General features: G+C 53.0%; 3 protein-coding genes across 5 annotated transcripts; all 3 read left to right on the top strand.

The window, feature by feature from the left end:
* The first annotated feature begins 458 nt into the window (after nt 1–458).
* Nucleotides 459–9,712, top strand: MPZL3 (myelin protein zero like 3). Of its 2 annotated transcripts, none has more exons than XM_034754577.1 (6): nt 459–591; nt 3,034–3,200; nt 4,897–5,107; nt 6,258–6,423; nt 7,164–7,227; nt 9,373–9,712. In XM_034754577.1, exons 1-6 carry the CDS (start codon nt 489–491, stop codon nt 9,397–9,399), a joined length of 738 nt encoding a protein of 245 aa, XP_034610468.1. In that variant the 5' UTR covers nt 459–488; the 3' UTR covers nt 9,400–9,712. The 2 variants fall into 2 exon arrangements, with proteins under 2 accessions (XP_034610468.1, XP_034610469.1); XM_034754578.1 differs by having other exon boundaries at nt 478–693.
* A 1,794-nt stretch (nt 9,713–11,506) lies between these two features.
* JAML (junction adhesion molecule like) lies at nt 11,507–25,341 on the top strand. 2 transcript variants are annotated; one of them, XM_034754575.1, is made up of 8 exons: nt 11,507–15,509; nt 18,323–18,377; nt 20,224–20,384; nt 21,026–21,251; nt 21,811–21,949; nt 22,801–22,861; nt 24,387–24,482; nt 24,868–25,341. In XM_034754575.1, the coding sequence occupies exons 2-8, from the start codon at nt 18,329–18,331 to the stop codon at nt 25,099–25,101; spliced, it is 966 nt and encodes a 321-aa protein (XP_034610466.1). In that variant the 5' UTR covers nt 11,507–15,509; nt 18,323–18,328; the 3' UTR covers nt 25,102–25,341. The 2 variants fall into 2 exon arrangements, with proteins under 2 accessions (XP_034610466.1, XP_034610465.1); XM_034754574.1 differs by having other exon boundaries at nt 20,224–20,387.
* A 4,685-nt stretch (nt 25,342–30,026) lies between these two features.
* Nucleotides 30,027–38,789, top strand: SCN2B (sodium voltage-gated channel beta subunit 2). Its single transcript, XM_034754867.1, has 4 exons — nt 30,027–30,283; nt 35,021–35,187; nt 36,498–36,708; nt 37,837–38,789. Exons 1-4 carry the CDS (start codon nt 30,214–30,216, stop codon nt 38,034–38,036), a joined length of 648 nt encoding a protein of 215 aa, XP_034610758.1. The 5' UTR covers nt 30,027–30,213; the 3' UTR covers nt 38,037–38,789.
* The last annotated feature ends 20,471 nt before the right edge of the window (nt 38,790–59,260 follow it).

Raw genomic sequence — 59,260 nt, 5'->3', positions numbered from 1 at the left:
TGGGGAGCGGTTGGATGGGGCATGGGAATCCCAGGGGTCTGCCTGGGGGTGGGAGTGTGGATAAGGGTTGGTGCAGTCAGGGGGCAGGTAGGGGGTAGGCTCCTAGGGGGCCAGTTAGGATGTGGGGAAGGTCTCAGGAGGAGGCAGTCAGGGGACAAGGAGCAGGGAGGCTTAGGTAGGGGGTGGAGTCCTGGGGGGCAGTTAGGGGCAGGGGTCCCAGGAGGGGGCAGGCAGGGGACAGGGGGGGGGGGGGGGGGGGGGGGCCTCGGGGGGGGGGGGAAAGGGGGGGGGGCAGGGGCGGGGCTAGACCAGCCAGAGACCAGCCCAGACCCCTGGGTGCCCAGGGCCCATGCCTGGTGCTCAGGCTGGGGTGGAGGAGCGCCTGGCCAGCACTATCGGCGGCTCGTACGTGGGTGCCGCTGCTGCCCCCTCCGCAAAGAGGCAGTGCTGGGTAAGGAGGCGGCAGAGCTGGGGCCAGGCCCGTTGCCATGGAAACAGCCTGGGCGGCCATCTTGGGCCTGCACGCCCGGCCCTTCGGGCAGCCTAACTTCCGGTCTGGCCTCACCTCGGCTTTGCCCTGCCTTCCGCCAGGTAGGCCCGTGCTGGCTGGGCCGTAAACACAGCGAGCGGCTGCCGGGATGCGGGCCTGGGCGGCCGGCGGCCTGCTCCGGCTGGGGCTCCTGCTTCTGTCCGGTGAGCGCGGGCCGGGGTCGGGGCCGGGGCCCTCCGCTTCCGGCTGGGGTGGGGCTGCGGGTTGGGGGTGATGGGGGGCAGGAGGACCGGGGCATGGATGGGGGCTATGGGGAACTGGGGGTGGGTCTGTGGGGTTGGGGGCTCAGAGGAACTGGGGGTGACTCTGGGGATGGGGGGCCCAGGGGAACTGGGGGTGGGTCTGTGGGGATGGGGGGCCCAGGGGAACTGGGGGTGGGTCTGTGGGGATGGGGGGCCCAGGGGAACTGGGGGTGACTGTGTGGGGATGGGGGGCCTAGGGAAACTGGGGGTGGGTCTGTGGGGTTGGGGGTGTTGGGGGGTGGATGAGGAGATGGGGCCAGGGGTCTGTGAGATTGGGGATGATGGGGTGGAACTGAGGAGGGCTGTAGGACTAGGGGTTGTGGATGGAGGGCTATGGCGACCTGTGGGGTTGGGGGTGTGTCTGGTGGTCCAGGTTGGAGGTGGAAAGACCAGACATGGGGGCAGGAGCTGGATTTGTGGGACAGGTGAAGAAGGGGGTTTGGCTGAGGGATGCAGGAATTTGGGAGGGGTGTGTCTGTGGGATTAATCGAAAGAGGATTACTTGTGGGGTTGGCAGCGTGTTTGGGGCAGCCTGATGGAGGGTACATCTGTGGTTTGTACATTTAGGGGAACTATTTTAGGGGGTTCTGTTTTGGTGGAGGGTGTGACTAGTCTTCCCCTCCTCCCCCAGTGTTTTAGAGGCAGAGAGGGTTTTGGGGCAGTTAAAGAGAAGAGTGAGACGTTTGGGGTGGGGAGCGTAAGTAACTTCAGATGGGGTGTCCCAGAAGTGATTGAGTAACAGTAACCCAGCTGCACCCCGGCAAGCTTTCTGAGTCACCCGGACACACCAGTTCCCAGCTTGGATCCATCAGCAGTAGGTGGGGGCGAGTGAGGGCCTTGCGTTAGGTGCAGCCTTAGCATTTGAAATGGTGCATAAGTGCCGTTGAAATGTCCAGGCTTTGTCTAGGGAGCAGAGCCTCCCCTGATGCCTGTGTTTGGGCCCTGGCTCTAGACACTCCATCATTTAGAGGTATTTGTAGCAATAGAAATGGATATGGGGACGGGGAGCACTAGAATGGGAGTCAGGCCATCTGGGTTCGATCCTTGTCTCTGTCAATGACTTGTTTGGGCAAATCACTTCACCTGTCTGGGCCTCAGTTTCCTCATCTGTAAACTGTGCTGAGTGATTCCCATTCACCTTTGTAAAGCTCTTAGAGATGTTTGAGTGAAAAGTGCTACATGGTCTAAGTGTTAATTTTTAGTGTCTTCTGAATGACTAGTTACTTCTTCACGCAACAAACAGTTAACCTGTGGAACTCATCACTGAGAATGTTGTGAAGGCCAAAAGTATAAGAGGGTTCAAAAAAGAACTAGATAAATTCATGGAGGATAGGTCCATCAATGGCTATTAGCCCGGATGGTCAGGGATGCAACCCCATGCTCTGAGTGTCCCTAGCCTCTGAGTGCCAGAAGCTAGGAGTGGATGACAGGGGATGGATCACTTGATCATTGCCTGTTCTGTTCATTCCCTCTGAAGTACCTGGCATTGGCCACTGTCAGAAGACAGGATACTGGGCTGCATGGACCATCATTCTGAGCCAGTATGGCCATTCTTATCTTCTTACCATGTTTTTATGATGATGGAACAAATCCCTTTTTGAAGTCCTTTGATAAACTCACTTGCCAATGGTTTTTCCCCATCAGACTTTCTGAGACCCTGGCTACAATTCTTGACAGTTGTGACTTTTTCCCACCTCCCTTTGCTTCCTTCGCTCTACAGTCCAGGCAGTTGGACTAAGACTTGTTTACATTTCTGGAAAAAATACCGTAATTTGTTTTCAAGTCTCCCTATTTTGTATTTATTATGGACAACACTTCTGTAATGCCATAAACTTATATAGCGCTTTACAAACTTAAAAAGAAGCATGTTTTCAGCACCAAACAGCTTACAAAATAAAGAAGACAGGCATGAGCAAATGCAGAACAGAACTTCAGGAGAGGGACTGTGTGCTGATTTATTAATGAGAAGAAGAGCCCTGAAGTTGGCACTTTGGACCTTCTCTCTGGTCCAGTTGCGTTCGATTACCTACTCTTTGGCTTGTTTATCCCCTTGACTGGGTAATGGAGGGCTTTGGTAGTGACCTCGGAACAATAGGGGTTGGGTGGGTGCAAGGGGATGGGATAGATGTATGTGCAGAGTCAGACAGCCATCAGTTCTTCACTGGGGCGGCTTTGCTATCTCTCTTGTGTCCCTTACAAAAATTCCCATCTAATCTTTCTCTTTGGGGCTCATTTCACCAGGTGTCTGCAATGCTCTTTCATTGGAAATTAAAGTGGATCCTGAAGTACAAGCTTTTGTTGATGAACAGGTGACCCTGAAATGCTCATTCAGATCCGTCTCTCCCATAACTCAGAAGCTGACTGTAGACTGGAGTTACCAGTCCCTCACAGGTGGTCGTACGGAGACAGTAAGTGCTTGCAGATGAGTGTCCCAAAGAATCTTTCTTGCAGCTGGGCAGAACTCTGTGGGAAGGTTGAAGATCCCGTGGCATTTTGTGTAAAAAGTCAGTGTTCGTCTCAGTGTGCTTCTCTGCTGTGTGGTGGGCTCTTTGGTTATCACCTTCCACTGCAGATGTGACTGCATTTCAGTGCTGCTGTATATAAATAGGTTGAATTTCTTTAAAATCCTTTGGGCCGAATGGTACCATGTAAATGCAAAGTATTAGAACCCTAAGAGATGACTGTCACATTGCAAACTAGGCATCCATATAAATGCACTGGGGATCACGTGGTTTGGAAAGCTTCCCGTGCAGAACATACCGTGGCAGCTTTGCCATGTGGCAGAATGCAGGTATAACTTATCTTGGAGTGGCAGCGGTGTGTGTGGAGAGCCAGTCTGCAGGCACTGATGATGACAGATGGTCCTAAAGGATTTATGGGCTCTTACCAGTTATTGTTGGCAGTGGTATGAAATCCAGTCACAGGTGCATAGATGTAAAATCCATTCATAAATGTCTCATTCTCTGTGTAAATCATCAGTGAGTTCCTCTGCTCAGCTGAGGTTGAGCTCCTGGGAATGGTAGGTTGCAACTGGAAGGATGCGGTGGTGTCTGTGTGAAATAGGCTCTGGTAAGTCCCCTGTGGCCAGCCAGCAGGAGTGAACTGAAGGGAAGTTAGCACTATTTTGTGAACTAAAGTCAGATCTGCAGAGCTGCAGCATTCAGTCATGCCATGCCTGTGACAAGGTTCCAGTGCTTTACAAAGAGCTGGGGAGGGAGCACTACAATTCTGGACTGGCACTGCCAGATGACCAAGGAACTGATTGCATGCGGTGTATTTGTAGCCGTGACCTGTAGAAGAGCTCTGTGTGGCTCGAAAGCTTGTGTCTCTCACCAACGACAGTTGGTTCAGTAAAAGATTACCTCACCCACCTTGTTGCTTTAACTGATTATCTTGAAAAGCTGTCTGTCTCAGGTATTACCATCGTGTCTCACAATCCTAATGTATTTATCCTCACAACACCCCTGGGAGGTAGTGATGTGCTATTATCCCTACTTGACAGATGGGAAACCGAGGCAGAGAATAACTAAGTGACTTGCCCACGGTCACATAGTCGCAGGATAGTACCCTAACCTCCAGAGCAGTGGTTCTCAACCTATTTACCATTGTGGGCCGCATATGCAGCTTTCTATGTGTTATGTGGGCCACATCCACACAAAATATATATTACTTGTATGGCCCTGAGGATGTCACATGGGCCACAGCTGTGTGCTGATTGGGCTGTAAGCGGGCCGCAGGTTGAGAACCACTGCACCAGAGCATCCTCTTCTTAGATCCTCCATAGTCAGAAAGATGATGGTGACTCTGATGTGAACCCTGGAGACTGGTGGGCAAGAAGGGAGATCCTCGGGGCTGTATCATGGATATGGAAGACCCTGATATGCATTTCCACCCTCTCTTCCCCCTGGGTAAAAATATAAAAAGATCTGAAAAGCTGGTGCAATAGTGCCCAGCGTTGTGGGTTTGTGAGCCCCTGGTGTATCTGAGGTGGGATGCCTGTGAAAGGGTAGTTCATTTTGATTCCGTTACTCTCCGAAAGGAGGTTTTTTCTCTCTCCTTTTTGGAAAATGACTTACTGGAACAATTATTGTCTTCCCCCTTCAGATTTTTCATTATCAATCTGTTGCATACCCAGCTGTAGTGGGAACATTCAGAGACAGAATTTCATGGGTTGGGAACGTTGCCAAAGGTGATGCCTCCATTGCTATCCAAAACTTGACGATGAATGACAATGGGACGTTCACCTGTGCTGTGAAGAATCCCCCGGATGTGCACCACAACATCCCCCAGACCAAGCTAACAGTCACACACAGGGGTAAGTCTCTAGCATGGCAATATTCTCCCTATTTATTTATCATGAGTGCATTCCTGTTTTGCCAGAAATCTTTGGAGTCTAAGCACCAGATCTGGTGTCTAGCTTTCCTGGAACTACAGATTTAAATGCAACCAGGGCATCAGCTCAGCCCCTCTCCTTTCCAGCTAGATAAATTGAGATCCATGCAGTTTGGTGTGTGATCTTTTGGTGAAAACTTAAGGTTGTGTCTGTCCTGCATGGAGACGGAAGAAGCCAGCAGCATTTTCCTAAGAGCAGGCATCTACCCTGGTGTCAGTCTTAGGAGTTCAGATCATCCCAAACTTCATTGGGGGTCAGCGCATGTACAGGGGACAGGAGGTGATGGGCATCCCTCAGCAGAGGCTCAGTACACAAGATTGGCAGTCCCGGATTCCCACTGCAGAGGGTACAGCATTGATCGGGTAGCATTGCTGGGAGCGGGTATCTTAACAGTGACTTGACATTTCACAAACATTAATGAATAGCTGCCTTAGGCAAATGCCTCATCTACCCTGTATGAGAGAGCGGTCCCTGGGCTTGCGGATTGGGTGTGTCCATCAGTTTGATGCGACTCCCCTCTCACCTGGCTTTGAATGTGCTGCTCTCAGGCTGTCTACACTACACAGCTTTTAGCGACACAGCTGTGTTGCTACAGCCGTGCTGCTAAAAGTCACACCGTGTACCTGCTGTTTGCTGGCTCTCCTGCCGACAAAACCTTCTAACCCCAACGAATGGGTTAGCTTTGTTGGCAGGAGAGTGCTCCTGCTGACAAAGTGCCATTCACACCGGTGCTTGTCGTTGGCAAAAACTTTTGTCTTTCGGGGGTGTGTGTTTTTTTTAACACCTCTGAAAGACAAAAGTTTTGTCGTTCAGTTGCCAGTGTAGACATAGCCTAACTTGTGCTCCTTCACTGCAGCCAGATAGATGTAATCTTTGTCCTCCCCTCCATGGGAGGAGTCTAGTTCTGAATTTGAGATCCCTGACAGGACTTTGTCACAAGTTCCTTTAACCCCAGCAAGCCCTGCGCTTTTTATAAAAAAGGCCAAGATGCTGTGTGCTGGATTAATATTTGCCATAGAGATAAAACAAAGCCATATTCTACTGCTATTCTCTCTCTCTCTCTCTCCTGCAGGCTTTTCTTTCCAGCTAACTTCAGCAGTGTTGCTATCCATCTTAGTGTTCCTCCCCTCTGCCATTGTGGTCATTCTGCTGCTGGTGAGGATGGGAAGGAAATTTGGAGTCCTGAAGCATAGAAAAAAATCTGGCTATAAGAAATCATCCATTGAAGTCTCTGATGAGTAAGTTTTACATTGAACCTAATCCCCATTTCCCCTCTGGCCTGGGGTCGTGGTTGGGTTTTTTCTGTCCTCCCACATCTCATAACCCACAGCGTCTGGGGTTCTGTCAGTGAGACTTCATTGTCAATGGGAACAAGTCAGCTGGTAGTCAGTCTCTGAAAACACCTTGTGGGAAAGTAACTGAGTGAAATGTGTGCTGTACATCCTCTTTGTGGGGCAGCTGAGCTAAACTGTTGTTGAGATAGAGCCTTTCACCTCCATGGCCAGATTTAACCCAGTCCAGATCAGTAAGCTGTGTGGAGGGTCTCAGTCCGAATGTCTGTATCACAAAAACCCACTATTCTAATACTAACTGGCTCCCTTGTAAATGCACCACTTTGTTCTTCTGGGATGTCAAGTCAGAATTAAATTCAGGCTTTTTAACTAAAATATTTTGATTAATGGCAGCTGAAACTTTCCAGCCAAACAGCAATTTCTGTGGTTAATAGTGTGATGAAAAGACAGCTGGAGGAGTTTGCATGGCAAACCTAAATGAAATGGCCAAACCTTTGAAATAAAGAGCCTAACATTCTGGTCTTCTGCTTTGCTAGTTAAAACATAATTATAGAGAAGGCATTTCTGATGAATTAGTCAAAGGGACTGGGAAAGTGACTGGTGTGTTAGAAAACAATCCCAGTCTCGGGGCTGTATTGGGGCGTGAGTGGGAGACACGTTGACCTAACACTGTGCTTTTTCTGCAGGCCTGAGGCCACAGAGCAGGGTACCTGCCTGGGGAGGATGGGCCCATGGTGTTTGCAGTGTGTGGTAAGTGCAAATAAGCATTCTTGTAAGTGTTTGTATCATTGTTAGCTCTCATAAGAGTGAGGGCTGAGAGCAGTAGCTAGAGTCAGGGATAGTGCCCGAGAGCTTAGTGTGAGCTCCTCTCACAGCTCCGCTGATGCCTTTCAGTGCTCTCCATGTAGAAAGTGCTGCATTATTGGGTGCGTGTGATTGGCTTGAGACCCACCAAATTCATTTTATGTGAGACTTAATCCAGATCAAACCCCAAGTTTCCAGTGCTGAAAAGCCAGTGCTTTAACCTCTTAACTCACTCAGCTGCCCTTTTCCTGCAGAGACTGTGGTGAGTCTCTTTACTCCAAAGGTGGAGCAGGGCTAGTAGGCTGTGTCTGTTGGGTAAGCAGTGCAGAGATGGAGAGGCTGGAGGCAGAAACGCATACCTCCATTTTACTTTCTTCCAAAGGTGGTAGCATGCAGACTTGGATTAGCTTGGATATTTTTGATTAGAAATCTCCATACTCATGCTGTTCTGGTCACAACAGAACCCTTTTTCAACTCTCTGGTTTCTGTGCCTTCTATTGCTTCTATTTCTGTTCACTTGCTATCACCCCATCACCAACCTCTTCTAGTACCTGCAGTGGCTTTGGTTTTAAACTTATTGTACTGGAACTTCTAAACTCTCCTTCCATCCTCTGCACTTGCCTTGTTGGAAAGCATATCCAAGCTTCCCCGTGCTGCATTGAACAAGCACAGCCAAAGGCATGTTACATCCCAGTACACGCGCCCTGATGTGCGTGATTAGAGGGAGCATTCTCATCGTGTCCTTCCCAGTGTGCTACAGGGCTAGGGAATAAGCCTACAACCCTCACTGCCATGTCTCTGTCTCATGTAGTCGCCTAATCTGCTCCACTTACCATGGGTCAAACCAGGGGCACATGGGGAGAAAGCAGAAAGTTTTTTTTTTTTTTTTTTTTAAAGTTGTTGTTGATGTGGGAGACGGAGGCTATTGCAGATGACGGGTGAAGTAGTGGAGAAGGTTCCCTCGCACACAGTGGTGAGATTGTGTACAGGGACAGGACTGAAGCAGGTGGTATTTGCTGGAGGCAGCAGGCAAAGGAATGGAGACAGTTGGGATCAATGAGAGAGGCTTGATCAAATGTGTAGAGTTTTTTAAAACAAGGAGGGATTAATCTGATAGTTTCCTCTGATCGCTCAGTAAAGTTTAGTTTAGTTTGATTTAATCCTGTTAATTTCATGTTGACTGTTTCATCAGTCATTTGAGAAGTTGTTCTTAGCTGACAACAGAATATTTAGCACTCTAGGAGGCGCCTTGTCTCAGTGATGCTGATGTAGCAGCACATGGTGCTGCTGTGACGTGTTTTTCTGTTCATCTTTAAATATTGAAAATATTTTCAATTGTAAAATCAGTCGCACACAGCAAAACCAAGGAAGCTGCTTGCACTTGGATCATGAAAGGGGTGGGAAACCAGTGGAGGTGTTTGCTGATAAGGCAGGTACGTTTGCGCCTCCTATTGTGTCAGAACAATGACCTGAGGTCACCATAAGGCGAGAAAGTGCCAGATTATCATGGTCACTAACGTAAGATATTGGGGATCTGAAGGCATGGGGTTGCTAGGAGCAGAGGCAGACTTCAGCAGTAGGATTTAGATGCATTAGCAGTGCTGTGTGGCTGCCCACAAGCCCGTTTACATGCACTGAGTGCATGTGCTTTTCTTTTAAACGCACCAGGCAGGGGGCTCTCCAGGCTCGTGTGGAGATTTTGCAGGAAGGAAATGGCTGCTTGAGCTGTTCTGGATGAGTTCTCTGTAGGGAGTGGTGCTTTCAAAGGAAGCTAGTGCTTGGGGGTTGGTGTGGCAGGTGCCTTGTGCTTGAGGTTTGGTTGTTACTTCTCTTAAACCTGCTCCACGTGAATTTCTTGCAGTGCCAGTTTAACTGGGCTCCTCAGTGACATGCCAGAAGGATTTGACTGCAGACTCGTATAGAGACACTAGGCCTAAGGCCTTTGCAGGAGTGCTGGCTTTTTCAAAATGAGCAGCTTCTGGGAAACACTTAATCTCTTGTCTGAACTGGCCCAGCTCATGTCTGTGCTGAACATCTGAATTGTTTCATGTCTTCTTGCCTAATCTCGCTCTCCCAATACTTTCTGTCCAGGACACAGATGAGGAGGAACCGTACTGATGGAAGGCCAAAGCTGCAGATGAAGGGAGAATGTGCAGTATTGAAAATCCCTTCCAGAAGGCCACTAGGACCCTTGGATACCCAGTGGCTCTTGGCGCGTTGGGAGAAGAATTCTGAGATGGGAGAATCAACTTTTATTCAGCCATAGGAATGATGATTTTAAAATCTTGTTATTTATTGAAAAAAAAGTAAGTCTTTTGTATTCAAAACCCACTTGGCAATATCTTAAGGCAGAGGCAGATAAACCTGAAATATAGTTTTCAATTTAAAGAAACCACAGTGCTTCCAATTAAAGAAGCCCATTCTCTTCTAACAATCTGACTCCGCACATTCCCTGGTGTAGAGTTTGTGTCTGTCGCATTGTTCCCTATGTCACATGACTGTCTTCCAGTTTCCTTACGTTGAAATTGCCTACAGCACAGGCTGCTTAGGAGTGAGAGGTAGCGCCTTAAGCAGGTAGTCTTGAGACACATCTAGCAAAAGTGTCTTGTGTTACACTGGTGCAGCCGTGCTGAAGTGTTACACCAGCATAACTGAGGGCTGGATTTGGCCCACTGGGCAAAGGACATAGCTGAGTGTGGGCTGAAAGGAGCTTGCTGCTTTTTCATTGCTTCCTGGTGTCATCTGCCTTATAATGATGCAATAACCATCTTGTGCCTCCCCTCCTTTCAGCTAAGGTTTTAAAAAGCTGCCAGCTGCATTGTAATGAAACCCTGGTATTATTTGCTTTGAATCTTCATTACCCAGCAATCTGCAGCACCAGATAATTCTGTGCCTAGAATGAAGTTCTTTGTAAAAAATGAAGTGTGACTAATTTGCGGCTATTTCTCCTCTAATAATGGCAAATAGTGGCTAGGGTGCCCCCAGCTCCGTCTGCCTGGACCACCATCTCAGGGCTGTGACGGGTTGGATCACAGAAACCCCCTTGGGAGCTGCCACCCGATGTGCAAAGACTACCCCTGTTTCTGTTTTCCCTGCCAGCTCAGGACTCCAGCACCCTGTCTTGCTGAGCCAGACACTCCCGTCTGGCTCCAGACACAGACCCAGGGTCTGAATCACTTGTCCCAAAGCTGCAAGTTTACCTGAAAACAGCTCGCAGTAGCGTGCTTGTCTTTAGCACTCAGATGCCCAACTCCCAATGGGGTCTAAACCCAGATAAATCCGTTTTACCCTGCATAAAGCTTATGCAGGGCAAACTCATAAATTGTTCGCCCTCTATAACACTGATAGAGAGATATGCACAGTTGTTTGCTCCCCCAGGTATTAATACATACTCTGAGTAAATTACTAAATAAAAAGTGATTTTATTAAATACAGACAGTAGGATTTAAGTGGTTCAAAGTAGTAACAGACCGAACAAAGTAAGTCACCAAGCAAAATGAAATAAAATGCGCAAATCTATGCCTAATCAAACTGAATACAGATAATTTCCTCACCAGTTCCAGAGTGCTCCCTTTTACAGGCTAAGCTCCTTTTAGCCTGGGTCCAGCAATCACTCACACCCCCTGTAGTTACTGTCCTTTGTTTCAGTCTCCTTCAAGTATCCTGGGGGGGGTGGAGAGGCTCCTTCTTTAGCCAGCTGAAGACAAAATGGAGGGGTCTCCCACAGGTTTAAGTAGACTCTCTCTTGTGGGTGGAGACCTCCCTCCTATGCAAAGCCCAGCTCCAAGATGGAGTTTTGGAGTCACCTGGGCAAGTCACATGCCCCTGCATGACTCAGTCTTTGCAGGCCGACGCCATTGTCCACATGGCATCTTGCATGTCTCCAGGAAGACTTCTCATGTGGATTGGAGCATTCCAAGATGCATTGTTCCCTAAGTGTCTCCTGATCAGGTACTTAACCTGGCGAATTCCTTCCTAAAGCAGCTGACCAAATGCCTCACAAAGCTTACTTAGAAATCAGGCAAGCATACAGCCCATATTCTTAACCTCGAGTAGAAAATGATATATATGTACAAATAGGATGAATAGATACAGTAGATCATAACCCTTACGGAGATATGTTACATGGCACAGGCAGCACAAAACATATTCCAGTTATGTCATACATACATTTATAAGCACCCCCTCCCCATAAAGCCTTATGGGGTACACTGTCACAAGGGCAATGTCGAAGGGAAGAACCCTTTGGGCTCGATTGTAAAAACCACCAAATTCCTCCCCTTTTCATAGGCTCAGACATTGAGAAAACAGCTGAACAAACTTCTGCTCAGTGGGCTTCGAAATGGCAAAAGTGACCATTAATGCTGCAGTGGCTGACTCTCTTGTGCTGAGCAGGGCAGACAGCATCTGCCTGCACTGAACATTGATGGACACTGTTAGCCGTCGCACTTGTCACATTTTATTTTCTCTTCTACAAGTGTTATGGAGCTGAGAGTGGAGGAGAATGGTGCAGAGAGCTTCCCTGGTCCATAAAGTGAAATGCCTCCATCTGTAGCTGCCTTCATCATAGACAGGCCGGGAGGTGTCTAGTGAGTCTTGTGAAATTCATGGGTGGATAGAGGAAACTACCGAGAGGCTCTGAAGTTGCAGAATGAGGTGAACAGTGCATCAGTATATTAGCAAATACTAATGCACATTATAGAGGGAGGGCTCAGTGCATTGCTTGGCTGGGTAATCACTGAGCGCTTCAGGGGGAGAAAATTCTCCTGACTTTTCCTCCACCCGCAGCTCCAACAATAAGTATTGTGAGGACAGAGGTGCTATGCTCATAGTATTGTCTCCTGTTTTAGTTCTGACCTGCCTCTGTAGTGAGCAGCAGAGTCCTGTGGGACAAGGAGCAGTGTGGATAACATACGAGGCTCTGTATTCTTATTTTTCCAGGACAGGCTGAGCAATACTTACCACTTATTGCCATCTCAGGAAGTCCATTTTATAGCTTCCATCCATTGAGGGCTGCATGGGATACCCAGTACAACTCCCAGACTGACCAACAGAGGCAGGCGTCTTCCTGCGTGCGTCCCCCTCTGCAGGGACTGCACCTCGGCACACAACTCTGATGTTGCCTGTGGAACTCTTGGGTTTCTGGGTGCCCCTCCTGCTTCTGTGCAAGTCTGGGCGTGTTACCATTGAATTAGCTGGGAACAGAGTTGTATCTTGTCTTAGCCCTTCCTTTGCTGTTCAACTGAGAAGTGGCTTGCCTCATTCTGGCAGTCCGCCTGTGCCTCTGATTGCCTGTAAGCCTAAGCATTTGGTGCCTGCATTTACACAACAGCAGGCAGGTTTAAAGATCCCAGTCTCTCGTTAAATGAGAGTATTGTAAAGAGCCTTGTCCCACCTGCTATACCCATTGGGCTGGGGCCTGGCGGAGTTGCCATAATACTCTGCAGCTCAAAACTTGCTGTAACTTCAGGAGTGAGTTTGAACTTTTACATGTGCAAGTGCTGAATGGGGAATTACGAAGCTACCGGCAGGCTGGCCACCTCACTGCTACCCCATAGTCTGCAAGGGGTGGAGTATCTTCTTTCACCAACCCTGCCCAATAAGAAAGAGAGAGGAGGGGGGAGGCAGTGACATTCATCTCCGCTATCCCACTTGCTTTCTCTGCGTGGCATTAGCTGGATGATCCCTTTCGCTGTAGATGCGCTGCTGTGTCATGGCCAATATATCATTTTGTTTCATTCCAGGCCACGTTTTTCTTTATTTGGCTAGAAATAGACAGACACATGGCTGAGTTTGAAGAGGAGCTTGTGAAGCTATCTGGCTTGACTGATCGCTGTTGGGTTAAGGAAGAGTCATGGTGATGATGGGAAATATGCTTAGGAGCAGATTTAAATAGAAGAGAGACCACATATTCCGATCCCCATCCACAAACTCTGGCACGGGTGTCTCATTGTCCGCATGGTGCTATGTAGCCCATCAATGGGGTGTAAGCTGTAGTGCCATATGAATCTGACTGTCTAGTCCAGAGGCTGTGTCTTTAAGTAGCATAGCAACATGATATTCGGGGCCGGCTCCTGGTAGCTGCCTTGACCACAACGCACAATGATAAGAATTTTCCCCTTCCGTAGCTAAAGGGTTTTTATAAGTTTGCACTTACTAGTGACGCAGTGACTGTCCAAACCAAAAGTTACTGGCAAGCTAGAGGGAACTGGTTTTATGGTCTGGGCAGTAGCTAACTGCTCAGTGCTTTGCAGAAATAACCTCATGTTTCTACAGAACTTTTCACTGCAAGGGAGGCCAAAGCATTTACAAACAATGGCCAAATCCTGTGCTCGATTACGCTGGTACAAAGGGATACTAACTTCCTGAAGCTCGTGGCTTTGCTCTGTGTGTCAGAGTAAAATTTGGCTCTTACTTTGTCAGCTCTATGGAAATCCAGCTCTGGATGGGATCGCACCAGCAGTGTAACAACACCCATGTAGGGAAAGAAGTGAAGCAGGATATATGTTTGTGACGCATGGCCAGAAAGGGTTAAACATCCTGCAAAAACTCAAAAGACATGGGGAGATAATGTTTGTGTTTTTGTGTATTTACATATGTATGAGTAGGGTCAAGATATAATCCACAGTCCCTGTCTGTGCTGTATTCTGATAGTTCAAGTCAAAAGAACATCCTATCATTTAAATAAATTTTAAACACAGGATATCTCTGTAGTCATCTCTCTTTTTGAAATGTATAGAAAATAATCTGTGAATGGTGGAGGAACAAGCAAATGGCCTTATGTTAATTCTACAGCTAAGTACTGGTGATGGACCTCCTTCAAAGTCATGCTAATTACCTTTTGAACTCCAACTTGTCAAAAGACATGAAATTGTACAAAAGATCATTGGGTCCTGATTCTGTCATCACAGATCTGCTTAGGCTTCATCAGGGGAAGTTTGAGGCACAAGATTGAGGTCCCAATTATGCTGGTACGCCCTGAATATGATTTTGGACATTGGACCTATGAACTATTTCTGAAAGAATTCTTTGCCACTACAAAGCTCACCATCTCTGCTATGAATCTGAACCTCAATAAATTGAACTCATGTCTGTATGCGTATTGAACTTTTAACAGACTCTCTTGTTTTTTAATAAAGTTTAGTTTAATAAGAATGGGCTGTAGCGCGTATTTGGGTAAGATCTGGAATATTCATTAACCTGGGAGGTAATGTGTCAGATCCTTTGGGATTGGTAGAACCCTTTTTTTATATGAGGAAATAAGTTTTACAGAAATTTTCACCATACTTGACGTGTGCACCTGGATGGGGGCCTGAGGGAACTGTGGTGTTTGAACTTCTGAGTAACCAGTAAGGTAATAAAGAAGATGTTTTGTGCTGGCGTGGTAAATCTAAGTATTGGAATATCCACCAGTTTTATGAGGATTATCTGCCCCATTCTTTGCAGTTCACCCTAATTGAGTGACCATAGTTGGCTCCCCACTAGGACCCCGATTACAATGCTGTTGAAATTGGGAGTCAGGGTGGGGAAGGTAATTGTCAACAGAGCAGATAACTGTGTATGCCAAGTATCCTGCCTTTCCAGTCAGAATCTAAACAGTAAAGCGAGTGGCATGACATCAAACACATGACTTCATAAAAGTTAGCATTTAAATAGCGGCTTCCTGGCACAAAGACATAAGCTGGGCTATACTATTCATACAGCAACCGTCTGCATTGGGGTTCTGAGCCTCATCCCTCCTTGAGCTGGTTATTTTATAACTTATTTTGTCCCAGGAGCTCAGGCTAAGAGTGAGGGGAGGCCAGGGAGCTGAATTTTGAGGATCTGTGGCCCCATTAAGAGGATATGTATAGTAAATTTGATTGGAGCGGTCTGCTGTGATTAAAAGTTTGGATTTCAGGCACGTTGGAAGTAGTGATTAGCAGGTTTTCCTCTGGTAATGTGAGTGCTGTGTGTATCTACAAGTATCTGTCTACAATCCTCTTCCCCTTTGTTCACCAAAACCCTGTCTGCCTTCTGATTGTTAGCACCTTCCCCTTTTAACTTTAAAGCGACCGTCTCCCTGCAAATGGAACAAATAGATCTGAAACAGACTACGTTATAAATCCCGCACGTGCAACCTCAAGCATCTGATTCGCTTAGGCCATCATAGAAGCTCTGTAGGTCTCTGAATTAGTCAGCGGAGGACACTTTGCGTGAGAAGCTGGAGGTCTGCTACAAACACTCTGGTGAGTGTCTGAATAATTTTTATTCATTTTCTTTCTGAGAGCAGAGGTCGGGAATGTTTAAATGCTCTGAGCTCAGCTACCTAGCAGCTGAAAGCTCCCGGTGCTCAATAGCAGGAGAACAGAAGGGCACTGTTGGTTCCAAATCCATTGAGTTAAGGTTCTCGCGAGGGACAATTATACCATGGAAGGATTGTGATATCTTAGTGTCATAATGTACTTGACAGAACCCCAATGAGCTAACTCCATTGTCAGTTGCAACACACAGCACCTGCTGCCAGATTTGCTGTGCGGAAATACTTAAACTGAGTCAGTGATGGGATTCTGAGTAATAAGGTAATAAATACATGGAGGATTTGGTGATGCTAAGAGTCAGATTCTCCAATGAGCTCAGTGGTTGGGGGCCTGTTAGGTGCTGAGATGTTTTGAAACTCTGGCCATAAGTGTCACGATAGGAACTGCTGGATAGTGAGCACTTCTGGAAACTTGTCCCCTATTTAAGTGCTTAACTGGAGATGTTGTCATGACAATCTAGCCCCACATGAGAATTAGGAGGAGCGTGACCAACCTGCACTGGGAATGCTGCAGCCAGGGATTTTGGAGCTGTGTGCATGAAGTTTTGCTTTGTTTATCATACGTACGTACAACACATGCTCCAAGCAAGCCCTGAGTGCAGGCTAGACCTCTGAGGCAGAACTGTAATAGGCAGATTCTAAATACTTAATTCTTTTTACAAACATTTCTTTACTGAGAAGCACAAGCAAGGAGAATTACAGAGTCCTTGCTACTGCTAGCTGGACTTTGATTCTACAAACACACAGAGGACAATGGAAGGCAGGGTCCATTTTATACCATTGTATTTAGCCAAGCACTCGAGCAGCTTGGAAAGTCTTAATTTCTCAATCTCAAAAGCAATTTTGCATCTGTGGCAGCTGGTGATGGCTCTGGGTTCCATTCCGGGAGCTGCAGGGGCTTTATCAGTTTTCACGGAGCTGTGCAACTAGAGTTGCATGAGGAAAAGAAATCTGCAGCGATGTCTGTCTGTGAGAAGAGGTGAAATCCTTTGTAGTGAGGATCCGCAGACTGGGTGTGGAATTTTCCTCTCCCGATTGGTTTTGTACTATCCCAGCATTTTATCATTTCAGACCATTCCATAGCACATGCATACAGCCAACACACTCTCTCTTACATCCCCAGGTGTGTACCATCCATGTTCACTGGTTACTGTTGTTTGGGTGTTCAGCTCTGCAGAGCACAAAGGAGACAGTCTCTGCCTCACGGAGCTTGCCATCTAAATACCTCGGACTGGTCACTCGTTGCTTCCTACTGCACCAGTGCTGAAAGCAGTGATTTTTATTCTCTGAGAGCGGTCAGGAATAAACACGACTTTACTTTAAATCAACTACACGAGGCAGGTTTACTCTAGCTCCTTTTCATTAGCATCCCTGTTTCTTGGGGATTGATAAACCCCATCTCAAAATCATATTGAAATTTGTTTTAGGGGCACTGGCTTGTCCAGGGCCGCAGGAATGAGAGACAGACAGAAAGGGAGAAAATTTTCAAAATAAAAAACAGGCTGATTTAGTGGTGACAATTTTTAGAGTAACAAAATTCTCACACTGTGCATGTGTTGTATGTGTATAGTTTGCTATTCTTGCTATTGCCAGCTTTGGATTCAACAGTGACACTCGTGTGTATTTCACAGACTGGAGGATTTTTTCCCAAGAACTTCTTGTTCTTAAAGAGTTCATCAGATGCTGAGCAAAAGCACAGCTCTGAGTGTTCCTGCATTCATTCAGCTTTTCTCTTCGCTTGGAACACAAAGTGTCACACTGAATGCTTCTTCCACTGATTTGTGCCTGTAAACACAGAGCTAATTCTGTTTGATGCAGAAATGCAGCTGGAACAAACTTTCAGTCATTATTACAATTTTTTATTCATTTAGTAAAAAATGGGACATTTCAGGGGTCCCAAAAGAAGTTCAACTTATAGAGGTTTACACTGTTTGAAATCCAGCCCTTGTTGCTAGTAACTAAAGGTGTTACTGTGTGATCTGACCGCATTGAGGGGGGCTCAGACTTTTCCGGAGCACTCTTTGACAGGGAGATTGTGCTGATATTAACAATCCAGACGCCTTAATCTTCAGACAAACATTTACTTCCTATTACCTGCCTCAGCATCTGTGAACGAACCCAACCTAACCACCTCCTATTTCTACAGAAACCTTAGGCCTCAAACCAAGCTCAGAGTTCATTACACAAAAGGAAATTTTAAAACCAGAGCATGAGCTCTCGTCAACTTCCCCTTCACGTAGCTCAGAGTTGTCTCAAACCAGAAACGTATCTGACAGCTGCCTCTTGGTTTTCAAAGAGTGTTGTAATGGCTGGGACTTGGTGGATTCATTAAACTAAATCCCTGAGGCTGAGGGAGTATAGGCCAATCCATCTCAGTGAAAGCAAAGGAAGTATCAGTCCAGCAGCCTAGTTCATCTCCGAATCACCTTCTTGTGGGCGATAGGCTGGGATGTGGATGTGATACAATTACTTGACAGAGTGATGGAGGGAACTGCTCCCGAAGGTGGGAGCTCCACTCTCTGGGGTTTCACTGGGGTGGTTTCTAGCCCTGCCTGTCACCTGAAGGGAGTTTGTACCAACGCAATAGCGCAGTCACCAGAAAGTCCCCTGGCACCTGCTTTGCCATGGTTCGGGTGTGCGTCTTGTTAAAGCTTGGGCCAAGGCTGTGCCTAAGGTGCTGTGCATCCCCTGGAGAGAGGAGGGGCCCTGCCGCTGGTGTTAACTTGTCTCTCCCCTTTTTAGAGTGAAATGAGAATGGTACCTGCCCTGATGCTCATGCGGATACTGATGTCACTGGGTAAGCGGAGATCCTGCTTTTGCCCCCCTCGCCTGCACCCCTGGAAACACTGCCTGCTTTCCCCTCCCTTTGCTTAGAGATCCCCATGACAGCGAATTTCAGAGCCCAGGCCATCCACTGTGAGGGAGCTCATGGGTCTGGGAGCCTGGAACTCTTCTAGGCCTGCTACTGAGTCAGTGTGGCCTGGGGCAAGTCATGTACCCCTCCTGGGCCTCGGGTCTCCAGGTTGCGCTTTGTGCCAGCGTAGGCCGGGACACGCTGACGCGGCTCCATTCGTTTCCTCTGCCAGGGTTCTCCAGCAGCCTTCTGAGCAATAGCTGTGTCACTGCTTGTGCAAACAAGCCGAGGACACAGCCAGCTGAGTCTGAGAGCTTCAGGGCCGGGGGTGGGGAAGCAAACAGGGAAGGGCTGTGAGAACGGACATTCACACACAAAATGCAGCCGATGCCCCGGTGCTATGCCAGGCTCAGGGTGCTGGAATAACCCTCGCCACAAGGATGCAAGGCCAGTCCAGTGGTCAGAGCACTAGTTTAAGACCTAGGGACCTGGGTTCAAATCCCTGCTCTGCCACAGACTTCCTATGGGACCTTGGGCCAGTCACTTAGTCTCTGTGTCAGTTTCCCTCTGCACAATGGAGATAATAGCCCTGCCCTGCCTCCACGGGGGGCTGGGAGGGGAACTGCGTTAGAGTGTGAGTGCTCAGATACTCTGTGATAGGCAGCGGTACACGAAAGCCATTCATGAGGAACCAGAGCCCTCTGCTTCGCAAGAACAACATGGCTGGGGCTCGTGCGAGGAGTGCTTTCCTACTGCCTGTTCCGTGCAGACGTGCCTCCGCCGACAGGAAGTGAGGCTGGGATTCCCCTGCTGGGAGAACCGGCCCTGTGGGGCTGCACTGCCCAGCTTAGCTGGAATGTCTGGACTGGCAGCGCTAAGGCTGCCGCCGTGGAGCAGAGTGAAGTGGCCTCGTCCTGTCCCAGCTGGCGCAAGCCCAGTATGAATCCTGGGGTGCAGTTTTTGACACCCCTCCGTCCCTAAGACTTGGTAAAAGGGATCTTCCCAGGGCAGCAGTGCTGGGGGCTTGCGGCAATGACCCTTAGTTTGTGTCTTGGCTGCACCACGGGCCCTTGCCATGGTGGGTACGAGGCGTGAATCGGAAGCATGGCCCTAGGGGAGGCCATGCCCATTAGGGGGGCAATAGCAGACCTAGCACTTCATCCTCAGCTCTGCCCACTTCCCAGAGGCCAGGTTAGCAGCAGCCCATCATGGCATCACCCTGGCTTCAGGCTGTGGAGGGACAAGGCCCCAGTCTGGGCGTAACAAGCTGTGACATGTGCAAAGCAGTGGGCCTGCACGTGACGTTGCTTCCAGTCCTTTGAAATGCCCCTCACCACCACCAACCCGGTCCGAGGGCTCCCGCTCTGGTGCTGCTGGGAGGGCAGAGAAGGAAAGCCCACTCTGCTGGCTCTGATGTCCCGGTCGGGAGGCTCTATGACTCTACCAGCAGCCTGGGGAGACTTGGCCCCAGGGTTGGCTCTGGCAGTGGAACAGCTGCATGGACCCTCCCTCTGGCGGGAAGGAGCTGCCCTGGCTCCCCAGGTCTTGGTGACGTTTTGTGAAGAAGCTGGTTCAGGGGTGCAGCGTTTTGTGCAGTCAGAGGGTGGGGAAGGGCCCTGCCTGTGGGAAGGGAGCAGGGTCTGCCAGGCTGGATGCGGGGAGGGGGTTGGTCTCTGGGTTGGAAGGGATGTCTCGAGGATGAGCAGGTCCAGACAGCACTGCTGTTCTCCGCACTGTGCTGGATTCTTCAGTTCTGGGCTCCTCCCTCTTCCTTCCTTGGTGCCTGCAGAGAACGGTGGCGTGTTGGCTGGCCGGGTCATCACTCACCCCAAGCTGAAGGCTCGCCTAGGGGACTCTGTCCTGCTGGAATGTTTCTTCCAAAGCCTGGTGCCAGGGGACTGGAATGTGACCAAAGTGGACTGGATACATATGCCGGAAAACAGTACTCAGGTGGTGAGTCCAATCGCCGGGAAAGGCCCAGGGGAGCACCCCAGGTCCAGGGCAAATGGGACGCCTGGGGACGGAGATAGCGTTCATCACATCCAGCTTAGAGAGAGCAGCAATTTCTAAGGGAGCTGGAAATCCAACTCAGCCCAGGGGGGAGAGGCTGTTCCCAGCTGACGGCTGCGCCGAGGTCGCTGGGCGGGAGAGAGGCTGTTCCCGGCTGACGGCTGCGCCGAGGTCGCTGGGTGGGAGAGAGGCTGTTCCCGGCCGACGGCTGCGCCGAGGTCGCTGGGCGGGAGAGAGGCTGTTCCCGGCCGACGGCTGCGCCGAGGTCGCTGGGTGAGGCGATTTTGATGCACCTCAGCCCAGTTCCTAGGTGCTCAAGTTACAGAATCCACCATATCAACTGGGACTGACTGACCCCTTGTTGGGCCTTTCAGCAGAGAGCCAGTGGGACCTAGGCTGTGATACCGCTCACCCCGGAAGAGCGTCCCGCCAGGGCAGGACGAGGCGTATGGGTAGGGGTGCCAGGCGGAGCAGCAGACGGGGAGGATATTCAGACGAACTAAGTTCACACTTGGGAGTGTCTTGGCATCCAGTCACGTCACCTTTATCTTGGTCACATGACGAGCCATATCCCCTTGCAGGAGGAGATGGTCTTCTACTACTACAGTAACCACAGCGTTCCTGTGGGACGCTTCCGGCCCCGAGTGCAGTGGCTGGGGGATGTGGCCCGCAAGAACGGCTCTGTGAGGCTGCAGGATGTACAGGCGGACGACAGTGGGACGTACACCTGCGAGATCCGGGTGTTTGGGCGGAGCAGCATCTTCAAAAACTACACCGTGCTGCATGTGGCCTCTGCTGGACGGAGAGGTATGCGCCCCCCGTTGCTAGCTTATGCCTCCCCTTGGCTATCGGTCAATTTCACAGCAGTCTCACCGGTTCACCCCTTTGCTTGGGGCAGCCTCCCCTTCCCCAAGCCAAGTGCCTCCCTGCCCTTCCGTCTCTAGTGCCAGCTATGCCTGTCTGGCCTGGCCCAGGATGGGTCTGTGTTGGGAGGGCCCCATGGGTCATGCCGTCTGCAGCCCTATGCAGTCACAGTGATGTGCAAGCAGGAGTGTGGTGCTGGCTCACCAGGGCCAGTTTGCCACCAAGTGTGAGAACTGGGGCAGAAATCCCCGGGTTTGTGCAGCCCCTCGGCTCTGTGCTATGCTCCCTGGGAACGGATCTCTGCCCCAGTCCTGTGGGAACTCACCAATCTGTTACAAAGGGGAGGAGACAGCCACCTCCCCTGGATGCCTTTGGGGGTGATGTGCCCCTCCCAGTATTGGGCATCCGTCAGCATGGGCTGGGCAGAGACTGACTCCTGGTGGCTAGTGTGCTGGGGCAGAGACATCGCTAACCCTGCAGCATGTGTCTCTCACCCCCCAAGGGTCCGGATTTGCAGGGGCCCAGTACTCTGAGAGCTCCGGTAGCAGTGGCTGGGGGGCCATCCTGGGCTACGTCTGTGCGACCACCTTCCTGGCCCTCTTGTTGGGATTGGGGCTAAAGAAGTTTCTCCAGAAACAGAGGTAACAGGTCCTGGCTCCCACGGCTGCAGGGCGGGTGTGGCATCATCCTGCCTGGTGGTTATCTCCTGCCACAGGCCAGGATGGGAGAGGGGGTTGCTGGTGGGATGCAGGTGAATTTCAGCACCTGGGGAATCCTGGCCTGTGACAGCTTGGGGTGATCACACACACTATCCTCTGCTGCCCCCTGGTGGCTCAGTTGTGTCTGATGGGCTTGCCCTGCCCTCTCCTCTCTCACCAGTGCAGGGCTGCTCCCGGGGTTCCACACCGTGCTCTTTTCCCGGTTCCTGCCGAACCCACCTCTTCTAGGAGCACTGGCAGGGAGGGTAGGGGGTGTCCTCTTCTTGACATGCCTGATCCCACATTGTCCTGGTTCCACAGACAGATTTCCTGTCTGGTAGGGACGGGAGGCAGAGTGCTGGGGTCCCAAATAGCCTGGCCCATGTGCCCCTGCATGGCCCAGGTGGATGGGGGGAGCTGCATCCCTGGCTGTAGCAATTGCATATGGGGCTGGAGCACTTCTGTGCACCACAGGCTGCAGCGAGGCCAAGGTGTGTGGGGTAGATGCAAGGCCAGTCACTCAGAGTGAGAGTCCCTCCACACCTGAGCATGGGCAGAAGCCCAGACTCACCGGTATGGAATGGCTGAGCAGTGGACTTGGCCTTTCCTTGCTCCTTTCTGTCGCCAAGGGTTCCTGACCAACGGGAAGGCCAGAGTGTCAGGGGAAATGCAGACAGAGCCAGGCATTAGCTCTGGAATTAACACCCTCAGGTATGGAGGGGATGGGTGGAGATGGCGGCTCCTGGGGGAGCCCGCACAGCTCTTCACCTGCATGCAATTGACATTCCTTCCAGACCTACGGAGAGCGGGCCCCTGTCGAGGAGTCGGGATGACGGCAGCCGGGATAAAGGAGAGGTGAGAGCTCAGTCTCTGCTTGCCAAGCTGAGTGGGGCTAATGCTGCCGGACCCTGTAACAGGGAAACGCCAGAATCTGGAGGGTAGTTCCTGAAATAAAAGGAGGATTCGGGACAGCCGAGCTGCTATCCAGCCTGTTCACACACGCCTACGGCCAGTAAGGAAAGCCTGGCGTTTGTTTTGCTGTATCATTGGCGTGAGTTAGGAGGTGATTGGAATTAACCCCAGATAATTCCATCCTGCCCTGACTCCTAATTAGGAGATAATTCCATGGAGCAAAGTGAGCTAATGGGCTCCTGCTGCTCCCTAAATGCCCAGGCAGAGGCGAGAGCTTTATTTTCAAAGCAGAAGGTGTGGGGCCTGTGACAAGGTTTTTCCCAGCCACTTTGTTGCTGTTGCAGCCCAGGACTGGTGTAGGATTTATCGTGGTATCGGAGGGACGTGGGAGAAGAGCTGCTACGTTGTAGAACAGACGACTGTGTGCGATATAACTAATGGAAGGGCAGTGCAGGGAGTGTAAGCTAGTGGTTAGGCTGGGGCAATGGGAACCAGGACTCTGGGATTCTAGTTCCACTTTAGCCCCCTTGGCAAGTCATGTCACTTCTGTGCCTCAGTTTCCCTGTCTTCAAAATGGGGAACATGATCCTGCCTTAACATGCATGAGGCTTCATTAATGAATGTCTGTGAAGTGCTTTGATGTCCTCAGATGACAAACACCAGAGAAGGGTAAAGTGTTGTTTTGGCCTTAAAGATACAGAGGCCCTGAACACCCACAGATAAATAGACTTCAGTGGGAGGTGAGGACTTTTCATTCCCAGGGTTTGTGGGGGTCTGTTGTCCCATTAGGAATAAACCGGCCCTTTACTTTGTCTAACATTGTATCTATTTGTTCAGCTTTCACCAGCAGATGCAAGGTTTTTTTGACGCTAGGTACTATGAAGGCAAGGAGTTTAGTATGAATCCTAGCCAGCACAAGGGTCGCCTCTTCAGTGACACTAGCTAGGATAAGCTGATCAATGTGCTCAATCCTCATGCTTCAGAGCATGAGCTGCTCACTGGGGTCAGGAAGGTGTTTCCCCCAGAGGAGAGGACTGCCCCATTGGATGTGTATTGAGGGCTTTACACAGCTCCCTCTGCAGCATCTGGTGTTGGTGGTTGTCACAAGTTAGTGGGCATCAGTCTGCCAGGCTGGGGACTCCGCTGGCCAGCATGCACTTTATTTACTGTAATGCAGGTTACCCTGGTGGCTGCTTTGATACAGCTGTTGGCAAGTGACCCCTTCACCCCTTGCCCAGCATGTCTGAGTGGGTGGGGAGGGGAGCAGGCCGAGGAGTTTGGAGCAGAGCTGGGCCCTCCGGTGAGCTATTCAGCGTTTGTCTATCATCCTGCCCACCAGATGCTGGGAACTCTCAAAACAGAGGCTGCCTGGTTCTGCTCTGGAGAGCTCACCAGCTGAAATAAGCCTCTGGAACGGGCATGTCACAGGCCACGCAGGGCCTGAGTCTCTTTCTGATCTTCCTGGCAGGAAGGCATTTACTCCCTCATACCCTGTGCTGAGATGCTCCAGGCTGGGCAGGAGGCAGAGCTGGGGAGCAGAACGGACACGACCTACATTACCATGGTGAGCTTTGTGTCAGGAGGTCCAAGCAGCTGGGGCAGGAGAGGAGACCAGGGTCTCCTCAAAACACAGGGCCTGCCATGCACTGGCATGACCCCACTGATATCAACTCCAGGGCACAGTGTGGGCAGTTTGCCTCCAGGCCAGCTGTGGGGTTCTAGCCCATTTGGAGATGATGGGGGATTGGGGATGTAATATCATGGGTGACTTCTGGATGCAAACTCTCTAGAACTCTCTGTCTAAGGCAGGATCTGCTCTCTCTGCAAGGCAACGCAAAGGGGGACCTGACCGACGTAGTTGGGTTGATCCACCTTTTTAGTATGGCTCAGGCCTAATACAGCCCTCTGGCTCTGACAGCGCTAATGGCTTTGCACTTTGTCCCCTGCAGCGCCCCTCTGCTGCTTTCCATGGGGCGGGCACTGCACTGCTGGAGAACAGCGTGTACGTCCAGCTGCAGAGGAAGAAGATCCCAGTGGAATGGCTGGATGAGGGGAGACCGTGCAATGAAGGAGCCCAAGAAAGCAAGAAAACCTGTGAAAAGTCCAACTGCCCAGAGGAGGAATTCCCTTGTGCCCTGGATGGGGGGAAAGCACCTCTGAGCCCAGCCTGGCACGACAGCTAGGGACATTGACCTCCCCCAGGAACAAACTCTACTCACTCCATCAGCGTGCCACAGGGCTGCCTCTCAGTCTGTACAGGGCATGGGCCGTATCACTCTCGCTGTCCGGGTTATAATCTATTTGTGCTGTGACAGCACCTGCCAGCCCCAGCCAGGACCGGGCCCCACTGTGCCCAGCGCTGTGTAGACTTGCTGCTCATTGAGGACATTTTCGAAAGGGTCACTTCACGCTCTGATGGGGCTGCTGCTTTCGCGTCTGCGCCATGAGCCCAGCATGGCTGGCCTGCGACAGGGCAGTGGGAGGGCACTCCTTGCTAACTGGGGCGGGCCAGGAGTGGGGCACAGGAGGGCGATGAAGGTAAATGGACTTTGCTCTGGTTTCACCCTCATTCTGCGGGCGGGCAGTGCCCTGTGGCAGAGCTTCCATACTCTGGCTTGGATATTGGCCGGTGCCATCAAAACCCAGCGAGAGAACTCCAGGGAGAGTCCCACCTCCAGACAGGGAGGAGGGGGTGATCAGGTGTTGGGTGCCCTGCAGCTGCCTGGGCTGGCCTGCTGCATGGGCACTGAGCGGGCTCCAGGCTGCCAGCCTGGCACCTTCCGCCGGAGCCACATGGGAAACAAGCAACCCGACGTCCTGGGGAAATAGTTGAACTGTAGCAAACCCAGTGCTCTGTGTGTGTAAATAGACGTGCAGCACCACCCCCCCTACATGTGTTTGTGTCTTCATTTATACACTTGCAATAACTAGGAATATTCCAGATCCGTAACGCCAGGGGCGGGGGCTTTTACTCTGGTCTACCTGGACAAAATCTGCATCTGAGGTTCCAAGTTGCTAGCAAACAACGGGACTGGTTCAGCCCGTTATTTCTGAGCGGGTCGGCTCCCTACCCTGCCCTGGTCTCTTCCCTTGCGCCGGGGTTAGAACCCTTCTCCCAGAGCACAGCCTCTGCTGGGGCCAGCTCTCCCTCCAGGCTCTATATATAGATGTTTGACACCTCCACGTGCAGTGATCTGAGATGGGCTCGCTCCATTCCTGGAAAGGATGGGGGACCACTCTCTACTCTTAGCCTGAGCGCTGGCACATGGGCCAATGCAGCAAAAGTTGCTATATGCTGCAGTCGTTTGTTTCACATTGCCACCCCACTCGTTTTTTGTTGGTGAGGCAGAAGAACCAGAGTGAGTGGTTTAAAAAATATGCCAACAAATTTGTATTGAAGTTGAAACAAATATAAAGCTGTAGGTAATGACTAAGGGCCTGTTATGTCAGAGCTAACAGTGCCCCAGACAGGAATGCCTGGGGCTATTCATTGTAGCTGGGAGACTTCATGCTACACAATCAATAGATCTGCTTAGTGATTTAGTATATAATAATCCTGTGCTTTAATGAATAATCTGATACTTCAGGTGCCTTCTCTCTGGCAGGGTCACGAGGCACTTTACAAACTAGAGGCAGTGCTCAGCCCTGCACCGTGTGTGTGTGTACACACACGCTTCCCTGTTCGTGTCCCACAGTTTTGCTAACCTGACTCCAGGGCGAGTCTCATGTTATTTGGGGTTTGTCTTGAAGCCCGGCTCTGGGAGTCCTGTCACTGTATGAGAATCTCAGCTTTCGTTTAACAAGCGAGAGCTTCTAGCCCTCATGGTTGCAAAGAAAAGCTTGAAAATGTGACCCAAGTGCAACCTAAAGGCTTAGACACTTGAAGGCATAGAAACCAAAACCCAATCCTAATCTCACAACTTTTAAGCCAATCTCATGATTTTGGGGGCCCAATTTGTGATTTTTGACTGCCTGGGCGTGGCATGGCTGGCCGACGTTGCCAGCGTGTCAGTTCATGGCAGTTTCCCTGCCTGCCTAGCTGAGCAATGGACTGTTGCCGGCATAAGGGCAAGGAAGGAGGTGCTGAGCACAGCTGGGAGTCTGATCCTGCACGAGTGCTGCTGTCCGCTGAGTCCTGCCTGGCAGGAGGGAACGGAGCTGAGCACCTCGTTAGCCTGACGAGGAGCCTGCTCCTCAGACACGGGTGCTCCCTGTCCTCTTTATTACCTGAGCTCCTGTGAGCAAAGGACTGACCATGCAAGTGGTTTGACCTCTCCCCTGCTCAGTGAAGGTGGCCTCTGCTCACATGGCCTTAACCTGTTCCCTTTTCAACACAGCATGGTCCAGGATGCGGCTTTGATTTCTGTGTAGTAGGGAACACATGGACTCACCCTCCCACATCCTGGGGACCAGTACCCCTGTGCTCCCTACTGCACACGGATCAACGCCACCACGCGAACTATGCTGTGTGGGAAAGGGGAACAGGTTAATGTTGTCCTCAGAGCAAAGGCCCCGTGCTTGCATCTCACAGGCTGGTTTTCGTGTCACAGCTGGGACATGGTGTCTGTAGGGATTCCTATGCCCTGGCTTCTCCCAGCGTAGGGATTCCTATGCCCTGGCTTCTCCCAGCATATGCATTCCATGGATGATGTACGACCTCTCCCCAGCTTCAACCGACTAAAGCCCTTTCCCGTGCTGCTGTAGGCTAGAGCCCCTGTCACTTCAGAGGCCCAGGAGGGGAGGAGCCAGGGGATACACAAGTGCTACACTGCCAGGGGGCTGCCCAGCAAGCCTCACTCATCCACTGGGTGCCTGGGATTCACCAAGCTGGGCCCGCATGTTAGGGAATGTGTTCCGTGGGAGTGTTCCCTCCACTCCCTGGCTGGCGAGCCAAAGCGCAGGGCGTTACTTGTGGGTCCTGCAGCATCAGTTCCCTCCCTGTCCGTACTCATTTACCCCTGGGCGTTAGATTAGATCCCATTCCCCCATCCCACCCATCAGTGAATTCAGTGCTGGTGAAAAACCGAGGGGCTGGCAGGGTGGGCTAGTCCCAGGTATGGTGGGGGTTGGTGCTGGGTGAACGTCCCTATGCTGCTCCCTACCGAGGGAGTGAATGTCCCAGTGGAGCACCCAGGCCCTGGAGAGCCCATCAGCCTGTTTGAGGTTGAGGTGCAGAGTCAGTCCGGGACACGCCCATGGCATGAATCATGGAGTAGCTGGGAACACCTTGTAGCCATTCGGGTCGGATGCTCGCCCTGCTCCTGAGCTGTCACTGCCTGCCCCCTCTGCACCGACTGGGAAGAAGAGCAGTTAGTGTCATGCTGTCTGGGATGGGGGAAGTGAGTGCACACCCTTTGCTGCAGCCAAAGCTGTTCTCAGAGGCCACACGGAGCTGTGATTTACCTCTGTCTGGGCTGAGCCTGGTCTTGGCACCGCCTGGCATCTGCTGCACGCGGCGAGCCAGAGCGGGCTGTGCTCTGCAGGAGAGAAAGGCCAGAGGTGGGCAAGCTCCATCCATGTGGCTGGAGGAGAATTCTGCCCCCAGAGCCTAGGAGAGGGACTCATTGCTGCATGGCCTGTCAGTGGGGCAGCCCCAGACAGGTGTGGCTGATGCTCCCCGGGGTGGGTGATGAACGGAGTTCAGATGTGGGCTTGGGCCACAGGAAACGTGACGCAGGTGGCATGCACCTAACTGACCCGTTAGAGCAGGAGCCCTGCACAGGCGAGGCCCAGGGCTGTAATAGCCAGGGGGCTGCTAGCCAGCACTGGGGCATGGACAGAGCAGCGTGTGGAGAGCTTGCATGCTGATGGCAGCGTCGTTTCTCTGGCCTGGCTGCGTTTTCCCCAATGCTCTGCAGAACAAGGCTCAGAGTCCCTGGCTGGGTGGGAGTTGAGTTCCCACGTGTGTTTCAGTCTCCACTAGGCTGTGAGAGATTTTCCTGGCATGTCTTCATGCCAGTGGGTGGCGATTGCAGCGCTCATGTTCCTCTCCAGCCCTTAGCAAAGGGAACTGCATTCGCCCCAGAACTTTCTTCCAGGAAAGCTGCCCCTGCCTCTGCTAGGGTGACCAGATGTCCTGATTTTATAGGGACAGTCCCAATATTTGAGGCTGTTTCTTATATAGAAGCCTATTACCCCCCACTCCCATCCCAATTTTTCACACTTGCTGTCTGGTCACCCTAGCCTCCGCCCCCCCCAGTAAGAGCCCATACCACAGCTCTGCGCTGGAGATGCTGCATTGCCTTGGCTGGCCACTAGGGTCCTGTGTCTGGTGGTTTATTAGCTCCTGGGACAGCAGTGCTCAGGTTGTTAGCAGCTGGGTGTGGAGATGTTAAGGAGGGTGGGTGGTGGTTTGCAGCCTAGGGCCTGGATGTCACAGCCTCATAATGGGGAAGGGGAACTGCTGGCTCAGCAAAGAGCCCATTTCTGTCTCCTTTTGTGGGGAAAACAAGGGAAACCCTGTCAGAGCCCAGGGCAGCGTTTGCCCTACCAGGGGTCTTCTCCTCACCCCGCTGCCAAGCAGCTGTTATTCCAGAGCTCCGGCGTTCCCCTGGAAAGCGTGATGGGCAATCAGCCCCTTGCCCATCTCCTGCCTCCAACTCAACACACCCGCACAAGGTCTAGCAGGAAGTAACTCTCTGCTGTAGGGAAGCCAGGCAGGGCTTGGGGAGCTGTGAGATAACACCCAAGGTAACGGAGTCCGCACAACGCAAGGCATGGTGGGCAGGCCTGCTGGGGGTTAAACTGAGCCAGAACACAGGCTGCATCACTCAGGTATGTGCTTAGCTAATGTGGTAGTCACCAGAGCATGCCGGGAGTCTCTGTAGGAGAAATAAACCCTGCAGATTACTTAGGCCAGAAGGTGAAGAGAGACTAACAGTTTGCAGTAATACAGCCCTTCCTGCCCTCATCACAGGCACTAACTGGCTCAGGAGGAAACCCACTCTGCTCTTTGATAAGGTGGCAATTTTAAACAGGATCAGGCACCAGAACCACCTCCCAGAGTGTGGAGCAGGAGAGATGCTGAGAGCATGTTCCTTTGCTTCCGAGGAAATTTTGATGCCCTCCCATGTCCTTTGATGGAATCCACCAACCATAAAATTTACTGCTTTTTTTTTTTAATAGCAGCAACCCTCCAGCCGGCCATATTGGAGGTTGGGAAATAAAACAGCTCTAAAATTATGTGTGTCTTGGAAATCACCCAGTGCACTTGAAAAAAACAAAGCCAACCACCAGCAACAAAAAGCAGCCACAACAAACACCACAATCTTCGCCACACACAAAGGTCCTGGAAAATGAGCAAGGAGCCTTGGCTTCTCCGGCTCACCTGGTGCCTCACTGGGCTCAGCCTACTTGTCTCTCTGGGTAAGTGTCTATTGCACATCTTGCATGCAGGCATCCGCCAGGGCCCCAGCAGCCCACGGCCGGGGAGCACCATCCCCGTGAACGCAGCGTCGTCGCCCCACACAGAATCCTGGGGAAGGGACGCGGCGGGAGCGTGGGGGACGGCGGCGCTGGCTGCTGCCCACATGAGAACGGGGCACAGAGAGGGGCTAATGGGCAGGTTTTATTGACGTTACCGATGAGAAAGGAACCGTTTGGTAAAGTCGGCTCCGTGGCTGTGTCTGCATCTCTAAGCCAGCCTGCGTAGCTCTCTGCAGCCTCTCCAAGGGTGCCCGGCGCAGGTGGGGCAGTGCCCGGCGCAGGGGGCACGGCTGGGGATGCTGCTCCTTTGAGCCGGCAGGTTGAAAAGCAAAGTGTCGAACGTGTGTGGTGTGTGTTTGAATGCAATCGAGGGGCTGCCCCTCATTTTGTTGGCTGCTGGTGGGGAGCAGGGGGTGCGGCGTGTTGGCCTGTTGGGCTCCGTTCCTTGCTTTCCTGCCCTGCCATGGAGCCAGGAATGCAAGCAGGAGCCTGTCAGATTAAAACATAAGTAGTGTTCGGGGGGGGGGGGGGGGGGGCTTTGCTTTCAGACAGATTGGGAAATGGAGGAGAAAAAGGACAGCAACTCCCCATCTTCAGTGACTAGGAACCCTGCCTGTTGTTTGCTTTGGAGAGGCTGCGGGTAATGCTACCCCCAAGACTGGGGGAAAGGGGCGTAAGGGGACAGGGCATGTGGGGCAGTGTGGAGATCCGGGAAAGAAGCAGTCTAAAGCTAGCAGCAGCAGGGAATCAATGGACTCTGCATTAGCAGGGCTCCCGGCAGTGCCCATCAGCTCTGGGGAAGAAGCCCATGTTGCATGCTCCGATGGTTGCATGGAGAGGAATACAAGTGTTTACACTGAGGGGCTGAGTGTGCCACGTGGTGTCCCCTGTATCCTCTCCCAGGGGCCCTTAGCTGTGACACTGTCAGACCACAGGTGGCTAGCGCGCATGTCGCAACCCCCTCTGACTTCACCGAGAGCCCCAAAGGAGAGACTGCGCGGCATCATCTCTCCCATGGTCCTGGGGGCGTCCCTGGGGGTCGTGCCTCTGAGAACCCCATGGCCGGATGTGCCCACAGACCTGTGGAGCAAAGCGTGGGGCAGGGCTCCGTGTCCCAGCAGGGCAGGTCGCCCTCAGGGTTATCAGACAGGGAAAGGCACCAGCCAGTCTCAGTTTAGGATTCTCCACCTCCCTCACTGAGCTCGTCACCATCGCTGCGTGACGATGTTCACAGGCTGGTCAGAGTGTCGGGCTGGGCCCACATGAGCTGAGTCTGCAGCCACGGCCTGGCCAGAGCCTGCAGCACTGAATGCACCTGGCAAGGTTTTTTCTGATTGAGCCTAAGCCCACCTTGCAAACCCTGCCCAAGCCCTGGTGCTGGCCAGGTCAGCTCACCACGCCCCCCTAGAGCCGAGTGGGTGGAAGCCTGTCTGACAACTGCTGCAGTAGCTGGAGTGGGGCAGGATGTGTACTTCGCCAGCTCCAGCTTCCCCCTCCCAGTCACCATGGATCCCACGGGCCTGGTGCTAGGGATTCTTTCCTCCCTTCCTCTCTCCAAGAGGCCGGGCTGAGGCTCTTCCCACAGCCTGGCATTCAGCCCACAGGAATCACTCCCCAGGACACACCTCCTGCCCGGGCTGGCTTTCCCAGTACTCACCATGGTGCTCTCTGGGCATCCTTCTGGCAGCACGGCCTGTCGCAGCAGCCCTGACCTGGACTGGCCCGGGCTGGGTTTGTACGTGGTGTGTGCTGTAGGGTATTTAGCTGCCGAACTGCTAGGGCTTCATTTTTTGTGTACGGCACCTTTAAATCTTTTAAAAGCGCCATCTGCAGAAGCAGGAACGGTTTCCAAAGGCACAAAGGAGACTCCCCGGCCCATGGCGCTCAGCTCTTTCCGATCTCCCCTTCGCTGCAATCCGTCAGCTCTAGGGCTGCTCTTCACATGTGGGATTGAGGTGCCAGGGCTCCGGTTTGGATCTCACTTTTCCAAAGTCTGTTGGAAGGAGCTTCTCAGCCTTCCCCGGAGCAGTAACCTGGCAGGATGCTACAGGGCTGCTGACTGGGTATCTCATAGTGATCAGATTACAAGACAAAAGGTTTCCTAGCTGCCACAAACCACTGTTTTTTTTTTCTCCTGAGAAACAATTTCATACAATATCAGGGTTAGAAGGTCATCTAGTCTAACCCCCTGCACAAAGCAGGGCCAATCCCAGACAGATTTTTGCCCTAGATCCCTAAATGGCTCCCTCAAGGATTTGAGCTCACAACCTTGGGTTTAGCAGGCCAGTGCTCAAACCACTGAGCTACCCCTCCCCCCAGCGCCAGAAACTACCGGGCAGGGAGCAAATTAGCTAGCTCAGCTACGACAGCGTCTCGGTCAGCAGGTTCCCGCCGCCTGGGTTCATTGTGAGAGGTCAGCGAGAGCAGTAGCGGACGCCAAGCTGGTCCCGCATTGTCAGACAGGCCCTGCTCAGCCTAGGCCAGCCAGCTGTCTGCTACCCACATGCAGCCCTCTCCCATGAATCCTGGCCTGGTTCTGGGTTCCAAGGACGACTCCTAGCGACACTGCCCCGGCCCCGTGTGAGGTCAGGCCTGTGTGCCATGGCAGCCCGTGGGGGGGTGCTGATGTGTGGGGGGGCTGCAGAGACCCAGCTTTCCGTGGGGCTGAGCAGTGCAGTTCCCCGCCGAGCACAGCCCAGGAGGGCCAAAGCGCGTTGGCAGAAATGCCTGGCAAAAGCCTGCGGCTGCAGGTGATGAGCGGCTCCCATCCCGCACCAGCCATAAACGCAGTGAGTCAGACCCTCCTTGCTGGGGCTGTGTCCTGGGGGAAGGGGCCCCTACTTCTGGCACAGGGTCTCCAACCCCCTGACTGTGATGGGGCGCTGATCTGGCTGCCTCAAGCATTGCCATGGGGGTGGGGGTGTATGAATCTGGTGCTGGCTCGGCCGTGCTCGAGACCCGCATGCGTGTCACTCTCCATAGAGCAGGGCTGGATGCAGCATCAGCTGTGCTGGGCCAGGCTGCAGGCTGCAGCAGAGAAGGGGAACTTGGGGGGTGCCGGTTCAGCCCTGGGCCTCTGCTGAGTGGGTTGGGGGTGCGTTACTGTGACCCAGATGCTGAACAATGACCCATCTGCTCATTACACCAACCCCCTCCCATTGCGCACTGCATTGGGGTGTGCTGTCCAGTGGGGAAAGGCCTGTGCCCCCCCACTTTAGTTCCTTGGCCCCTTTCCTGCAGCCTCTTACCCTCTGCTTAACTTCTCAGGGTTCATGTAGCTCGTCCCGGTGGGGAAGCTGCCAGCTGGGCTCTGCCCCACAGCACAGCCGGGCTCACTCCCCAACCAGAGCTGAGAACAGCAGGGATGAGAGCAGAGAGAGGGGGACCCACGTGGTCCCAGAGCCATCAGATGGCATCAGCCCTGGGGTTTCCCAGCACAGCCCGGGACCTGCAGGCGCTCCAGGGAATTCAGTGGGGATCCTGCCCTTACAGGCCTGGCAGCGGGAGCCTTAGAGCAGGGGAGAGTCAGAAAGGAGGAGTGAGCGAGCAGAGGGGAGACACACAGATCTGGCCCTGCTGTGAGCTGCATGAGCCACTGTGGTCTCTGCTCTCCCCAGTTCTGGATTTGGCCAACGGAGTGGGTGGGAGCCAGGGTGGGGCGTGGCGAGGCCATGTGGGGGGTGCAGGGAGAGGGGGATTTGTGGGGAGTGGGAGGCAGAGGGAGCGCTATGCCATGCTGCCCCAGGGCTGTGTGTGTTAATCTCTCCATTTCTGTGCTGCAGCCTGGGCTCCACTGCAGAAACCAGCTCTGCCCCCTCTCTGCCAGCAGGCGCCTCTGGCAGCCTGGCCGCTTGACTTCCATCCAGAGAGTGTTGCTCAGACACCAGCTAAGGGGGATAATAAAGTGAATCTGCATTTTCCCTGCAGCCCCCAGAGGCCAGCGCTGGCAGGGGCTGGTCACTCCCCCAGTGCGTCCTGCCGGGAAGGAAATCTGATGAGCGCAGCCATCAATTTCCCCAGCGGATGTGGCACTGAGCCCTGCACAGCTGATGCTGCATCTGGTCCACTGCAGCTCATCCAGGCCTTTGCATAGCAAACCTGGTTTAAGCGGCTGTGAAAAGCGTTCACCTGCAGTCAGTGCTGCGTGGGGAAGGGCTGAGAGAGGCGGGCAGCAGGGCAATGGAGCATGGGGCTGACGGGTTGCTAAACCAGGCAAGAGGCTTGGTTCAAATCCCATATAGATGGGTTATCCCACTATCCCATACACACAGCCCTCTCTCTAGCCAGGGACTAAGGCAGGTCCTTTCAGGTCAGCTCTCCCTAAGGGGCAGACGGGCCAATCTGGGATCAAGCTGTGTCTGTCTTTTGTGTCCGAGTCAGCGGGTACGTTATCACCCTGCCACTGGCGAGGGGGGAGCTGAGAGGTCAGTGTGCTGCTGTGCGCTGATTAGCGTCCCTTGGAAAACCCCTTTTCCTATGACCGTGTCCAGAGTGCCACAGCAGCTGTGATGTGTGTGTTTGTGTACCTGCCGGTCTCTCCGCCCCCTGGACAGCTCCACCAGCAGGCCAGGCCCACAGCCCCCAAGGGGTGGGACAGACATTAGCGCTTGCAGTTTTCAGTATTTGTTCACTTCTTCCTTTCTTCTCCCTCCTGTTTCATTCCTGTCTTCTCACCAGCGCCCTGTGGGCTGGGCATGGAGATCACGGCGCAAACGACCATCAGTGCTTTGAATGGCTCTTCCGTGCGCCTCCCCTGCACCTTCAACTCCTGCTACAAAGTGGAGAATAAACTGTTCTCCCTGAACTGGACTTACCAGGAATGTGAGAACTGCAGCGAGGAGCTGGTAAGTACCTCCTGCAGGGATTTGTGGGTCCAGCTCTGAACCATCAAACATCATGAGCCAGGCCCCCCAAAATCATGAGACTGGCTTAAAATCATCAGATTTACCAAAGTACTAACTTGGGGCTCTAGTCTGCTTGCGGAGCCAGCAGGGTCTCGTTTTCAAACTTTTCTCTGCTCCAGGCGGCTGGGAACTTCCTGCCTTAAAAAAAGGGAAAGAAAGCTGAGATTCTCCTGCCCCGGCGACTCTGGGAGCTGGGCTTTAAGAAAAACCCTGAATGTCACTTGGCTTGTTTTAAAACGTCAAGAGCTGGTGACACAGATTCAAGTCCCACAACCCTGTTTGCGGGTCCTGCTGCTTACTGGGGTTCGCTCTGAGGATGTCTCAGTGTGTGCTCAGGAGAAGCTCCAGCTGCAGTTTTCTGTCCAGTGTAGACACTGTCTGCGCTGACGGGAGGCGGTCTCCCCTAGAGGCAGCAGCCAGGTGGATGGAATAATTCTTCTGTCGCCCTAGCGCTGTCTACACCAGGGTCAGGTCAGTGTAGCTACATCTCTCGGGGGGGAAGGGGAGGTATTTTCACACTGCTTAGAAACGTAGCTATGCTGATGTCAGTTTGTAGCGTAGTCCAGGCCTGTGTAAGGACTGAATAGAAAGAGAGCAAGGCCCCAGGCTTTGGTCCTGAGAGCATTCCCTGGGGGTGAAGGGGAAGGTATGGGAGGACGGGGATCGCTGACCCAAAACTGGGTCTATCCAGGTACGCAGATCCCACTCCCATGTGAGTATTAAAGGCCTCTGTGTCCGGAGGGAATGTCCCATTTCCTGGGGTGTGGCCACTGCTCAGGCCAGCCGCAGGTGAGACTAACTGGAAACAAGGCAGAAGAGGGTTGTAGGCCAGAGATGAAGGATTCTCTCCAGGTGGTGAGCGGCTGGCTGGACCCTTGGGTTTGCTTAAACTTTCCTGCTACGGCTGGGGCAAAGCCCAGGCAGGAGATAGCCATGAATGACCAATGCCCTGACCCCGGCTGGCAGCCTAGCTCCCAGTGCCCTGACCCATGGTGGCCACTCTCAGCCCGTGATACCAAAGGGCTCCCTCCCGTTCCCGCCGGCAGGCTCAGGGCCTTGTAGCTCTCGGGGCAGCTGTGTGATTGTCTGAGGGCAGGGTGATCCCAGCGGGGCCAGGGGAGCTGAGCTCTGAGTGGTGTGTGCCCCAGGGAAAGGAGGTGAGGTGCTGTGGTCTCTGACTGGCCTGTGGGCACCAGCATGGGTGTAGCCCCCCTGGCGTTCTCACTGCCCCGCCCCCCATCTCTGCCCAGTTCCTGCAGTTCCGGATGAAGATCGTGCACTGGCGGCTGGATCGCTTCGGGAACAGGGTGGAGTTCACCGGAAACCCCAGCAAGAACGACGTGTCCTTCACCCTCCACCAGGTGCAGTTGGAGGACGAGGGCACCTACAACTGCTACGTGATGAACCCGCCTGACAGGCACCGGGGCCATGCCCGCATCTTCCTGAAGGTTATCACCGAAGGTGGGTGCGCAGCAGGCTCGGCCCGGCTCGGCAGGAGTTGGGCGGGAGGCAAGTGGAGGGGGAGGAAGGAGCGCTGAGTGGGGGGCAGACGGGGATGCAGGGCTGCTGTTTTATATTGAACAATGGTGGCGACAGCAGAGGCCAGAGCTGGTACAGTGTAGGCAGCTGCTCTGACCCACGCTGCCCCACCCCTCCGTCCCAGCCCACATCCCGCGGCCGCTCCAGCTCACCGGGCCGACGTGGGCAGGGACGGTTCAGTGGGGACTCGGGCTCGTCTGGCTGGTGACTGTCACCAAGGGAGCCAGGAAGTGACCCCCGGCCTTCCCCGCCCGCGGGCTGAGCTGCCACTCCCTGCCTGCCTCTGGGGCGTGTGACAGGTCAGGGCATGTTTCCATCCCCTGGGGAATTGGCCCTGCCATGGTCCCAGAGCCAGGCTCCTCACCGGGCTGGGAGCAATGACAGGAGGAGGGGGACTCTGAGGCCTCCTGTAGTTCCCCTTCTCTGTCTGTGTTAGTCCGCGGTGCCCCAGTTCCCTCCCAGCCCCAGGGAGCTCTCTGCAGCAGCTGGACGACTGGCATTTGCAGGGGATGGGAGCAAGCGAAGGGCTGGGAGTGGGACGCTCCTGAGTCCCGGTCTGGGCTCTGACACGGACTCCTGCAGCGAGGGGCAAGGCGGGGATCGCCTGGCTCTGTGGAGAGTGAGGATCTGCAGCCTGCTTGGGCAGCACGGTCCCTCCTCAGACAGTTACTTCAGGGTCTCCAGTCAAGGAAACTACCCAACCCCCCCTCCCAGCATCCGCTGGCTGTGGGGCTGGTCCCAGTGCGCCCTCCCCCCACAGGCCCAGGGGCAATGCCAGCCGTGGCCCGTGTGATTTACGTGGCTACATAGGGGCTTGCTCCTCCCATCGTCAGGCCGTGCCTGTCAGCACATCCCACTCCCACCCATGGCCTGTCTGTGTGTGGGGCCTTGCATGCGTTTCCTCCCATCAGACCCCACGTAAGGTAGGGCAGGGCCTGGATTTGCCCACATATCCCATTGGTGCTGGTAGGAGCTGCCTGGTTTCCCTGCTGCTCAGACTCCCTCGTCCCCCCAGCCTCCCTCCTCACCTGCCCTGCTCTGTCTCTGCAGTGCCCCCGGAGCGTGACTCCACGGTGGCTGTTATCGTGGGGGCCTCAGTGGGGGGCTTCCTGGCCATAGTGATCCTGGTGCTGGTAATCGTCAAGTGCGTGCGGAGGAAAAAGCAGCAGAAACTGAACACAGACGACCAGAAAACGGAGGAGGAAGGGAAGACGGATGGCGAAGGGAACCCCGAGGAGGGCACCAAGTAACGGCCCCCTCTCCTTTCCCCCTGTACAGTGTGACCCCTCGTGTGCTTCTCCAGAGCACGGAGTTCAGACTCCCCAGACATCCCTCATCTCCGTAGCCAGCCCCGAGCCCCAGGAATCCAGGCTTCAGCAGGGCCTGGGGAGAAGACTGCTGTGCGCCTGGCCTGGGCTAGGGCTTGGCGGAGGTGGGGGAATTACCCAAGCCTAATGAGCCCGTCCCCTGCACCAGACTGCTGCGTGCTCCCGCCCACCTCTCCCTATGAGCCAGGATGCCAAGGCGCTGCCCAGAGCGGGGGCTGGCGCAATCCAGAGGCTGTGGCTGAGAGGGAGGGAGATGGAGCTAGGGGAGAGGGAGGCAGGACCTCCCCTGAGAACCGCGAAGGCGGGGAGTGAGCAGTGGCTTTGGGGAGGGAGAGAGGGAGTGATGGGCGATGGAGCTGGGGACGGGGGGCTAGCAAGTCCTTCTGCCTAGGCCCTGGCACTGGTGTGAGACGTTAGTGTGCTGGCCAGGGGGTTCTCCTGTGCCTCGTATTCATGGCAGAGCCTCGAGCACAGGGGGCCCTTTGCTGTGTCACGTAATCTGATCAGTCTCCCTGGAACCCCTCGAGCTCTGTCACCACAGGCCAGTCTCCTCCCCAGGCCCTTCTGACCTGGTCCCATCCACAAAAGCACCCGGCTCCTATCCGAACTTTGTAATGGGCATTAACAGGGCCCCAGTGTTATGGGAAGGCAGGGGGTACAGCGCCTCTGTTGGGCAGGGGGGCAGGAGGGCAGGGGGCACAGCGCCTCTGTCGGGCAGGGGGACGGGGGGGTAGTGAGGGCAGCGCCTCTGTCGGGCAGGGGGGCGGGAAGGCAGGGGGCGCAGCGCCTCTGTCGGGCACGGGGATGGGAAGTTGACAATTTGATGCAGGTACCTGGTTTTCTAGCTGGTTATTGTCTCATCCTTGGCGGGGATTGACACCTCTAATTTGTTGCCTCGTCTCCATCCCGGCCAAGGCCCGTAAAGGGGAGCAGGGAAGCGTGGGCGTGGGACAGTTCGGCACCTGCTGCTGCAGGCTGATCCGAGGCACCCCTGCCATGAGGCCTTGGCATTGGGAGAGTCCCGTCCCCCAGGGACTCCTGAGCCAAGAAGACCCCTTGCCACCTCCTCTTAGCCAGCATCTCCCTCTTGGAAGCAAGTGGGCAGCTCTGGGCAAATGCCAGCTCTGATTCTCGTGCCCCAGGAAGTGAATTCTGAGCAAGCCTCGCCTTCCCTGCCACGCGCTGGTGGGCCAAGCGCCACTGCCACATTGCCAGGGACGTAGTTACTGCAGGAGCCCCCTGCAGAGAGACCGTTCCAAGGCTCAGCAGAGCCAGGGAAGCATTACAGACAGGGACCTCCGGGGGGGGGGGGGGTCCATTTTCTTCCCCCCCCCCCCATAGTGCAGAAGTAACCCTGCACCTGGGTTCCCCCGTAGGTGAACAGAGTGTCTGGTCTGCCCCCCAGGGAGGGAGTGGGATTGCGCCAGGGGTGTGATTGGAGACTAGTGTCCCTGGGCCGGGCACTGGCAGGGGTTTCGGGTTTTAAACGTTCATGTGATAGGCAGGGGGGGGGCTGGCTTGGGTCCCTCAGGCTGTGAGTGCCAGAGCTGGCCACAGGGGACGTCCCCCAGGGGTACAGACATGACTACCTGGAGCCCCAGGGAAGCCTCTTTATGCCCAGACTCTTCTGAGCACACCGCTCTGCAGCATGCTGGCCTGGGGCTTCTTTCTGGTAGCGGGAGAAAGGCCACCACGCCAGGCTCCACAGGGCGGCTGGATTAACATCTGGCCTTGGAGAACAGGGGAGCTGTGTCTTTGCCAGCGTTCAGGCTCGTTACCAGCCCTTCACAGACCATCCAGCATCCCAGGGCCCGGCCCCTGACCCTGCAACTGATTTTCCATGGGCTGGATCCCGAGGGCCTGATTCTTTACCTGAGCAAGGACTTGAAACAAACCTGCGGGCCCTGGGTTTATGTTTCCCAGGAGGAAATACTGACCCATTTTGTTTGCAGTCGGTGCATGGAGAGGACTCTGCAGGGGTTGGTATGGGCTGAGCGTGGGCCAGGGAGCCAGGAACTCCCTGACTCTGGCAGATGCCCTCTGTAGCCCTGGGGCAGACGTTACTTCCCCTCTCTCTGCCTCAGCTTCCCTGTCTGTTACAACGGGGTAACAGCCCTGCCTCCCTGGGGGCTCTGGGGCCCAGTCAGCACGCACTGCTGCGAAGCGGGAGACGCAGGGCTCACGCTGTCGACTCTTGTTAATGTCACCTGATCACACTGCCATGGACTGTGCCTTTGCCATGCCTTCTCCTGCAGGGATATTCAGTGCGAGGAGAAGCAGGGGCTTTCCGGGCTGCAGTAGCTAAGGGGCTGTGTTGTCCCCAGTCGTTGCTAGCCAGATGAGGACCATCAGCCCGTGCATTGGTGCAGAACTCTGCTGCCTTGGGGAACCTCCCAGTGGCTTGCTGCAAGGCCTGCTGAGCGTGTAGCGGAGGAAATGTGTATCCGTATGCGTCTGAGTCCATCCTTGGGCCCAGGCAGCTGAGCCAAAGTTACTGGCTTTGTTACTTTTCCCGGGGTGGGTACGTCCGATGGAAAATCTCATGCTGGTGCCTGTAAATTTGAACTCGCTGAGTGGGGTGGGGGGACTCCATGGGCTGCTGTGGGGAAGGTTTCAAGCACAGCCATGGGGCCAGGGTGGGGCTGGCCTCTGCTTTCCTTGAGCAACAATGTGATGCAAAACCTGCCTCTTCCAAACTTTCTTAGGTGCAAAGGACAATGTGCCACTGCCAAGTCAATACACTGCCAGTCAGCCCAGCGGGGAACCTGCCCTGCTCTGCTGTCCCTGCCAACCTCCGCAAGTAGGGGTGCTCGGTCCCAGCCCCCAGAATTTCTATGGCTTGCTGGAACGGAGCCTGTTCCTATTCCCTGCCCTGAGCACAGCAGCTCCACATCAGCCCAGCACAGCTGGGGGAGTTTGCTATGGGGGCTGTTGTTTATTAAAGACCTTACTTACCACTGGCCTGGATAGCACGGGTGCTGTGAATGGACAGGTTCACTTCCACTGCGGGCTCTGGCTGGGTCCCAACCTACTGTGGCCCATTCTAAGTGCATTGGATTGCGGGAGGTAATGTGGGCTAGAGCAGGGGCTGGGGGGACCAGAACTCCTGGGCTCTAGGTCTGGCGCTGCCACTCTCCCTGTCACCGTAGGTCTCTGTGCCTCCGTCAAAGGGGGGTTAGGAGGCCTGCCTCACGGGGTGGTTGGGGGCTGCGTCTGGATTGTGTGCGAAGCTCCTGGGAGCCCTCGATGAGAGGGGCTAGAGAACGGCAACATTGGAGCAGTTGCTGGAGGATAACAACAGAACCCGGAGAATGGAACTCCAGCCCGTTAGTGATGCTGGACACAGGTGGGAGGAACTGGCCCAGGAGCTCTCCCTCTGCCAGCTCAGAACAGGGGGGGACCTGTCTCTTCATTAGAGGGGCCTCTTCTCCTTGCCCACCTAAGTTTGCTCCCCTCTAGCTGCCAGTCCCCGTCACACATGCTTGGTCCCTGCCAGGGCAGTAGCAATGCATGGACCCCCCTGGGGCTGCTGCTGCACGAACTGGGGGACCCTGGTCCCTACGCTTCCCTGGGGCAGGGGCTTGGGGGAGCTCAGAGCTCCTCTAGGAGGCTCTGCAGTGCTGCCCACGCAGCCCTTAGCCTAGACCCTTTGCCCTCCGCCAGCCTTCCTGGCACCCCCATCTCTAGAGCCTAGACTGGTGCGGTGCTGTATTGATGCTGCAGGAGATGCTGTCGCACCGGGAAATGAAGGGACAGAGATTTATTTGCAGTGGGGAAGTTACCTCCTAAAAACCTGTGTCTGTTTCCTGGCTCTGGACCCTCATGGCTTTCCAGCAAGGATTTTGCATTTCCTCCCTCTGTCCCCGTGCTCTGCCTTGCTGTGCATTATCATCAGTTATGTATACAGTCTGAATGCGCTATTTATCTCCAGACTGTTGGGTGGCTTCCCAATCCCTGTGGGGCTTCCACTGCCGTGGAGGGCTGGGCACAAGCCATACAGCCACCCAGATCTCCTCATCTCTCGCCCAGTTAAAAAGGCACACAGAGGAGAGCCAACCGGAAGGCAGGTTCTCCTAGGACCGGCGCCTGCTCCAAATTTGGGACTAGAGGCTCCTCATGGGACAGAGTGTGACTCTTTTGTGGCCAAAGATCTTTGACTTTGGAAAACATCTCACTACTGACCTTGTTTCTGCCTTTTACTTCCTGCACACGTTGTCCTTGGATTGCAATTTGCCAATGAGTTTGTACAGAATACACAGTGTAAGTCTATCGCTGTATAAATATATACACATGAAGGCATTGTTATAGGTAGTGTCTCTTTCGTTTTGGTTTTGTACCTTCTGATCTAGTTGGCCAGATCTGAAGATGTTCTCATCAAAGCCTGCGTGCGGAACGTTTCTATTGTTCTTTGTACATTTCAAAACAAAATAAACCCCACCTCCCAAAAATCAGACTCCGCCCTGAACATTTTTGGCTGCTGTTAGTTGGGGGCGGGGGGCGTGTTTGCCACTGTGTCTGACGATGCTTTGACCTGGATGAGTCGGCTCAGCCTGAGGCTTCAACATTACTGTCTGGCAACAGGAATAAAAACAAAATACACACGTCTTCTGACAGTGTGAGGCTGGTCGCCTTCCCTGGGATGTGGGTTGCCAAGGGAAGAGGGAGGATTGGGCAGTTCATACGTCTACACTTGGGAGCTCCTTAACAGCAAGGCCCAGACAGGATGGAGAGGGACGTAGGTAGGGAGTTGCTTGCACCATCTGACAGTCAAGTGTCGGGGTTTAAATGGCATTTCACTGCAGCCTAGGCCTGTGGCTGCCCCCCTGCATGGGGGGGTGAACCTCACCCTAAGCTCCAGAGTCTTGTCCCTGGAGGCATTCAGCAAAGTGCTTAAGCACGTGCTTAGCTCCATCGCTATTCAGCAAAGCACGGGCTCATATGCTTGCCCTTAAGCATGACCTTGAGTCTCATTGACGTCAATGGGAATTAGGAAGGTGCTTAAAGTAAGCATGGGCGTATGTGCTTTGCTGAGTGAGGGCCTAGACCAGGGGTAGGCAACCTATGGCACGCATGCCGAAGGCAGCACGCGACCTGATTTTCAGTGGCACTCACACTGCCCGGGTCCTGGCCACCGGTCCGGGGGGCTCTGCATTTTAATTTAATTTTAAAAGAAGCTTCTTAAACATTTAAAAAACCTTATTTACTTTACATACAACAATAGTTTAGTTATATATTACAGACTTATAGAAAGATCTTCTAAAAACGTTAAAATGTATGACTGGCACGTGAAACCTTAAATCAGAGTGAATAAACGAAGACTCAGCACATCACTTCTGAAAGGTTGCTGACCCCTGGCCTAAACCCAGCAGGTGCAGCGGAAGGACAGAACGAGATGGATTGCCCTCCCTGGCTAGGCCCGGGCAAGCTCTGCCAGCGGTCAGCATTAGCACTGGCTTGTCTGCCATCGACCAGGTGTGGAGACACACACTGACACTGATGCAAGGGGCATGGGCCTGTGGTCTGGGCTTCAGTGCTGAGAGAGGGCTTGTAAGAATCCCACCAGCCCCCTCCTGCTCTCGCCTCCTCGCCTTTGGAAAGGAACCATGGCCCCTGGGCTTTGCTGAGCAGGGTTACTGGTAAGGAGAGGCAGGGTGTGACCACACAGAGCTCTGATCCTGCCTGCTGCTTCGCTCGCTTCGCAGTGGGCCCAAACCTGTGCGGTGCTGCACACCCCGAGCCCACGGATAGCGCTGGCACTCAGCACCCCGCCACAGAGAGAGCTACCATCTTACAATGGGTCACTTGTTTTTTAACCCTCACGTAGAGCCGTCGGGTGAGGTGTGAGTTAGGCAGAGGGTCACCCCCACACTGGGCCTGGGGCAGTGAGGGGCATTCGCAAAAGGGCGCTAGCCCACCCTCTGCAGCGCTGCTGGGAAGGGCAGACCCGCCCCTTGGAATGGAGACAGGCAGCCTCTGATGGGCTTTAAAATACATTAATCAATAAAAGTGCAGGGACAGACAGAGCCGCTGTGCGGGACAGTGCCACTGGAGGAAGAAAAATGTCATGTGCTATTCTGATGTCAGGAATCAATCTGCTCCTCTCTGTGCCCTTCTGCTGGGCTGCTGAGTGCCAGGGGCAGCCAGTGCAACCGACCTGACTTGTTCGCACTTGGACAGGAGGTGTCAGGCATGGCCTGTGCCTCCCACACCAACGCGCTTGTGCGTCTGCAGCCGGTGGGTGGGCGCGGGTCGACGTGCACGTGCACCTAAACCCGCCTGAAGGATAATGTGTGAGTATGTGTGACACTGCGGGGTTGTGTGATTGTATGTACATGTATGATTTTGTATGTGTTCATTTGCACATGATATGTTTGTGGGCATGACAGGGCGTGGGCACACACACGATAGGGTGCGTATCATGGAGTGGGGTTTGTCGCTAATGCCTGAAGTTGGCATGATACAAACCCTACCCAAATGCCCTGATTTCAGCCTCTCCTGCAGCTAGGGGGCAGGGGATTTCTATGCTAACAGTCCGGAGCACTAGAGCACAGCCCGGTGCCTAGCCTGCGTGCATGCCATACTCCCCTGTGCTCCTGCTGCCAGCCACTGGTTTCCTCCACCACAGACCCACACTGCCCCTGCTGTCCCACAAGCCAGGGCGTGAGCAAGGGCGGGGCGGGGAGCTGGCGGGGCGGGGAGCTCCCCTGCCATCCAGGAGCCCATCCCACCTGCTGGCAGCTGCTGCTGTGCCAGTGCAGGCAGGGGACGCTGCACAGCGGCTGGGGTGCACTGTGGGGAGCCGTGCGGATGCCTGTCTCTGGGCTGGGGGGCCCCAAGGGCGCAGTCATCTCCAGATCCCTCACGTTACCCTGCACGACAGCACCACGCTCCCGCCTCCCCTTGTCTGGCTGGTGCAGCGTCCAGCCCGCTCGGACACAGCAGTGCTGCCCCCCCCCCTGCTGCTGGGCCAGGCTTTGCTGCAGAATGGCTGCTGCCTGTCCGCCCCAACCCCCCCGCCCTCCCTCCCCCCCCCCCCCCCCGCCGAGCTAGCCATTGCAGGTGAAGTGGGCCGGGTGGACACTAAGGAGGTCCCTGTTCCCTTTCTCCTCGCTGTGCAGGCAGTGCCCGGTGAGGGCTGCTCCATGGGGTGTGACCCGCCCTGGCTCCCATGGGAGCCCCTTTGCAAGGTGGTTGCTGGCTGTGCTAGGCTCCCCCGGAGTGGTGAGGGCCCTGGCTGTCCCCGTGGTTACCTGTGCTGAGGTGCCACCCGCCTGGTACGGATCCCACCGTCTGGCTTCCCACTGCACTGTCCATCCCAGCCCCTGCCACCCTCTCCATGGTTCAACACCCCTCGAAGGTGCTGGGATTTAGGATCCCTGCCGGTTCGTGGCTTGCGGGGCATTTGAAAGGGCCCCTGGTGCGGCAGGGCCAGGCTGTGGGCGGTAGCCGGGGGTTAGCTGTTATCTCGAGGGCGGAGGTGAGAAAAAACAATCAGAACAACGGGAATGGAATCAGCCTCCCTCAGAGCCGGTGCCAGAGCCTGGCCCAGGAAACGCTGCGTCAAGCCAGGCAGGGCAAGCTCAGGCCCTCTGCTGCATGCAGGCCTGGGCCACCCTGGGCTCTGGGACCCCAGGGCACGCACACGCACCAGGCTGGCTATGTGCTTGGCATGCAGGGAGTCATCCTGGCCAGGAGCTTCCCTCTGACAGCGGCCAGATGCCTCTGCAGGCAGTGCAGAGCCCTGAGCTGAAAGCAGCCCCTGATGGAGGGCGTATGTCATGCCAGACTCTCCGTCATGCCCTCTGCCTTGGCCATCACTTTTCTCCGGGTCTCTGACGCTCCCCACCAATTATCCAGGGAGCAGCTTTTCTCTCGGTTGCTGAATCAGCATCAGCAAGATGCTGAGACAGGATGCAGCCCAAGGAGCAGAGCTGCTTCTGCCACGCTGCCTGCCTCCAGCGGGCGCAGGGACTCCCTGGTGCCTCCATGCCCTGGGGGCCTGCAGCCACCCAGCAAAGCCCAGGCCAGTGACATGCGCTTTCTTGTGAGTGCATTGTCCCCGTGCCCGGCAGAGCCCCAGCAGGGAGGCCAGGCTCTGTAAGAGGCAGGGAAGTGTGAAAGCCGCAGCCATGAACCTGGCTAACAGCAGAGGGAGAAGTGGTGACTAGACACTTTGCTAAAGGCCCCTTGCTCATTTTGGCAGCTTTGAGAGCAGGTGCGCTGCTGTTTGCGCAGACAGTGTGCCAGTTCCTGCAGCTGCTCCTTGCCTCCCCCAGCTCCCTCCTTCCCTTTCCTGTCCATTGATGACCTTGAGAACCAGTCTTTGCAAGTATGGGAGGAGAAAGGCACGCGAGGAGACAAGGGGACAGGACCACTGCTCTCTGCATTACAGCTAGAGAGTCAGGCCTGATTAAATTCAGAGGATGGGGGTACAGTGGGGCTCCAATGCCGGGTTCAGATAATTCATGCCCCTCTTCCCCTCCGACTCCAGCCCTCAGCAGAGAATTAATCGTTTATTATTTAAACTGGAAATCTCCATTATTATCTGGAGCAGAATTAAAGGGTCATCCCATGTGCTGGCTACAAAAGCAGGTTGTAAGAGCACAGATGTCCCAGGCTGACTGGCCCCTTTAAGAGGGAGCAGGGTTCAGTGCACCTGTGACTGATTACCTGGGAAGGCACCTGGGCCCTATGCCGGGGCAGCAGGAGAGGAGAAAAGCGCTTACTGAGCTCCTGTAGCCCAGGGAGCTGAGGAAGCTGTAGAGAACAAGAAGACCCTGAGTAACCAGTGGAGGACTGGTAAACAGAGCAGGGGAAGGATGTTTATGTGTAGACCTCAGCCCATGGAGGTGAGCAAAAGAATTACACAGAGATGCTTAAATGAAGGAAGCAACTGGGAGCCCAGAAATACAGGCCCCAGAAGAGGAGGGCTGTGCACCCCCCTGAACTGAAGGGGAGAGGCTGGGGGCCAGAGACTTTATTTCAACTTTTTTTGGACTTAATGAAGTAGAAATCCAGCAGGGGGATTTTCTTGTTGCCTTTGCACTGTGTGGAGTTCTTAAGTGGCCCTGCAAGTAGGGAACCTGAGGCAGGGTGCTGCAGAGCCGTTCTTAACTGGCTTGGGGTTCCTTTGGTCAGTGGGATTGACTATGTGGGATCTGATCTGTGGCCCCTCTGGGCCTGGCACTGGAAGAGTTCCCATTCCTGTGTCCCTACAATGATCTGGCCAGGTTGGGGAATGCAGTGGGGGCAGAAGAGTGGATCCCTCTTGACCCCTGCAGTCAGTAGTTAGCTTGTGCCCTGAAACATGAAGCCTGATTTTTTTTTTTTAAGTATAACTACACAGTTTATTAATATTGGTCACAAAATTACACAACTCCTCGGTTCCAGCTATATCTGTAACTTGCCTGTCTATAGCACCTTTCATCCGCCAGGCTCCCAAACGACACAGACACAGATCTAGGGCTTACTTCACCTGCCACTGAAATGCAGCTGCCCCCAGGGCAGAACATGGCAGCCAGAATGACAACCCCACCACACCACAGATTGGGACAGGAAGAGAAGGGAATGCTGCATCCGGGGGACACTGCAGGGGGAGTTGAATTAGGCTGAGGGTAATTCTCTGAGCTCGGACTGGTCTAGGACAGCGGGTTCTGGGAAATCTCTTGGGAGCTTTCCTGTACGGCTGAGGGCTGAAGTTCTACATCTCCCCCCATGGGTGGGACCTCTTGCAGCAACATGGCCTCTAGCACCAGCCTGAGGCATTGGATCGCCTGGAGTATAGTTGGGTTCTGCCTCCGGGGGAAGATCACAAACAATCCACTCAATCAGGCTTCCATCAGCACCCGGGTGTCCATTGGCGAGCTCCCCTCAAACCCCATTTGCTTAGATGAGCAGGGAATGCCACACTGTCCTGTGTGCAACCCGCTTGTGGCTTGCAGATCACATTTCGGAATCCCGCTTCCCCCGCCACAGGGCAGAGAGGCTGCATTTAACTTCCCCTCCACTCTGCTGCTAGCGTGGGCTGGCTCCAACACGACAAAACAATAGTTTGCAGTGTGTGCAGATGGGGATGACTGACCCGCTGTCGTGCAGGGTTTGTGGCTGATCAATCCGGTCATGCCTGGTTTGCACACCCCTTTCCAGATTGCACAGTCCGTTTACAGGACGGGTTCAGTGTGTGCTGTCTGCCCATTTACTTGTCAATGTAAACACGAGGCTAACCTGACTGGAGACCGCTTTCCTGATTCAGTATGTCGCTGTGTAAATGAAAATTGCCCTTGGAAACATTTACACCCCCCAGTCCCCATGAAATGGGGGAAGGTGATCACATCGCTACAGTACACCTGTGGAAACTACACATTCCATGGAGTAAAACTGACCCTATTCCATACTCTGTCCCCTTCGTTACTGCCCTGCCTCACACCTCTTATTGGTACCTAGGTCAGGTGCCAATAATAATCACATTTAGCACTGTCACACAGTCCTGGCCCTTTAAACTACCTCTCGTCTAGTCTAGTTTCAGTCTTATACTGCAGCCAAAGCCGTGGTATCTGAGTACCTGCATGATTCATTCCGTTCACCGATTCCGAGGCCAGAAGGGACCGTTGTGATCATCTCGTCTGACCCCCTGAATTGCACAGGCCAGAGACTGGCCCCAGAATCATTCCCAGAGCAGAGCTTGTAGAAAAACATCCAATCAGGATTTCAAAACCGTCACTGACGGAGAATCAACCGCAAGCCTGGGTCAATTGTTCCAGCAGTTAATTACTCCATGTGCCTTATTTCCTGTCTGCTTTTGTCTAGCTTCAGCTTCCAGCCATTGGATCACGTTAGACCTTTCTCTGCTAGACTGAAGGGCCCATTATTAAATATTTGTTCCCCACACAGGTACTGATTGGCTGTAATTGAGTCACCCCTTAACTTTCTCTTTGTTAGACTCAAAGAGCTCCATCTATTTAGTTTATCACTATAAGGCATCTTTTCTAATCCTTTAATCCAGTGGCTCTCAACCTTTCCAGGCTACTGTACCCCTTTCCAGAGTCTGATTTGTCTTGCGTACCCCTAGGTTTCACCTCACTTAAAAAAACTACTTGCTTACAAAATCAGACATAAGAATACAAAAGTGACATAGCACACTGGTACTGAACAATGGCCGACTTTCTCAATTTTCCATATAATTATAAATCAATTGGAATATAAACATTGTACTTACATTTCAGTGTATAGTATCTAGAGCAGTATAAACAACTCATTGTCTGTATGAAATTTTAGTTTGTATTGATTTCACTAGGGCTTTTAATGTAGCCCTGTTGTAAAACTAGGCAAATATCTCAAAGCGTTGATGTACCCCCTGGAAGACTGTGGTGTACCCCGAGAAGTACATGTACCCCTGGTTAAGAGCCACTGCATTAATCATTCTCGTGGCTCTTCTCTGACCCTTATTGAATTGTGGACACCAGAACTGGACACAGGATTGCAGCAGCAGTCGCACCAGTGCCAAACACAGAGGTGAAAAATCCTCTCTGCTCCTACTTGACATTCCCCTGTTTATGCATCCCAGAATCGCATTTCACAGCATCACACTAGTAGCTCATGTTCAGCTGATATCCACCACAGCCCCCAATTTTTTTCAGTCACTCCTTCCCAGGCTAGAGGCCCCCATCCTGTCGGTGTGGCCCACATTCTTTGTTCCTAGATGTACACATTTACATTTAGCTGTATTTAAAATGCATATTGTTTGGTGCACCCAGCTTACCAAGTGATTTAGATTGGTCTGAATCAGTGACCCATCGTCCTCTTCTTTATTTACCACTCCCCCAACTTTAGTGTCCTCTGCAAACTTTCAGTGATGCTAAATAGGAAACAGAAAGCAGGAATAAATGGTCAATTTTCATTACCACAAGAATAATAATGGATTTTAATGGCAATTCCCATCCTGCTAGGAAGGAGAATTTTGTACAGGGGCTCAGAAATTGGTTCTTGGCCCTATGCTATTTAACATCTTTATAGGCGTCCTGGAAGATTTATTAACAATCTGGAAAAGGGGTAAGCAGAGAGGTGGCAACATTTGCAGATGACACAATTATGACCTGCTGAAGAGCTCTATGGAGCTCTAAAGCTTGTGTCTCTCACCACCCGAAGTTGGTCCAATAAAAGGTGTTACCTCTTCCCCCTCCATCATGCTAATGTCCTGGGACTCACACCTCTACAGCAACACTGCAAACAAAATTCTTTAGCTTAGACAAGACCAGAAGAGATTTTAAGGACTCTGGAGGAACCTAACCAAAATAGGTGAATTGTGGCAACACGCTGTCATATAAAAATGTGTGTTGTTAAATGCAAAGTGGTATATGTTTAGAGGGAATAATCTGAATTACTCCTACATCTAATTAACAATATCAGATCAGGAAAGGGGTGGGGCATGAGGTGAACATATTGATGGAGAACTCTGTCCAATGTGCACCTGTGGTGGGGGGGAAGGTTAGGGTACACCAAGAACAGGGGGCAGAATCTAATGCCACTCTGTAAATCAAAGTGACAACCCATCTCAAGAAGGCTACAGTGGAATTAGAGGGGTTCAGAGAAAGGTAACAAGAATGATCAGGGGCCTGGAAAAACTTTCATAAGGGGATACTCAATAGACTGGGCTTGTTTACCTTAGAGGCAAATAAGAGGGAACTTGACAAAAGTCTATTAAAATAATGAGCAGGGTGAAGAAGGCAGCTCGGGCACTTGTGTTCACCATGTTTCAATGCACAGGGACCAGGGGACAGTCAATGCACTTAAAGGGGGGAAATTTCAAACTGGCGAGCAGGAACACGTTTTCACACAATGCACAACTGACCTGTGGGACGCTGCCACACTCTGTTTAGGGAACCCAGAGCATGGGGTTGCATCCCTGACCACTTTGGCTAATACCCACTGATGGACCTATCCTCCATGAACTTTACTACTTTTTTTGAACCCAGTTCTAGTTTTGGCCTTCGCAACATCCCCTGGCAACGAGTTCCACAGTTGACTGTGCGTTGTTAGAAGTACTTCCTTTTGTTTGTTTTATACCTGCTGCCAATTACTTTCATTGGGAGACCCCTGGTTCTTGTGTTATGTGAAGGGGAAATAACGCTTCCCTGTTCACTTTCGCCACCTCATTCATGATTTTATAGACCTCTATCATATCCCCCCTCAGTTGTCTCTCTTCTAAGCTGAATAGTACCAATCGTTTTAATCTCTCCTTTCATATGGAAGCTGTTCCATACCCCAAATAATTTTTCTTGCCCTTCTCTGTATGTTTTCCAATTGTAATATGTTTTTTTTAGTGCTGGGGCGACCAGAACTGCATGCAGTATTCAAGGTGTGAGAGTACCAGGGTGGGTTATAATATTTTCTGTCTTATCCCTTTCCTAATGGTTCCTAACTTTGTTAGCTTTTTTGAGCTCTGCTGCATATTGAGTGGATGTTCTCCGAGAACTGTCCATGATCTCTTTCTTGAGTGATAACAGCTAATGTAGACCCATTATTTTTATATGTATAGTTGGGATTGTTTTCCAATGTGCCTTACTTTGCATTTATCAACATTGAATTTCATCTGCCATTGTGTTGCCCTGTCACCCAGTTTTGTGAGATCCCTTTGTAATTGTAACTCTCTGCAGTCAGCTTTGGACTTAACTATCTTGAGTAATTTTGTATCACTTGCAAATTTTGCCACCTCAGTATTTGCTCCCCCTTTTTTCAGATATTTTCTGAATAACGCTGGTTGAACAACACTGGTTCCAGTACAGATCCCTGGGGACACTGCTAGCTACCTCTCTCCCTTGTGAAAACTGATCATTTATTCCGACCCTTTGTTTCCTGTATTTTAACCAGTTACTGATCCAGGAGAGGACCGTCCCTCTTAATGCATAACTGCTTACTTTGCTTAAGAGCCTTTGGCCCGAGGCCAAGAGCTCAGCAAGAATCAAATAAGAGATGAGGCATTTCTGGGAGTACTAAGAATAGCCAGAAGCATAATAGTAAATACAATAAACTAACCAAGAGTTTGGGAAGGGCTGTAAATCCTCCTGCTTCAGAGCATGAACCAACTGGTAACTCCTGGGGGTCAGGAAGAAACTTTCCCTGGGGGCAGACTATCCCATAACTGGTGCGGCTGCTGAATGTCTTGCACCTTCCTCCGGAACAGCTGGCTCTGGACTCTGATGGAGACAGGACCCTGGACTAGACTGACCCTGGTCTGATCCAGACAGGCAACCCCCATATTCCAAAGAGTTTTAAGGGGCCAACTTCTATGGTCCTGTGGCATTACTGCTGGAGGAGAACAGCGGGATTTGATGGCAAAGGACTTTCCTAGGACTAATAAGTGACAAATCCTTGCCCTGAGCAGGAAGGGAGGTAGCAGAAGCAGAAGGACACTGCGCTGAAGGGAGGAAAGGGTTAGAATGGGAAAGGCTGCCAAGCACTCACCGCAGTCTGCTGCATTCGGTCCTTGTTCAGGTTTCTAGGTGCTCGGTCTGTCTCTGTGTCTCTCTCACTTGGGACTGCACGGCTGAGCATCTGATCAGAGAGTTTGTTTTCTCCCTCCCACTTCCCCCACCTCCTGCTCACTGCCTGACAGGCTTGAATTGAAAGGTCGGTTCGACAGGACCTTGCAGGAACTATACGGTGCTGATGGGAAGTTGTATTTCAGCGTCTCCTCTCTCCCCAGCCGGGGAGTTCTGACTTTCCCAGCAAAGTGCTCTGTGGCTGTGGCGCCCCAGCTCCATCTGCCTCCAGAGGGATTGGGGTGCTGGGACATGCCCAGCTCAGGGGGAGCAGGGTGGTTACCTAGCTGGGAAGTGGGGTCACATCTGCCCCAGGGACTTTATTGCCCCCACCCTTCTGGTCTGCTCCTGGCACCTGTGCTACAAAGAGGGCGTGTGGGGGGAGCTGGGCACTGTCTCAGGAGGAGCCACAGGGATCTGCCTGCTCTGCTTAGTGCAAGCCTGCTTTATTCTCCAAATGGCCGTGGGACGGGAGTGTGTCGGGACAGCCTGGGCTTGGGAACCCTTCTGTGCCTCAGGGACGTAGCAACTCCCTGGCAGCCTCCTCACCACGTGCCTCGTGTGGGGAAGGCATGGCCTGGGGGCGGGGGGAATGACAAGCATGAGGGAAGCAGGGGGCACAGAGGCCTGGCTTGTGGGACACAAGAGCATGGAGGCACAGGAGGTACAGGGGGCACCCGGGGAGGGGGGAGAGCTGGGTGGACAGGGGGGCAGATTGTGTGTTATCTTTGCTGATAAATGACAAACTGTATTGCCAGAAGCATGGGGAGGCCTTTGAATTTGGACACGGACTCAGGGCATGGGCTACCACTGCCAGCCCCCGCGAGCTGTGCCTGCAGCACTTTGTGTGATGATGCTACCATGGGATTGGAAAACCGCCGGGGTTTCCCTAGATCTGCATGAGCCCCTGGGAAAGAGTAGAACAGTCGAGTCTGGATCCACTGAGCCCCTCCAGAGACAGGAGGGCAAACCTCACTCACACAGACACGGGCTGACCTTGGCCCATGCACCCATTAGAACTGCACCTACGTCATGGGAGATGCTCTGGCACTCAGCACTGCAATACCAAGGTGAAAAGAAGAACAGGAGTACTTGTGGCACCTTAGAGACTAATTTATTAGAGCATAAGCTTTCGTGGACTACAGCCTACTTCTTCTTCTACTAGGCTGTAGTCCATGAAAGCTTATGCTCTAATAAATTTGTTAGTCTCTAAGGTGCCACAAGTACTCCTGTTCTTCTTTTTGCGGATACAGACTAACACGGCTGCTACTCTAATACCAAGGTGAGACTCCAGACATCCCACCACCCGCTTGTGCCAGTGGGGTCTATTCTCCCCAGTGACAAGGGGAAGGTGGGTGGAAGATAAGATCCCGGAGCACTTGGGAGTGCAGTCTGCGTGCTTTAGGGGGGACTGGGGTGGGTGAAAGCCGCAGGCCAGTTCTGCTCTCACGGGCCTGTGGCTGAAGCCCTAGGTGTGCAAGAGCATAACTTATCCCTGCTGCCAGGACCAGGAGGGGGCACAGGGATATGGGAGCAAGCCCATAATAATCATGGGTAAAACACCTGCCTGCCACCTCTGGAAAGTGGGGGTCCTGTAAAGAATAATCCTGGGAATTGGGAAACCAGAACCCGGAGGGGTTTAGTGCCAAGAAACCACGAGACCTGCAGAAATGAATGGGAGAGAAGGGGAGTGGATGGGCAGGGGCTACATAACAAACACAAGGGAGGACGAGAAGGGACAGATGGCCAGGCCTGTTTGTGCGTCAAGGCTATGTCCGTTCGGAGGCTGTTGGCTCAGTCTCCATCCTTCTCTCAGAATAACTCTGAAGCCCTTGAAATATGAGTCTCCCTCTTTCCCCTGGGCAGGTTTCCCTGTGACTAAGTGTTTGCACATGCCAGCAGGAAGGAGCCCTTGAGCTCTCGCTCCCTGCCATGCTGAGAAGGTGACACCATCCAGTCTAGGACTGCTTGGCTTTTCCTGTAATCGGACACAACTATTTGCAGAAAAGGGACCTGGCTAGGCAGCAGGTGAGCGTCTTCCAGGTCTCAACACCCCTTGGGTCACTTTTGCAAGGCTGGAAGGGAACCCAGGTTACACAAATGGGACCAAAGCGAGGAGACACCTGCTGCTGTGTGGCACTCCTAATATACCCCCAATGGCATAGACAAATGGGGTGTGAACAGCTCACACTGCTCTTGGAGACAATGGTACAGCTCTGCATGTGCTGGGACAGTCCCTTTGGAACACTCTCAGAACCTGGACTGGGCCCCTGGCTGTTTGGGGGGGTCAGCAGAACTGGCCCCGGCTTGTGTTCTGATCTGCACCTGTGCAAAGTGTGCACCTGGAATGAGTGGGGGCGGGAAGCGGAATGGGTAGTGTGTTACACCCACTTGGGCAAGGTGCAATGACAGGAGGTGCAGGGCAGAATGCCAGAGAACAGAGGGGTGGGAGAAGACGTGGGGATCCAGTGTCTGTGGAAGATGAGGCCATTCCAGGAGGAAGAGGAGTTCTCCGAACCTCTGGGGCCTGCTGCACTGACCTGACTGTCTCTGGGAGATTTGACCGAGTTGCCAACTGTTGTGATTGGATCAGGAGTCTCGTGACAGTTGATGCTTTACTTAAAGGTTGAGTTCCTGGAGGCCTGTAATTGCAAGAGAATTTCAGCTGTTGTGAAAAGGGGAGTTCCCAGCTCTCCTGGCCCCAGAGAAATATTGGGAGACGCAACCCCCACAGGCTGAGAAACCAGAGGACAAAGACCAACGTTATTCATGTTTAAATCTTGTGGTTTTAATGCTAGTCTCATGGGTTTTGACCTCCAGGGTTGGCAGTGCTGGATTCTGGCACTTCCTTTTTCCTGCTGGAAGCAGGAAGTGTGCAGGCAGCGCCAGCACAAAAATAACGGAAACACAAAAGGAGATCAAACACTTCTGAATGCTAGAAAAGGTTCAGTTCAGCTGTGGTGGGGGGAAGGGTCGGGGGGATCCTAGTCCACACAAACTGGTTCTGCCATGCCCAAGCGCTCGCCACAGCCGCTGTCCCGTCGCACTCCACACACCGGCCTCTGGACAGGTTCCTTTTCTCACTTCAGAAAGCTGCTAGATACCAAACACCCACATTCAGACCTCAGTGCAGCCCCTCCCCCAAGGCTGTGACACCGCCCCCCTCCATCCCCTTGGGGTGACATTTCTGCCTCTCTTCCCCCATCCTCCCTTGCTAGGTCTTTGCTCTCCTGAACAGCTGGTCTCCCCGCACATGTTCTCGGGCTCATTCAGTTTCTATTTTAACCCTCAGCAATCGATCACATGGCTGCGTAGAGAGGGCACCTGCGCTGGTGTCCCCTGCCTGCCACTGCACTTGGGCTGGACCATGTAGCAACCTCCCCTCCCCACCTTTTCTCTTCCTGTGCAAATTAGTTTCCAAGAATAGCTAAGTAAGTACAGCCTGGTGATGTGCAGAACCATGGTGCCTGCTCCCTGCAGAATGTCTCCCAGTATCTTTCCCTGACCCCCCCAGGCAATCCCACTCCACCACCCAGGTGAACGACGCGGCTTTGGTACCAGCTGCAATGTTCTTTGTCGTCCAACACATGCCTTTTCTTGGACCGTTAATCATCCAACTTGCAGCTGCTTTGGTTTGAGGTGATCACCTAATTCTCCTTCCTACCCGATGGTGCATATTTCTAAAAGCCTCCTGCTTAAATCTTCCATTATTCTTTCCTCACTGCTCAGCCTGAGGTTCGGCCAGGATGAATTTCTATTGCCAGCTCCCTGAACTTTTTCTCAAACATTTCCCGCCTTCCTGCAGCTCCAATCAGGAGCCCTCTGGGCTTTGCAAGCTGCCTCAAAGTCAGCTTCCCCAAAGCCCAAACCTTTGGTGTTGCTGAGAGTTTAACCACGTTAGCATGTCGAATCTCTGAAATCCGGCTCGCTTGGGCCCCGAGAATCAGCTTAAGTCTTATTTATCGCTCCTGCTCTGTTTTCTGAGATGAGGCCCAGCAGAGCCGCTGACTGTGTTCCCTGTTCAACGAACTGCATCAAACAGCAATTGTGCTATTGCAAGTCTCTTCCCTCCCTCCGTTTGTGCAGAGCTGTGACGCAGAATTTTCTGAGATCCTAATGAATGCATCGCTGGCTGGTACACAGCTCCTCCTTACTTCACAAACCATTCCCTGATGACGTTCTTTGCCTGCCCTGGAGGTTTTAGAGGAGCATCTGTGACTCAGCTCGCCTAACCACCTTCACTGTCCTCAGCTTCCATCCAAACTGCCTTCTGCTGCATCAGCAGGACAAACAGAAGACTCTGAACACATGAATGGTAGCTCCTCCCCAGCCTACAGGGATGGGTCAGACCCTCAAATCTTCCAGGTTGGGGGCCCAGTCCAGCAGCTGAATCACCCATACCCGAGTCCTCCCACTGAAGGGACAATTCACATGAATTCACAGGGCTCAGCCTGGCGTTCTATATTCAGTGAGCTATCAATGAGCTATGGTCTTTCCAAGCTCCCCAGTGAAGGCTAGGACTAGAACAGCGTTTAAAAGAGAACTGGATAAATTCATGGTGGTTAAGTCCATTAATGGCTATTAGCCAGGATGGGTAAGGAATGGTGTCCCTAGCCTCTGTCTGTCAGAGGGTGGAGATGGATGGTAGGAGAGAGATCACTTGATCATTGCCTGTTAGGTTCACTCCCTCTGGGGCACCTGGCATTGGCCACTGTCGGTAGACAGGATACTGGGCTAGATGGACCTTTGGGCTGACCCAGTCCGGCCGTTCTTATGGGTTAGATCCTGAGCATGTAGCTTAGGAACCTCTCCATCCTGTATCCCATCCATTTCAGGAATAATCACTGTTCTGTTATTGCACCTCTAATGACCTTGGGAAGGGAGAGGAGATTTTTGTAAATACCACCAAGGCTTTCCTCAGGAGCCAAGAATGTTAAGCTCCAAAGAGGCAGTGCCCTGCAAAGGAGAGGTGATTCTCTAATGCAGTTGAGAGGAAAGGTAATGCACCAAAATAGCACAATTGCATTACCAAAGGCCCCCATTAAGAAAGCTTTTCCTTGCTCCGGCTTGGATGTGGTCCGCAGAAGGGGAGGGCTAATGGATGCAGCTATTAGGAAGAGGTGGTTGATGTACAGAGTGCATGTTCAGACAATTATCCTGAAATAAACGTTCAGGGTGTGAATGTAGGCTCCAAAGTCTTCTCTTTGGCTTCTCTAACACCCCCTCTTTATTCTCCCACATGCAGTCTGGGCCTTGATAACCATGTGCTGCTATTTGTGGCTTCAGAGACTGGAAGGAAATATTTTGCTGCTGGGAGCACCGGATGGATGCCTCCCAGTCATACACGGGAGGGATTTGCTTTGTTCATCCTGCCAATGTGGATTCAGGCATGGAGAAATCTGGGATTGCTGTAGCCTGGTGTCACGGTCATCTGCACTGACATGGGGGACATCCAGGCTCCAGGCCCGGCTTGCTTCCAATGCTCTCAGCCCTATGGAGCTCTGCTGATGACTAATTAGGAGCTTAAATTCTGGGCTGGATTTTACTCCATAGTTTTTCTCTAGCTGCATAAGAGAAACACTTGAATGGCTTCTCCCATTTGCCAGGTCCCCTGTTCCCTACAGGGTCCCCTCCTGCAAGGTGCTGAGGGAGGACACCAGTGTACCAGCGGAGGTACTCAGCACCTTGCAGGGTCAGGCATTCTGTTACTAGATGCCACAGGGACAGGCATGCTAGAAAGAGCAGGTTAGCTAGACTGAAGCCTTCCCTACTCAGAGATTTTAATTCCATGAACCAGTTGTTCCTTTATCAGCCTTCATGCCCATTCATCGCTGGTTTTACAGCCAGAAGGGTGTCTCAGCTCCTCTAGTCTGACCTGTAAACCCCAGGCTATCGAATGTCATCCCGGTACCAGGCCCTGCCCTGAGAACCATTCTTGGTTCCAGCTAAGCATTTTCTACTCAAATTAACAGCACTTCACTCCTGATAACTTTCCTTGCAATTACACAACCCCTCTACACCGGATCCCTGTGCAAACTATACCCAGAGATCCTGTCATCCGCCAAGGCCTGTGTAAGCAAAACCTACGCTCAGTGAGAATGCACAGTGAATTATAAAAGGTTCTAGTCAATTGCAATTTCAGTCTATTTGATGATGCATTGGGACTGGAGAAAACCCAAGAATCTCTTTCAGGGCAATCACAACTTTGCCAATAAAATTGTCACTATTCCTTTAAAACCCCCCAACACTATGTGTTTAATTAACTTGACAGAGAAACAAAGCCCAGTATCAGTGAAGGGGAATCTGGTGAAAGCAGACTAGAAGTAAAAGGATACACACTAATCTGTGAAAAGGCACACAAGCCTAGCAGGGGAGTGTAGTCGAGGGGTGACTGCAGGGCTTCTTTCCCCAGCTCCACACACTTCTGTCTAGTTCCTACCAGTGGTGTGAGAAGGAGGGGGTGTTAATTGCCTTACTATTTTAAGATGAAAGATGCTCTAGAAACACCAATTATTTCATTGGTGAGGAAAAAGAGCAGTGAGCTTCCCCGGGGGGAGCTACCCAAAGTCACCGTGTAATACAGGGTCCGGCGGTTGGGGGGCTCCGCTG

Source organism: Trachemys scripta, chromosome 21 (genome assembly GCF_013100865.1).
Source record: "Trachemys scripta elegans isolate TJP31775 chromosome 21, CAS_Tse_1.0, whole genome shotgun sequence".
Taxonomy (NCBI): domain Eukaryota; kingdom Metazoa; phylum Chordata; order Testudines; family Emydidae; genus Trachemys; species Trachemys scripta.
The sequence above is the reverse complement of the archived record's forward strand: the minus strand, read 5'-3'. Positions and strand labels throughout refer to the sequence as shown.

Bases quoted from the DNA above. Each gene is read 5' to 3' on its own strand.
- MPZL3 (XM_034754577.1), top strand. From the start codon at position 489: ATGGAAACAGCCTGGGCGGCCATCTTGGGCCTGCACGCCCGGCCCTTC. The intron at 3,201-4,896 runs GTAAGTGCTTGC...TTCCCCCTTCAG, and splicing joins CAGGTGGTCGTACGGAGACA to ATTTTTCATTATCAATCTGT. The intron at 5,108-6,257 runs GTAAGTCTCTAG...TCTCTCCTGCAG, and splicing joins GCTAACAGTCACACACAGGG to GCTTTTCTTTCCAGCTAACT.
- JAML (XM_034754574.1), top strand. From the start codon at position 18,329: ATGAGAATGGTACCTGCCCTGATGCTCATGCGGATACTGATGTCACTG. The intron at 21,950-22,800 runs GTAACAGGTCCT...CATTCCTTCCAG, and splicing joins AAGTTTCTCCAGAAACAGAG to ACCTACGGAGAGCGGGCCCC. The intron at 24,483-24,867 runs GTGAGCTTTGTG...TGTCCCCTGCAG, and splicing joins ACACGACCTACATTACCATG to CGCCCCTCTGCTGCTTTCCA.
- SCN2B (XM_034754867.1), top strand. From the start codon at position 30,214: ATGAGCAAGGAGCCTTGGCTTCTCCGGCTCACCTGGTGCCTCACTGGG. The intron at 30,284-35,020 runs GTAAGTGTCTAT...TCTTCTCACCAG, and splicing joins CAGCCTACTTGTCTCTCTGG to CGCCCTGTGGGCTGGGCATG. The intron at 36,709-37,836 runs GTGGGTGCGCAG...CTGTCTCTGCAG, and splicing joins CCTGAAGGTTATCACCGAAG to TGCCCCCGGAGCGTGACTCC.